We start from the raw sequence: 61884 nt of genomic DNA, 5'->3' as shown, positions 1-61884 counted from the left end.
GAAACAGATAAATAAAGGAAATAAATATAAAGTAGGTGTGCTGAAATGGAGAGACCCTTCAAGCTTAAGTGCATGCTTCGGAAGCTGGAACATCATGTGCTTCAGAACTGTCATAAAATATGCCACCATTTTCTCAAATAAAAGTTAGGTTTTAGCCGAGAAATTAAAAATTTATTTATATTTAAAACTTTGATATATTTTTAGTCTTAAATTTTAAAAATAAAATAACATAATTTTTTTAATTTAATTATGTAAAGAAATTTTAATGTATTAAATACATTTCATGTTAAAAATTGTATCGTTTATATAATTCACACATTCTCATTTTAAAGTTTGAATACTAAAATATATCAATATTTTAATAAAAACAATTTTTAATTTGATATTAAAGTCTCCAGACAAAAACCACATTTATTCTATAAAAATTAAATCATCCTAAAAAAGTTGTTCATAAATCATTTAGAATTTTGGATTTTGTGTTATGTTTTTAATTTACCACGTTGATCTTATGTTTCGGAACTAGAACAAAACTATATATATAAGGAAGGACAAGAAAACTGTGAGAATTGTAGATATTCCTTACTCGTCCTCGTCCAGCAATACAAAATTCTATTTTAAAATGTGTGGGTACGAGTAAGATTAAAAGTTAATTTATATTTTTACATTAGTTTTTAAATTTCAAAAGAAATCATTTAAATATTTACGCTCAAGTAAAATTACACTATCAATATACTAAATTACAAAGAATCCATTTAGTAAGTCTTTTTTGGTGGATACGGGTAATATGGCAAACCCGTAATATCTGTCAGATTTTATCCAGATGTCTGTAATTTTTTCTCAGGGTTTTCCTTCATAATACTCTTATACTAAGGAGAAGAGATGAGAAACGCAATAGTAATTTAGAATTGAGAAATATCAAACAGTTTAGATTTTTAGTCTAAGCGTGAGTCAGCTATTCACTATAAATGTCAAAATCATTTATACTACCAGAAGTGCATGAAATTATATCCTAAAATTGTCCTTTCAATTCTGGAAAACCTTTCTAACATGATTATAATTAAACTACAATTCTAAATTTCAATTGCATACTCAGTCAGAATTATAATAACAGTACCTAATTCCAAAATTGTAGTCACTAAAATTGTAGTACCTAATTCTAACATTAACGGTACGTACAAAATTGTAGTCACAAACATTTTACCGTCAAAGCTTAGCTGTGTAACTATACCATTTTAGTATACTAGTGAAAAATAAACTTTCAATAAAAGGATTAAGATTTCCCTTTTATGAAAAAATATACGAAATTCCTGAGTAAGCGGTTAGTTTTGCTTTCTTTTTTATAGTAGGATAACTTTACTTTTCAGCATTTGATGATATAAATAACACAACCTCACATTAAACTCCTTTATTAGTAAAAATAATATACCCCTAGTACGTAACAATATATATATATATATATATATATATATATATATATGCACCTGTCAACAAAACATGAAATGAGACACACTTGAACCAAATCAATCAGATTTTGACCATCTATAGTGAGTATAAAGTCCCATGATAACTGATTCCTTATATTTCCATAAAACATTAAAATAAGTAAAACTAAAAAAATTGGACCAAATAATACTACTCTACCATGATTAAGAATCATCAGACAATTAAAACTAGCCCCTCCAAGATAAACCCAATCAGCCAACACTACCCCTCCACAACAGTTTTGATAGGTAAGAAAAGGGATACTTAGTTGGAAACTTCAAACTTTCCTGCCAAAATAGGCTAGTTAAAGGAGTTGAAATGACAGCTCATGAGAATGATTTTGGACCAGCAAGACTCAGTCTTACGCAACGGAGTTGCCGAAAAAGAGATGCGGGGTTAAATCCAGAAAATGAATATCTTGTGACAAAATAATCGAAATTATGAAAGAGTATATACAAAAAGAGCATAATATGCCGTTAAATGTTTGCACAAACGTACGTTTTGCAACGTTGATTGAATCCAGTATGAGGTAAGGCAATCTTACCTTCACTCTAGAAACTTGCTCCATCATAGTTGACCATGCCTGTGCCCGGTGATATATATAAAACCACAACTTCATTCCCTTATCTTCGGTTCACAATCAAAGTTTCCTTAATGCTCGAAGATTGTAATCATGCTTGATAAGATTTGATCTCAGTAACATGGAACGAACATCACGATCAAATTCTCTTCCAGTTTCTAGAACCCTTTGGAAGGTGGCATTCCTTTGATCCGCATGCCGTGCATACAAAATTTTGTTGTGTGAATCAATTCGAGCCTGCAAAAGGTTCCACCAATAATACTGTTTAAATCCTGTTTAGACTGTTTTATTGTAAAGGTACAAAAAAAATTGTTACCCCCAACCACTAGGCCGACCCTAGTGTGCTAAAGGTATAAAAAAATATATGTTGATTTTTTTCATCATAAACTCAACATAATCGATGTATGGACCAATCGAGGCAAATTAAGTCAGCCAGACCTGTATCTGATTATCAGTAATCAATGCTTCTAGCTCTTTCTCAAGTCCAGCAACAGTTGTCTTGAATGCATTAGCCATCATGTTCAAATCAACAGACACAAATGGGTGTGTGTACTGGATAAGGGCTTTGTGACGAATTTGATCATAAAGTGTCTCAACATGGTCATGCAAATGTATATCAAGCAATAGGTTTGCTTTGAGGTTCCCGAGGTATTCCAGACATGAAGCATAGTGGCTGTTAAAAGGAAGCAAAGAGATCGAAATAAATATATTCTCCACAAAACCACAGAAAAGACATTTGAGGACAGGAAAGTAAGCCACTGCAAAGAAACAATTTCAGCAAGATATACATATTAAAATATACATAAATATTTTAACGCAAAAACAATTAAGAATAAAATAAATATTAAAATATGTAATTACGTAACAAGCCCTTTCTCAGATTTCATCAATTCAAAAATATTAAAAATGAGAAATTTTAATTTGTATGCACAGCACTCAGACAGTAATCACATTGTCATGTAGGATAAGTTTATTGACTTATGTCATGGTTGAGACGATTTCTAAGTAGTTGACAGTACAAATTTTATTACATTGATAACACATGAAAATTGAATTCTTAAAATACAATGTCTTAATTTGCAGAACACAACTCAAAAGGGCAACAATAATATGACTTGAACTATAACCAACCACTTATTAAGCCCAAAAGAAAAGGTTTAATTGATAATCAATATAACACATAGCTAACCTCGCAGCAATCAATTACCGTCTAACTGTCTAACAAATTGATGTTATACTCTCCATGCAAACCTTCCAAACCAACTTTTTAAAAATCCGGTATTTTTTTCAGACAACTTAGCACAGCGCATGAAGAACTTCATGTACCTACCCCCTACCAGTGTTTTTTTTGTATTTTAATTCGAATTAAGCTAACCTAAAAGACAAAAAGTCATGCCGAGTGACTAGTTCCAACTACGTGAGATAATAGAACAACAATAAGGGAATGAGAAGACCAACTTACCTCGAGTAAAAATCATTTATCAGTTCCCTTACTTCGGGTACTAGCTCTAAGAAATTGCGAAAGTTGGAATTGTCTATAACTTTGCTCTGCCAAGCATTGAAAAAATAAATAAATAAAGACGACATCATCAATGTCTCTGAGAAGTCATTGATAAGAAGAAACATCATAAAAATATATTGGAGTACTTGCCTTTAACTCTGCCCTATCAAATGTAGCAAGTGCACAAAGTCCTCCATATGTTGCAACATCTTGAGGTGCGATTACATCATTATAGTGACTTCCCAGTTCAGGTCCTGTTTCTAGAAACTGCATTAATAAATGAAAATGAGGTTCACAGAGTTATAAGCAATTATGTTAATAGGTTCACACATAAAAAATAATAAATGAATAGTTGAATCCTTAAATCCAAGTCAGGGATTTCATAAATCATGCTAGATTGGTCTAAGTCTAGACTGACTCAGAGCAAAAATAGAGTTAAAAAAGCAGCTAAGGAGCAAGACCTTTCGGGCAGCAAGTTTGTACTTTTTGGCCTCTAGATTAGCCAATCCTGCGGCACATCGTAGCTTTGCAACAATTATTGAGTCATGGACATCCAGTGCCTGTTCTGCCTTGCTAACATAGCTTGTAACATGAGGAAATTGACCCATCTCTATGCTGACAAGAATTGCACTCATACACATGTGAATAATGTGCTTCGATGTGGTGCAATAATCCCGAGTTCGGACATAACTTTTAAAAGCTTCCCCCAATTGACCATGAGCATAATAAAAGTCTCCAAAATCATTGTATCCCATTCTAATGCTTTCTTTAATCAAGTTTGTCTGCAAAAATGAAATTCAAGATGAAAAAATTGACAGGATAAGCAAGCAATGGCAGTTTAAGAAAAAGTGGGCCTAATAAAAACACCATACAAGGGAATGTCATCACAAGTGAACATGACTAAATCACGAAACCTATCTAATATCCATTTAGCTTCATATTTTTATTCATTTATACCTTTGTTTGGGAGGATTCCAACTAGATTCTTTACCATGTCAATTATAGGGACAAAGCACATTCACGTGACAAACATAGGGTGAAGCTCCAATGGGAAACTACTTCAGGATCCACAACCATGTCAAACAGAAATGAAATGAACAACAATTTGTTTCAACATAATATTCATTGAGACACTGGTGTTGCTTCTTCAATTTCTATCTTGGAATGTAAAAATGTACCATTTTAGTCACTCAAACAGCAATCCAAAGACATTATAATATTTAAATATTGCATGTTGAACACATTTCACCCAAGCCAAATGCAACCACCAAATACAAGATACTTCAGAGTTTGCTGTCCAAGAGCACACAACTGCGCACAACAACCGTCTTCCATGAACCGTGAACAAGACTATTTGCACATAAAAACACGCACCTCTTCAATGCTTATTGCTCATAAATAAGCCCCAGAGTACAAAACCAGCTTGAAAGCAAAGCAATACATAGTAATCACCAGACAAAAAACTAATCCGTGAATGTGAACAAAACACAATAGTTGGCAGCAGAAGACCACCACATACAAATGTTATAATCAAACTCAAAATTTCAGCCAACGGCCAAGTGAAGTGCTTGAAAGAAACAAGGAAATTCACAAAAAATAGATTCGAAAAAAAAAAAACTATTCAGTCTCCACTACAAGGTTTTAAGAAAACCAGTTTAAGACCACGTTTTAGTAATCACAACATCAATGTTTGTTCGCGTAATTGCACTATATCAACAATAACCACGAAACTCCAACCACGATTTAAATCCTTAGCTTGCAATTGCAGCGAAGGTCGCATCATTTCCCCGTATAATTTCAAATCATAGCATTCAAAAACTATAACTATCATCAACTACACGAGCGTTTAAAACATCCTAAGATCAAAATCTAAAAACAAGTTTAGTGACACCTAAATTCCAAAAATTAATAACCTAGATTCAGATAAGCTGAAATAAATATGAGATTATATTTTAAAATAAATTACTAAATCAACCAAGATACGAGGACAAAAGCAAAAATCAAAACGAACCCGATACGCATTGAGTTCATTCTCCAGTTTCTCCTTCTTCTGCTCCGCTCTCCGATCCACGGCTTCACACCACGCTGTGTCCATGCCATAACTCGCTCCCAACCTTCCATCGATCTTCTGCACTACCTCCCTGAACAGCTGCGTGTTCTCTCCCTTCTTAATCTCGTCGTAGGCCATGCGCAGCGCCTCGAGCTGCGTCGCCGCGTTGTTCATCTTGTCGGCGATGAAGATGAGCCGTATGATCTTCGTACGCCCCGAGTACAGCGCAGCGTACGCCTCGACATCGAGCTGGTCGCCGCTCATGATCGCGCGACGGCTCCGCTTGTCTCCATCGTCGCCCCCGCCGTTGGCATAGAATTCGTCGATCATCGGACCCGAGGTCTCGTCGTCGCCGTCCATGTCGGTCGGAGCTAGGGTTAGAGCTAGGGTTTTCGGGAACAGGGGTTTGTTTCGGTGCGGGGGGGTTCACGGGGTAAGGGTGGGTCGCGCAGGAGTGGTTTCTACTTCCTTTGTGTCACTATCTATGTATGCACGGAGATAGCTAAGTAACGCTTTCCGTGCTATATTGTTCTACTTCTTAGTACTGTCAACACAGCACGGCGTCGTTTCCTGCGTTTTCGGTGACATTGTAGCATAATAGCCAAGTATTTTATAAATAAAAATGAACTAGTTTCTCCTTAGTTACAACTTATACAAATTTATGACCAAATATGATTTTTTAAGTTTTTAAAATTAAAAAAATTTATTTCAGGATAATATATCTTTTAAAAAATATTAATATATTTATTAATATATTTTTTAATAATATTATTGTTGAGGAAGTCAATAAAATAATGAAATTAAATAGATCAATAGGTATAAAAGAAATGGAAGAGAAATATGTTAACAGAATAATCAAACAAAGGACATTGTTAAGACAATGAAATAAACTTGATTAGGATAAAAAAAATTAGAAGGGCTACACTGAAAGTGAAATCTACATGAATATTATTGTCGAAGTTATGTGTTAATTGTTATTGAACATGGAAACATAGATATCTAATAATATACAGGTAGTTTTGATCGATTATCTTAGTAAGTGTACCAAATCTTATAAGTAATATAATGGTAGAACCAGGTATTTTTTTTTCAATAGATTTAAGTTGTATAGTTAAATTAATGTTTCATTGGTGGCTTAGGTGAAAAGTAAAATTATCAAGTGAATTACTATTTATTTTCTAGCACTTAATTGTATTAAAATAACAATGTAATTGATTATAGGATGATAAGAGAGAAAAAAAATATATTCACTGGAATTGGATCACATGAATTAAACCTGATCAAATGATATTCACAATACAATTTATAACATAACATTCACATCATAGTTTCACTAATTCTAATTCCTTATAAACTAGTGTTAATCCTTAATGTGAAAATACTACCTTTACTTATTTTAACATCATAATTGCATTAATATCAAGTGTTAAGAAGGATCATAAGCTTAAAGTATACTCCAAAAGCTAAAAACTCGTTATTGTTTTATCATTTTTAGGTTCTAAAACATTTTTCAATAAATAGATACCACAAAATTATACAGATATTCCTATCTTGTAGATAAATTCACATATAAAACATAACAGTAATGGAAGAAACTATGTTGATTTAGAAAATTCTACATAGAGTTTAACTCATACATCCAATTCCAATGAAATGGAAAATTATCTACTCTAATTCATCTAGAACAATACAAAACTTCAAACCAATGGATTGGATGGTTGATTTGGACGAAAGTTGGTTGCTTGGACATCCTTCAAGCTCCCTAGAATGCTTATTGCTCTTGTAGTGTCAAATGTCTCTCAAATTTCTCATTTTCTAACTACTAAACAAGTTCACAAACCTATATTTTGGTTGGGCAAGAACCATTTCTCATTGGGCGACTCAACGTTTTGTTGTTGTTGAGTGAGTTCTTGTTTTAGTTGGTCGAGAAGGCCCTGACAACTGTTAACAATTTGACAAGTGTACCAAAACACACAAGTAATATAAATGGTAAGTTCAAGTATCATTTTCCCAAGAGATTTGTGTTGGTTTAGTTATTTACTATCACTTACTAATTTAGACAATGAATATGAACATCAATTGATTTCAAACAAGTTAAAAACATATAAAATTGCGAATAAAAATTATAAAACAAATTCGGGTAAAGACTCACTAGGGTTGGATTTCATGAACCAAATTTTACACAATCATCTACATAATATATTTCCAACATAATGAAACATTCACAACATAGGCATACAAGTCCCTAAATCCCTTAGATGACAAGTGTTAAATCATTATGTGAAAATATTAATCCCTTAGATATTCAAACACAATATTTGCATTAAGAATGATGTTCAGAATGACCAAGTGCTTTGATCTATGTCTAAAATCAAACCTTTTTTGTTGTTCTACCCACATCTCGGTTTCAAAGCATTTTCCAATTACTAGAAACCACACAGATAGCATTGTTTCCCATCATGCACGTGAATAATAAGGATAGAACACGAGATTAATGAACGATATTGTATTACATAGAAAGAGTTACAAAGAGTTTTGATACATTACATCCAACCCCAATGAAATGGAGTTTAGCTACTTTAGACATCTAGAACACAATATGGAGTTGGAATGATGAAATGAATTATGGAAGATGGAGTCCTTGCACCTAGAAGTGTCTAAACCCAAGCCTCGAGTCTTTGTTGCGTCCCTTCATAAAAAACTATGGTTCTATTTCAATCTTGACATTTTTATTGAGTCTTTAAAAAGTGCATACTTGTTGGGCAAGCATTTAAACTCTTTGGGTGATTGTCAAAAAGTGTTGGCTCACTAAGCGAGCTCGAGTGGTCTTCTTTAGCTAGGCGAGTGATACTCTCTAGCTGGGCGAGAACTTCCCATGGCTAGGCAATAAATGCTGGCAGCAACTCCTCATTCTTCTTCGATCTTCCATTTCCCTGCAAAATAAACACATATAGACAATAATACTTATATAAGAACAAATAAATACAACTTTTACATTTTCCTATGAGATTTACCACAAAAACACATGATAAAAAGGTTCTAATAAGTGTGAATAATAGGTAATTATCACAATTATCAACAACACTTTATTTATTCACCTCTAATATTTCACTTTTCTACACAAATTAAGATTTTTATTTATTTTATAAGAAACATAAATTTACTACTTCTTTCCATGAAAATTGCATAAAACACATGATAAAATTATAAATCAAGAATTCTAATAAGCATTAAAAACAAGTAATTTTCACATTTATCAAGCGTCGTATGTTCAAAACAAAAGCCTCACATAATCTCTTTTACAATAAAAATATCGAGTTTGAAAACTTTTTAAATAAAATAAATCATCATTCCCGAAATGAAAGACCCAACTCTCGTCAACTACTTCAATCTGGTCTTATCTGCAATGTCATTTATCTCGTACAAGTATGATCATCGTAGGTGAAAACCACAACCACAACGTGTAAGGGTGAGCAACCAGTGTATCACAGCATTAACATCATAGTCAAGTCATTCATGAACCAATGTCGTTTCTTTCCATTGTGTCGTCATAACTTGTTCTCACTAACAGGAAACCTGTTATTTCTAACCGGGCGATTCGTGTCGTCTTCCATCACAACTTTTGACCTATCTCCTCGACTTCTCAAGGACTAACAAGTAAAAACACCAATATTATGTGCATTGGTACACTATACTCAGCACGAGCTGAAGCCTTTTTGGTGAGACATTCACCTCCTCGCGCAGAATGAAGTGACACTCGAATCTATGTCTCTACACAAGACTCCAACACATCCTTAAGTACGAAAAGCTCACACATAACCGACTACAGTACAAGAAAATAACATAGTTTCATATTCACATCACAATTCCATCCATATCCTCAAAATCATGTATTGCTCACCAGTCACAAGGCTCATAACGCAATCTCAACATATAATCTCATTACATGTAATAACCAACCAAACTCATGGTATAAAATGAACTAAGATATTATTTATCTCCAATATTAAATAACAAATCAACATCAAAACTCAAGTGGGCCTCACCTAGCCCATTAATACACAACAAAGCATCCAACATACACTTAGAGAAATTAAATAAGATTTGATAATCATGATTCTTCCTCATACGTATCAAGCGAAGGGTTAAAAAACCATCATCACTCACGGTCCATACAATCAAAACTCACTTACTTCAAATTCTCTCTTCAAGTAAAAAACGTCAATGTTTCGCTTACCTCTCTTTCCTAAAACGAGTGCCCCAGCCCAAGGAACCCAAGTTTCTTTCTTGTAGGATCTTGTGACTCACAAATGTGAGAAAAATAACACTCAGTGGCTATTGATCAAACCCTAAAGTACCTAGAAAAAGTGAGAACTCTACAAACGTGCATTAAAGATAATCTTGAAATTGGGTCCTCAACATGATAGGGTCATGTGGTACGTTTGGAGATGACAAGGACATCTTGTGTATATAATCCATGATGGAAGTTTGTCCTTGCTTTATAGCACGTTGTGCTTGCCAAATATCCTTTGTCCTATTACATAATATAGATATGGCTACTACAAAGTCAGCCTCTATTAGTGTTGTTAAAATGGGTTGTAACCCACGAGCCAACCCTGCCTGTCACGGGTTTGAGTCGGGTTGGGTTTGAAAAAAATGTAATTTTTTTATGCGGGTTAGTTTTCAACCTGGCTCACTTAGAACTCCGCTCACCCGGGTTGAACCTGTGGTGAGTCGGGTTGACTCACCAACCTATCTAATTTAATTTAATTATTTATTATTTTGTGTTTCAGTATTATTAGTTAGCATTTTTTATTATATTTAGATAGGGATAAAAATAATGATGTTTCAAGAGAGAAAAATACTATAGATTTATCTATTCAAAACTCTAATATTATAAATGGACAAGTGATACAAAAAATATTAATATTAAAAACGTATTTGTTCGTCTTTTGTGCTTGTTATTGGATTACGTTTGGATTGTATGATATATATATATATATATATATATATATATATATATATATATATTATTCTTTAATTGTCTTTGGAGTTTAACATCATTTTAGAGTGAAATTTATTTAGATTTGTATTAAAAAAATTATAATGTTTTTTATTTTAAAACAAACTTATAATTAAGTGAGCTAGTGAGTCAACCCGTTTAACCCACCAACCCGTGGTGGGTCGGGCCAGGTTCAAATTCTTTTAGCTCGCTAATAAGGGAGCCAGGTTGGGTTGGCTTACTAAGTGACCAATCCGTGATGGGTCGAGCCGGGTTACCCTTTTTGACAACTCTAACACCTATAACATAAGGGGAAGAGTTAATAGAAGGTCTTAATGGCCTTATTGTGTTGTGAACTGGATATGATAGGGTTATATGCTCCACCTTGTTGATGCAACGCTTCATGATGAAGTTTTTATTAATTGGTGGTTGAAGAATGAGTAATATTAGCGTGTTAGAAACCACACATTTCTCCTTGTAGAGCACTTATCAAAGCAAGGAAGTCTAATTTAGATATAGTCACATATTGACGTCTACATGGGTTAAATTCGACGTCCATTTTACGTCTCACGCCACTTTCAGTGGATGTCAAAACCTCCTTTAAATCCTACTAGGCATTGTGAATTTAGTCATATATTAGACGTCAGACTTTGTATTGGCCGACATGTTATGTAAACCGTTAACGTCAGCTTGTATAATTCAATGTTAATTTAACATCTCCCGATATAACGTCGGCCTTGAGTACACCGTTAAAATCCCAAGTCACCGATGTTGTACGTTGTTTTTGTACTAGTGTACATCACTCTCCATACCTGTTACTATCCCAACAATGAGATATGATATTTCCAAGTTAATTTCTGAGGTATAGGTATTTGGACTAAGCTTGTTGAAAAAGATTGCACTCCATATTTGGGCCAATGATCTAAAATGTTTCCTAAGTAAGCACATTAGAGCACCAGAAACTCCCAACATGTATGAATGACCAAGAATACACAAAGTTGAGGTTGTCTCCTCATGATCTTTGTCCCCTTGCAAGAATCTTCCAAAATGAGTGACCTCACCAAATGGAGGTGAAGGGAGTTTGAAGAAAGTATTCAAAGTCCTTTTGTAAGATTGAATCAGTTGACCTCTCACCTAGGATTGACGAGGTAAGGTGTCATCTTGGCTATAGGCATTGGCATATAATTCTTTCACCAACACCTCGTCAATCTTGTTAGGGAGATTCCCCAAGACCCTATTTCATTGCTTTCACTCCAATTAATGCTTGAATTCATCAAATTCTCCTTGCCTTAAAATGAATTTCCTCTCAAGGAGAAGACCTCTCATCATAATGTCTTTGAATCTCCATGCAAATTACTTAATAAGAGAATCTAATTTAATCATAGTTGAGGATCAAGTCTTGGTCCATTAAGTCCAAAGATGCAAGAGAGGAAGATCCTAGTTGATCTTCTTCTTATTTATCTATCTGAGAGGATTTTGGTAGAGCCATTTGTAAAATAAAAAAGATTTTATGAATGTATATTTATGCCCTCGTTTAACTTTTAATCTTGGATTCTTAATTAGCTTTTGTGCTTTAAAAGAATGTTTCAATTAAGATTGTAATAGTTGGTTTTATTGAGCATGAGATACAAAAATATGTTAAAAATAACTTTTTAGATGCAAAAATGTTATTTGGATATTTTGAGGTGTGTTTGTGTAATTGCTACTAAGTTAAGCTCATGGATATGTGAAAATAAATTGATTAAAGTTTCATGATACCTTAAAGATAAATTCAAGAAAATCAAATAATCAAAGCCACAAGAAGCCAAGCTAAGTATAACATGAAGAAGACAAGAAAAATATGAAAAAGTGAAGAAAATTGGCTAAATCAAGGAAACGAGCAATAAAAATTAGACCTTGCTATTTTATCTACTTTTTCTACAATAATGCTTTGATAATTGATAAATATTTATGATCATAGATAATTTGGGAAAATATTGCTTTAAACATTTTATTTGACATTTTTAAATAATTAACTTATTTAACTATATTAGTAATATCAAAAGATAATATTTGTTAGATTTTTTTGAATCTCGCAAAATCTGCTTAAATCTTTTTAGATCTCCACAACAATAAAATAGATATTGCAGATATTTGATTATTTAGAAGATAATTGAAGGATGTTACATTATTAGAAAGAAGATTGCACAACGAAAAAACTCAAAACAAAACTCAATCTAATTTTTATATAAAGACTTGGAGAAACACATTAGAGGAGTTTATGAACCTTTTGGGGGGCTTAATTTCGTCTTCTCCACCATCTTTCATGTTTTCCATCATCTCGTCTTCTATTTTTATGTTATTTTCTACATTCAGTGGAGTGCTAAAACTAGAAGGTTGGTTTTACTTAATTTCTTAATTGGATTTTGAGGTTAGAATGTAATAATTGGTTTGTTCTTTTGATTATTGTTGTAATTTATTTTTATCTATGTTTTTTTCTTCTTAATCAAGTAAAAGTAATGATTTTTAAATTATAGCAAGTTAGTATGATTCTAAATCTACATAACATATACATCATATGAGTCCAAAAGTTTTTAATTTTAATTGAGAATATACTTTGATTAAATTTAGAAACTTTTATGTCATTGAATGAGTTTTTGCCAATAATTAAGAATGTACTTTGATGAAAGGTGAAAACTTTGATAAGTATTAATCAATATACTTTGGTTAATTGACTTTTTACTTGATATAAAAGGTAAAATAATAGACATAAGTAGACATAATCATATTTAATTGAAAATGTACTTTGGTTAATAGTAAAAACACCAACAAATTAACTGAGAAATTGAATAACCAATGACGAATCTTATTTTGAAAAATAGTGAACTCAACATATTTTCTTTATTATTATTTTTTAGGGTTAAATATGTTTTTAATCCCTAAACTATCAAGCGTTTTTGGGTTTAGTCCCTTTTCCAAAGTTTGCTTCATTTTCATCCTTCTCCTTAATGAAACTATAATATTTAGTCCTCGAAATCCAACATCATTAATTTTTGAATGATCTGGCTAACGATGTTCCACGTTTCATGCCATGTATACTGAAATTAGGGCTCTTCTTTACAATAGGGTGAGATTTGGGTTTTTCTTTCCGATAGGGTTGTCGATCAACAATGGGAGTAACTTCATACCATTAACGAAAATTAGAATGCGATGCTGGGAGCGTGGTCATCGTCGTAGGGTTGAAGATTGTGAGAAATGGAATCTGAGTGATGAAATAAAAGTAAAGAAAGAAAATTAGAATCGGAGTTTCAGAAAGAGGAACTGGAATTGAAGGAGAAAAATGAAGGAACGTACCATAAGCGAAAAGGGTGGTGTTTGGAGGGGGATGGGTAGATGAAGCGACAAAATCAGGAAGGGTGGGAGGGAATTGGACCTATTCAGCATAGGTTCCAAAACAAACTCTTCTTCTCCCTTTCCCTCTATTTGGTCTCCACATCGCTTAACCGCCATCCTTGCTTCCTCTTCAACTTTGTGCAGTATCCCTAATTTAAATAATACAAATGCAGATAGATGACTCTTCACGGGTTAACTAGTAAAACGAGGAGCGTAGATTTGATTATTATTGTGTCTCTTGATTATCTTCTAGATAAAATTGTGAGGCTTGTAAAAGCTATCTAAATTCTTTGCCTTAGGAAAAATTTGGTTATTTTGTCACGAGCAAACCTAGCTCCAATGTGGGGAATCTAATGACTCTTAGCTCTATAACTAACACTGTTTCAAGTGGTCCACACTAGAATTTCTCAACCAGAAGAATCCTTTACAAAGGCATCCAATCTGAAGGGGCTTCTCATGTTTCTCATTCCTTATCTAAACCCTTTGAACATATTTTGAAGAATCCACAGGAAGTCAATCATCATCAAACATTTACAAAGGCATCCCATCCGCAGGGGCTTCTCATGTTTCTAAGAAATCCAAGAATTTTTTTTTTGCTGTTTTCTATATCATAATCCATAGAGAAAAACCAAATTGTTTGTCTTCTTGTCTAAAGGTTGAGAATAAAGGTGCTTTTGCTGCTTAAAAAGAATAACCCAATAGAGTTGAGTATATAAAAACTAGTTGGAGTGGACCGTGATGGTGCCTCTATCGCTCCTGATGAGCGTTGCAGAAATTGAAAAAAGAAGGAAGAAACCCTAACGCTCGGAAGAAAAGGAAGGGGAACTCCAGTGGCTTCCCCAACGGCAACAAGCGTCGTCGGCGACAATTCTAGCGGCGACAACCTGACTTAATGGTGGTGCGTTGGTGTTTGTGTGATCTGAACAAAAGTAAGAAACTTTGATTTGCATATATATTTTCAATATCTAACATGGCATGAAATGTGGCACACCGTTAGCCACCTCAGACTAATTTTGACGGCGTTAGTTTTCGAGGACTAAATATTATAATTTCATTAAAGAGAGGAATGAAAATGAAGCAAACTTTGAAAGAGAGACTAAACCCAAAAACGCATGATAGTTAAGGGACTAAAAACATATTTAACCCTTATTTTTTATCTCTTTTTATCTTTTACCAACTTTATTCATTTCTTTATTTAAATTTTGTTATCTAATCTCTTATTTATTTTGTTTATCTTTATCTTCTTTTATTACATTTGTTATTTTATTTGACCGTAATAATGTCTTGACGGACTTGGGATTGAAACATTGACGTCGTTTGTAGGAATGAAAATTCTCTTTGCCTTTGACTAGGGGTTTGTTTTGATACACTCAATAGTCCATCATCGCTTAAGAGTCGAGGTTAAAAATAGTTTAAATATCTCTTCTTACTTCTACCATCTAAGATGTATTTTAAAGATAAAACTGTTATAAAGCTCTAGCCTCGAAAATAGATAATACCTCAAATATAGTGATTAATCCTAACAATATATCTCGTAGACTTGAAACTGAAACATATATAAGAAAGAAAAAGAAAAACTCTCCACACCTAAACTTAACTAAAAAGATTTTAAGAATGTAAAAATTGGTTACATAATACCACAACTTTTCTCTTTTCTCTTACACTGCCCACTCCCACTTTGGTTTTTTAGGAGAAAAATGAAACTTGGAAGGCCAAACTCTTAATTTATAATAACTATCAAATAATAGGAAAGTAATACAAGGTTTGGTCAATGAGTTTCCTAATTAATTGGAGGGTAAGATTTCAAATGATAAGAAGATGCTATATGATGATTCACCAAGAAGCAATATGTTTGGCTATATTATTTTTTTCATTTCTTTACTAAAACAATTTAGATTTAAGTAAAAAATGGATACATTGCTTTTTACCAAAAGTAATAAATAGTATAATTAGTCTAGCTAGTGGTACTAATTACCTCGCTTCATTACAATTAGCTCTGCAAAAAATGCGATTTTCTAATTTGATATAGTTTGATTTTATGGGAATTAATTTTCTAAATATATTACCACTTTGGTTAAGTTTTAATTTTTACAAAGTACACTATAACAATACAATACACAGCAAGCACCGATATCTATTTAATTATCAAGTTAAACTTATTGAAGGTTAAATCGAATTTTTTATAAAGTAACTATGATAAATAATGCATTTAATTTGTAATTTTTAATAAATGGTTAGCCTAAATAAAAATAATTCATACATTTCTTTTACTTTCTATTAAAGTAATTTACTTCTAATTATCAAATTGCCACAAAAACCAAGTCTGTACCCATAAATTGTAGATAAAAAGTTCTAATGTCGGTTGCTTAGTTGGTGTGTGTAATATAGGCATTAATGATCATGATATTGGAGAATATGAGTTAAAAGGGAATAGGAAACAGTTAAAGAAAATAAAATATCATTTGTGATGATACGAGTCACCTCTTCCCTTTCAATATATAACTCATACTTCAGGAAAATAGTTATTTTTTTTTCTATAATTTTTAGTAAATAGTAAACTTTTTATCCTTATTAGAGTAAATATATATGTTATCATAATGAACGTATTTTTTAAATATTTATAATGTATTTAAATTTTAAAAATAATAATTAAAAGAATAAAATTAAAAAAAATAAAAGAGCTATATACTTATAGATATATAATTATAGTTATAAATAAAATATTATAAGTAATATTGTGTAAATAATTTTTTATTATAAATCACTATTTAAATTTTAAAAAATAGTTATTAAAATAATAAAAAAGTAAATAATTTTTTTATAATAAATAATTATTTGAATTTATAAAAATAATTATTGAAATGATAAAATTGAAAAATCATTTTTAATATAAATAATTATTTAAATTTAAAATATAATAATTAAAACAGTAAAATTAATAAAACAAAATACAACTATCGTAGATATATATATCCTGTTTGTATATAGTTATAGAATAAATAATGTGTTTTCAATGGATTTATAATTTTATTGAAAAAGAAAATTCCAATTATGTTTTTTTTTATTTAGACTAACAATTTTAAAGATTTTCAACTTGAATGGAATAAAAATAGTATAAAATAAATTAAAATAATGTAAAAGAAATAAATTTTAATGAAACAATTATATTCTAAAAGTATAACTTTTACTTTCATTCTCATAGAAGTTTCGGTTTTCTAAATAAACATAAAAATAAATGTTACAAATATTTTAGACTTTTCTGTGCCAGAAGAAAATTGCAAGAAATTACCTGATATGGTAATATTGAAATTGAAATGACTTAGAAAAAGTAAAAGCGACTAGGATTAAAATACTTTTAAAACTAATATAAAATAAAGAAAAGAAAGACCCGTCAATAATTAAATATCTAATAAAAAAATTGATGATTGAAAATATGAATGATGTTATATCATTAGTTCTTCTAGTTACATATAATTTACTATATATAATGTGTTATTGTTTTAGCATCGTTACCTTTTAATTTGATGAAATTCGTTTCTTATAAATGAAAAAAAAAATCTGAAAAATTATGTTAGAGAAAAGAAAAAAACTACATTAAAAGCTAATTATTTATTATGAATAGAAAACAGTGCAGTTTTTCTTTTTCATCAAGAACAGTACAGAGTGTTGAGTTGCGTTGCGTCACAAGTTGAATCGAAGTATATAAGGTGGCGCGCATTACATAAAGATTCTGTACAAGACACTTCACTGCACAATCAAACAATACCTTTTGGGTTTCTTCCAGAGATCCACCCACCCATGGCCACGCCGGAAGCCGTCGCAGCCTTCCAACGCATTACCGGAGCACCGGAGTTCGTCGCCGTTCAGAAATTAGAGGTCCACCTCTTCACATTCCCACTCTTTATTTTTTTTCCTTTCACGTTTTCTATTATTTCTCGTTCTTTAAGCTTCATTTTCCGAATGCGAAGAGTCTCGCGCTGTTCTTGCTAGAAGAAGCGCTGATCTAAAAGAAATAAAAGAAACGTTTAAAAGGAAAAACTATAAATAATTTTTAATTATTTATCGTATTTTAAGCTGCTTAATTGCTGAATTAGTTGGTTCAACGTATAATTTAGTCTCATGTTACTGTAAAACCCTTTTAAATTTCACCTATTATCGGTTTGGTCCAGCTGTCGTGCATATTTTTACTTTCCTTCTAGGAGAGAAAAATAATAATAAAAAAATGAAATGTGTTTGAGTTTAGTTTCTTTAAACTCCTATTTTTAACTTGTACATAAACTAACAGTTTTAGTTTAGTCATTTCATTTCTTTCTATTTTTTTTCTCCTAAAAATGGTTTGGATGAAATTTATTCACATTGGTCATTTGTACTTTTAATTTTTAATATGGTCCTTGTACATGTAGAGTGATCTTGATTAATTTTGGACAGAGACAATGTTAAGAAGGCAATGCACTATATCTACATACATAATTTGTGACATGCTGTGCATTTTCATGAATAAAATGGCAGACCTTTATATTATTTTGACCTTTTGTTTAACTGGTTGCAGGAATATGGGGGCAATCTAAATGAAGCTATTAATGCCCATTTTCTTGAAGGGGATAGGCACATGTATGGCAAAGTGTTTTATAGTTTTTCTTTTGTTCTGTCATCTTAATTGGAAATGAGAATCTTTAATGATATTACTAAACATGCTCTACAGTAGCGGAGTTTTCTTTGAAGTGGTATTGTCCTTTTACTCAGTTTGTTTGATTCCTGGACTAGATTATCAGGTCAAGGGCAAAATCCTGCTGCTGCCCCACGATATAATAACACTGACGCAAGTAATCAAGACCGTGGCAGTGGATCAAATGGAATCTTGCCTTTTCTTAATGCTGCTAGAAGATTTCGACCTTCACTCTTACTTGACCCAAATTATAGGAGAGAGCTTAGAGATCTATATAAGGGGACTGGTGGTGCTGGTGGTACTGCATATACAAACCGCCCGCAGCCTCTTACTTCCCATCCGGCAGAGGTGAGGGACGTTCCTGCATGGATCAATAATCCGTTTGAGCCGCATTATCAACCAGGATTGGGCACTACAGGTGAAGATTTATCTTCTCATAGTTTAGGAATTCGTGGGACAGATGGTTATCAGAACCAATACCCTTTAGCTCAGTCAAATGCCTCACATGGTCCTGATACTGAAACAGAGGAAGCAATGCTTCAGGCAGCTATAGAGGCCTCGAAAATGGAGACGAGAGGAGGTTCTTCGTGGGAGCGAATTGATGTTGTCAATGTATACTCAGTGAAATTTACTATATTGTTTTTACTTCTATTTCAATATGCTTTCTAAAGTTCCCCTGCTTTCAATAAATCATTGTTTCAGAATTCATCTAATGGCGGGCTTCCTCAAACTCTTCAACAAGAAGATGATGATTTGGCCCGTGCAATAGCGTCATCCTTAGAGGTTTTATAAATATTTATTATATTTGTACAATTCAATTTCTTCGTTTCCAATATTTCTGATTCTTAGCTGTGTTGAATTTAGACAGCAGAGCAAGAGAAAAACAGTCGTGAAAAGGAAGGGCAGCTTGGAGGTCACTTTTTATTAGACAAGGGAAAGAAAACTAACAGTAGCAGAAACCAATTAGAGGTGTGTATCCTGTAAACCCGTCTATATTTTTCACACACATATACAAGAGATGCACGGGTGTTAGGGAAGAAATGTATGCTTGCATTAAGTGAATCTACATTGACGATTCATGGGGCCATTGTGGTCACAAAGTTTGCAAAAAAAATTCAAATATGTTTTATTTTCTTTCGTGTTTTGGCCATTGTCCACTCCCACTGACATGTTTTACTTAAAAGCCTATAGGGTTATGTAATCTGGTTCAGACTCCTCCAACTTTCTCTACGTAGGTTTGCTAATGTACATTTCTGTTTTCTAATCAGTACTGTATTATTTAAAATGCATAGAAAATTCTTCTGCACCATTTCAGGTTACAGATTTGTCATAGTTTGTTGAAAATGCTTTATAGTAAGTTTACAGAACTCGAAATTTTCGAGTATATCAATTAAACATGAAATGATTTGAGTTGGCGTATATCATTTTTTCAACATGAATTTGAATACAATCAAATAAATAGTTTTTGGGAGGACTTGTACAATTACATAGTCCATTTTCACTTCGAAAGACAACTTGTATGATTGGCTAGCTTATTATGGCAAATAGTATTTGATGGAAAATAAGTTACTAGTGGTGTTTGATCTGATAGTTTTTTTTTTCTTTTTTTTGAAATGCTACTAGGTTAAAAACATTGATCTGATAAGCTTGTACCGGTAATGTATGACTGGGCTAGGAGATCCTGCAACTGCACATATATTTTTTTCAATTTTGACTTTTTGATCATATTAAAAATCAATGTCTGGTAACTTGTAAGAGTGGAATCTCATGTTCATAAATTTATTTCTTTTTGGTAAGATGCTTTGATAAAAAAGTTTACAAGGATTATGAGGTGAAATATGGGAGAGTTTTTTTGAACGACATAGGGTCTTGATTATCGGTATCCGTTGTAAGAGCTGTAAACAGAAAACTTGACATGTTATAAACCCAAAGATCAAGTGGTGGCTCAAGGGTGACAGGATTTTTAAAGATAAATTATTGGAGGAAGGTAATTGAGAATTACAAGGTAAAGTTATCCTCATTTGGGGTGACATGTCTAAGAAAGATAGGAAGGTTGTGTAAACAATTTTGGGTAGGGGAGGCAAAACGGGCTAACCCAGCCCGACTTTAGCTTGCCATGGGTGGCCCGTCACTTAAGAACATGTTGACTTTTATTGCTCGACCCATTGGGCGGTTGGCCTATTGGGCTGGCGGGCTAGCCTCCTTATTTTTAATTTTTGACTTTTTAGATGAAAATGGGCCGATGATGGACTTCCAGGTTGATACCGAGTTGAAAGGGTGGAAACAACCTGTAAACAGATCTCGGTTTAGTTGTATCAAATCTCAGTTGAGTTATATCAAATTTCGGTTGAGCTGTATCAAACTTCGGTCGAGCTGTGTTAGACATCGGTTGAGCTGTGTCAGACCTCGGTCAGGCTGGCGGGCTAACCCACAGGGCTGGATGCCAAGTTGAAGAGGTCATCTTGACCCACTCTTTTTGGCCAGGTTGGCCTGCCAGGCTCGACCCATTTTGCCAATCCCTAATTTTGGGTTAATCAATGCTTTTGGACTAAGAGATAAGAAAATTCAGTGGTGGTGGTAGGAAAGTGTTCAAGAAAAAGAAATAAACAATAAGTCAAATAAATTATGAGGATGCAAGGACGTTGAAAGTTGAGTAAAGGTGTCGAAAGGCTAGAAATTAGTCAACAAAAGTGCTGACAGAGACTTATGAGGAGTTTCCCTTAAATCTTGGAACAAAGAACTGAGGATGTAAATAAATAAGTGTAGAAAAACAGGGAATAAAACTTTATCCTCTCATACTTTTGAAGACAGGATAGATGGGGTGGAAGATAAAGTTTACTTCCTCAAAACGACGACCTAGAAAAGGAAAAAAAAAATCTCTACAAATAAACTAATATATAAAGAATAAAAATAATGGAGATTTGATAAAATAACTACCACTTTCGTTTTAGCTTAGAAAAATATCCTCCTAATAACTCAATATTTCCGGAGGGATTCTTCAAATAATTTCTATTAATTTTGACTGATTTCTACAATAATAGGCTTTGCCAAAATTAGGGACACGAAATCAAGATATTTTGACCAAGTAAGATGTGTTAGATATAAAGAAGAAAAGTTAGAAAGTTGAGAGAACGAAGAAAATTTGACTTAATAATATCGCATAGTTCAAGTTATAGCAATAAAAATATCCCTTAGAACTGTGGAGAAAGTTGAAGTTTCCATTTGTAATAATTCCTATTGAAGTTTGGAAGAGGAACAAAGTACCATTTACTTGACTACGCTATTCATGAGAGTTTGAAGTAACCATCTAGTTCTACTATAAACCAATCTCAATCATGCGTACTTCACTCAGCTGAATGAGATACATACACTAAGATCCACAAAGAACAAATGTAAATGTATTATCGGACAACCTTCTTATACAACAAGCTGAACAAATTTTACTAGACCAATTTTCAACACTAAACTCATTCATCCTAAATTCTTTCATGAAATAAAGAATGTACTTTTGTTGAGAATAAAGGGGGGTCACGTGATAGAGGAGCAAATCATCTTTCTTATCAAGAACTTCTCGACCAAAAACAAAGGGGCTTGTGTTTCAAATGCGGTGAGGTGTACGGTCCCTTCATCAATGTCCTCTGAAGTAGCTGAGGGTGGTCATGGTGAATGAGGAAAGTTGAAGTTTCCATTTGTAATAATTCCTATTGAAGTTTGGAAGTGTCTAGAGGAACAAAGTACCATTTACTTGACTATGCTATTCATGAGAGTTTGAAGTAACCATCTAGTTCTACTATAAACCAATCTCAATCATGCGTACTTCACTCAGCTGAATGAGATACATACACTAAGATCCACAAAGAACAAATGTAAATGTATTATCGGACAACCTTCATATACAACAAGCTGAACAAATTTTACTAGACCAATTTTAAACACTAAACTTATTCATCCTAAATTCTTTCATGAAATAAAGAATGTACTTTTGTTGAGAATAAAGGGGGGTCACATGATAGAGGAGCAAATCATCTTTCTTATCAAGAACTTCTCGACCGAAAACAAAGGGGCTTGTGTTTCAAATGTGGTGGGGTGTACGGTCCCCTTCATCAATGTCCTATTAAGCAGCTGAGGGTGGTCATGTTGTTCTTAGTCGATAGCGGAGCCACGCACAATTTTATTTCGCGAAAGCTTGTGGAAGCTTTGGGTTGGCAGTGGGAAAGAACCAAACAAATGAAGATTCTGATGGGAGATGGGCACAAATCTGAGACTCAAGGGATTTGTCGAGGTATCAAAGTAAGGATTGATGATGGTGAGTTTGAAATTGATGCTTTTCTCTTTGATTTGGAGGACATGGATGTGATATTGGGGATGTCGTGGTTAACGACGTTGGGAGAGACTACTGTGGATTGGAAAAAATAGAGAATGAAGATCCAGACCCAACAAGGAGAGAAACTGCTAAGAGGGGTCCCTCATGGGGATTCATTGTTAATTTCAATGTGCGGGGTGTTGGAGGAAAGAGAGAAGATGGAAGTTGCAGAGTTGGGTCCAGAGCAACGGAGTATCTTAAACCACTTGCTGCAACATTTCAAAGATATGTTTGAAGAACCTAAGGGGCTACCTCCTATCCGTGTAAAGGAACACAAAATTCATCTCAAACCAGGACAAGAACCCATTAACGTGAGGCCTTACATATATTCGTATCATCAGAAGAATGAAATTGAGAGACAAGTGCAAGAGTTGATTGAAGTGGGTCATATCAGGCATAGCCAGAGTGCTTATTCGAGCCCAGTCATTTTGGTGAAGAAGAAAAATAACAAATGGCGCATGTGTGTTGATTATAGAGCTTTGAACAAGGCCACTATTCCAGATAAATTTTCAATCCCAGTTATTGAGGAGTTACTGGATGAGTTACACGGGGCCAAATATTTCTCTAAACTGGACCTCCGTTCAGGATATCATCAAGTCAGAATGAGGGAGGAAGACATTCCAAAGACAACATTCCGAACCCATGAAGGTCACTATGAGTACCTCGTGATGCCCTTTGGACTTATGAACGTGCCGTCGACATTCCAAGCTCTCATGAATGAAGTTTTTTGGACGCTGTTGAGACGAGGGGTAATGGTGTTTTTTGATGACATACTCGTGTACAACAACAGTTGGGAAGAGCATATGCAGTTGCTTGAGAAGGTGCTGGAAGTGTTGAGAGATCACCAATTATTTGCGATCAAGGAAAAATGTTTGTTTGGCCATGAGAAGGTGGAGTATCTGGGGCATATTATTTCCATACATGGAGTTGCGGTGGACCCAACAAAGGTTAGTAGTGTGTTAGAGTGGCCAATTCCCAAGAACGTAAAGGGAGTTCGTGGATTTTTGGGTTTCACAGGCTATTATCGTAAGTTCATAAAAGATTATGGTAAGATAGCTAAACCACTAACAGAGCTGACTAGAAAGGATGGATTTGGGTGGAACGAACGAGCTCAAGAAGCATTTGATGAGCTCAAACAAAGGGTCACGTCAACACCAGTGTTGAGGCTCCCTAATTTTGAAGAAGAGTTTGTCCTGGAATGTGATGCCTCTGGGACAGGGATTGGAGCGATCCTAATGCAGGGAAAAAGACTTGTGGCGTACTATAGCAAGGCCTTGAGTTCACGCAACTTGACGAAGTCAGCCTACGAAAAAGAGTTGATGGCAGTGGCATTGGCTATCCAACATTGGAGACCTTATCTTTTGGGTCGCAAATTTACTGTTTTTTCAGACAGAAGAGTTTTAAGCAATTAATGCAACAAAGGATAACAATAGGTGGACAACAAAACTGGTTGGCGAGACTATTAGGCTATAATTTTGAGATTGTTTATACGCTTGGCAAAGAAAATCAGGGGGCAGATGCTCTATCGCGAAGTAGAGATGAAGGAGAAATGAAGAGCATGGTGTCTTTTCCAGTTTGGTTAGATTTGCAAGAGCTTAATGTAGCAGTTCATGTTGATGGTAAATTGAAGAAGATAATAGAAGAAATGAAGGCTGGACAAGTTTATGTGGGATATGAATATAAACAAGGTGTTTTATATTATAAGAATTGCTTAGTGGTACCGGAGAAATCTGTGTGGGTCAATAGGTTATTGGAAGAAGCTCACTCTACTCCGCAAGGGGGTCATTCAGGGTTCTACCAAACCTAAAGAAGGATTGCAGCCAATGTGTACCGGAAAGGAATGAAGAAAGATGTCCAACAATTTGTCCAAGCCTGTGATACATGTCAGAGGCAGAAATACATAACAACAGCCCCTAATGGTTTATTACAGCCTTTACAGATTCCGGAAAGAGTTTGGGATGATATCAGTATAGATTTCATTACTGGATTGCCCCGGTCTAAAGGATTTGAAGCAATTTTGGTAGTGGTGGATCGTTTAACAAAATATTGCCATTTTGTTCCCCTTAAACATCCTTATGCAGCAAAGTCCTTGGCTGAGATTTTTGTAAAAGAAATAGTAAGGCTTCATGGAGTACCGAATTCGGTGGTGAGTGATAGGGATCCAATATTCATGAGCTTGTTTTGGTGGGAGCTCTTTAAGATGCAAGGAACAAAGCTGAAAATGAGCACGGCGTATCATCCGCAATCGGACGGACAAACTGAGGTAACTAATCGATGTCCAGAGACTTACCTCAAATGTTTTATTACTGATCAACCCAAAACGTGGGTGATTTGGATGCCGTGGGCAGAGTTCTGGTTTAATACCACTTATCACAGCTCCACGCAAATCACTCCTTTTGAAGCGGTGTACGGAAGACCTCCTCCGAAGATTGTACAGGTGGTTCAAAGAGAGGTGAGGGTAGCAGCTGTTCAAAAGGATCTTCTAGAGAGGGATGAAGCACTAAGACAGTTGAAGTCTCATTTATTGCGTGCCCAAGACAGAATGACTATTCAAGCTAATAAGCATAGAAGGGAAAGACATTTTTCTGTGGAGATCTTGTGTTTTTGAAGTTGCACCAGAATAGACAACAGTCGGTCATAAGCAGAATTAATCATAAATTAAGTGCTAAATACTATGGACCATTTGAAGTAGAGGAGAAAGTAGGAGAGGTGGCATATCGTATGAAATTACCACCTACTTCAAAGATCCATCTTGTTTTTCATGTATCTTTGCTGAAGAAGGCGGTGGGCAAGTATAAGGTTGAGGATGCTTTCCCTACAAGGTTAGATGATGACAGAGCCAAAGTATTAGTTCCTATGGCCATCTTAGCCACTAGGAACTACACCAAAAGAGGGGAAACTAAGAAGCAGGTACTGGTTCAATGGAGAGAACATAATGCAGACGAAGCCACTTGGGAAGATGAAGTAAATATTCGAAGTCAGTTTCCAGAGTTTAGCCTTGAGGACAAGGCTTTAATTTATGAAGAAGGCATTGATACGTACCCAGGTGTTATGGAAATCAATGAACCCTTGATCCAAGGAGGAGGAAATAATAAAAATAGGTGGAGCAGAGTTTATAAGAGGAGAGAAAAGGGTGACGTAGCTTTGTGAGGGAATTGTGTTAGTTAGAAGAGAGAGAAAAAGAGAATGGGTTGTTATATATTCTGAGGTGTAGGAGGTGAGGGAGGACACGTTTTGTTTTCAGTGGATTGGGAGGAGAAGAATTATTACTATTCTTCTCAGGAGCTTGGCTCTGGTAGAGGGTCCTGGAACCTTCTGAGTTTTCTGGTTTATAATAGTATTGAATTTGCATCACTTCCCTTTTCACAGTTGATACTTTCGATTATTCCGTTTATTAGTAAACTGTAATACTCAACAGTACACCACACTCCTTCACCTCTCTTCTCCATATTGGCTATTCCCCCTTTTCTGGTCTACCATCATGGCCGACCGAAAGCTACCATGGTTGAATTTTCCATGGTTGGGGTTTCTAGCATTATTCCCCTAGAATTTTCCATGGTTGGGGTTTCTAGCATTATTTCGCTTTTGCTTTCTTCACTTCTGACCATAGCTACTATCTCAATAAATCCTGTAATTTTTTCTTAAAAGAATCTTAAGCTCTAATGCCATGTTGAATATAGTAAAATTAGGTATGAGAATAATTTTCCTTTGTGTTGAATATACACACAGGGTATTGTATTTATAATAAAAGAAATATAGACTAAGTCTAAAATACAAATAAAGAATAATAACAAACTAACTAAAGATAAAAAATAAATAAGATAAGGATAATATATCTAACACTTTTCATAAAAATTAGGAACTTTCCTTTTGAAACTATAAAAGCTATAGTGGCTTCTATGAGGATTTTTTTTTTCCTTTCTGCCTCCACATTTTTTTAGGGGAATATAGTTACCAAACTTTGGTGAAAATCCCTTTTTCTGCAAAAACGCAACAGACCCTTGTAAGATCAATAAATGTAATGAGCCAACCTCTTTTAGAAACGGTTTAAAATTTTTTACAAGGTTGAGATGGAAAAACAGCACGATAGTGTTTTGGTAGTTCGCACTTTTCATTTTAATGAGCTAGGTTTCAGTTTTGAGCTCCTAGTTTCTTAGCTTTTAATTGCTAGATTTTCAGTTATTATTGTTATTTTTAACAAGTTATGCCAATTAGAGCCAATATATCTTTCTTTGACAAATTATATCTATTTTCTAAATCAAGTTAGGAACATCATCTGATGAAAATGTAGTTCAAGATGTTGCACAACCAGTCAGCAGTCATTTGTCAATTGACAGTGCTGGTGGTCATAGTCAACAAAATGAAGATGTTTTTCTTTCTAACAAGGTAACCATTGGAGACCCAATATTCTTTTATGTACGCATGAGGCTTTATCCATAAACTGATGATTATTATGCTCAATAATCTCGCCTTATTTCTCGTTGTAGTGGGGTGGTATTTCTGCCGAAGAGATTAATGAAGCATTGTTGGTTGAAACTGCACTTTTTGGTGAAATTTCCACTCACAGTGTTCCATCCTTGCCTAATCTGCAACATCGTCCAAAAGAAACGCAGTGCATGTCCACTTCTATGTCACAATTATTAACTGACTCTCGGTTGCTTAAACAACAACAGGTTTAGATTCTTGCGATGATGCCTGTGTGATCAAGGTTTATGACATGATACCTAATTTGTCGTAATTTTGTGCAGGATGCTGACTATCTAGCATCACTACGAGCTGATAAACAAAAGGAATTGAACTCTTTCAATAAAACTGAAAGCCAGTCCTCACAGGAAGAAGAATCATGCAAAAAGATGCTTGAAGAAAAGGTAATACATTTAGAAAACATGTTTTCCGGGATTTTTTTTATGTTTATAATGTTCGATTTCACCTTTACATGTTTTAAAATATAACATTACTGCTGCAAATCATGTTTTCTGGGATTTTTTTAGCTACCATTTCCCAAAAAATTCTTCTCAAAGGGGATATGAGAATATAAAATATACAAAAAAGTTTTACTACTATATAAAATATAAATACCATATTATTCTTCTTAGATAGTTTAATGTGGTCAATAATTAAAATTGTTGATAAAGATGTCGTGTAACTATATGATTCCCAGGAAACTTGTATATTTTTTCCATCAATATTTATGACAAACCAAATAGATTTTAGTCATCTATAGGAATCATGATTCCTCAGATTTGTAGTTACTAAGAGTCATGATCTCTTGGTAAGAAAAGCTTTTCTTGAACGTGACTTGTATTTTTTTTTAATGTTTTTTTTTTTTATTTCTTTGTACGGTGTATGCCATTCCTTGTTTTTAAAAGCACTATTGAATTTTGTGTGGCTCGTGATTGATTGCAGGAATTGATGAAAATACTTGACAAGAAAAAACTTAGGCTCTCCAAGGAACCACTGTTGTCTGATGAAGTAGTTACTATTGTTGTTCGAATGCCAGATGGTGGTCGCTGTGAACGTCGCTTTCTCAAAACTGACAAACTGGAGGTAAAATTAGTTTTAGAATATGATGAAAACTAAATTCTAAATAATTCTCAGCTTAAAGGAATGGAGCTCAGCTCCTTACAGAGAGATATCTCTGCGGAAGTAGTGAATGCAGCTCTGAAACAGAAATAACAACAGGAAAGAGAAACCAGAATAATTACTCGAGAATATAGGAACCAACCAACACTACAAAACAGTAAAACATTTCCCAAGCCAATGCCACCTCCAATTCCAGATATGCTTGGATACCCTCCTAAAACTACAAGACAGCATACACTTATTATTCTCCATGTCTCTTCCCCAAATCTCCTCTTGGTAGCTGTCCTTTTTTTTTTCAGCATTTCACTTTCAGTCACGACAGATTTCTACACTTGTTCACTCCCTTCTTTCATTAGATTTCCTTCATTTCCCCTTTTTCTCTGTTCACTCGTGCACCAACCAGCATTTATTGCCCTTAGGCCCATTTTTTTTCTTTTGTTTGGAGAAGTGAGAAATTTTTCCTAAATTCATTTTTAATACCGGATGAGATCAAAATCCTGGTAGTATTTCTGCATTTTAATTAAGATATACTTTTTTGAAAGTTTATTTCAAAATCATTGATGTTCTCTCACAAGAACATAGAGTAAAATAATTTCTCACTTCAGTTTGTCAGTTACTTTCTTTAAAAACTCAAACAAGTCTTTTGTATTTTTCTCTTATTCTCTTCATGAATGCACGCTTATGAAATAGGTGTTACACGTGACAAACATTATTAGGAGTAATATTCCTATTTACATTATTATGAAAGTATGGATAGTTGGCTAACGAATTGTCATTTTGTTACCTTCGGTAGCTTCTTTTTGATTTCATAGACGTATCTGGAGCACAGAAGCCTGGAACCTATAGATTTGTGAGTGTCCCTTTTCCTTCCCACTTGATTTCTCGATTCAACCTTTGTGTGTCGTTGAAATGTTTTGTGACATACCACTTTTTTCCAAAAAGGAAATTATAATTAGTATTATGTGTCTAATGTTTACCAATACCACACTTATTTTTAGGCTAGAGTTCGGTTCTCAGATACACTTATTTTTTAACTTTTACTTTTTCTTTTAGAGAAAAGAAACCGATGGATTATTCGACAATTAAATTCTGGCCCATATTTTGATGTTGGTGCATCAAAATGAAGACAAGAATTTGGGTTTCGAAAATCAAATTTTGATCTAAAAAAGATTGTATGTTGTCAAATATTTGGCTCACTAGTAGAAAAAGCTGCTATGTCTGAATAAAACTTCTTATGTTGTTATACTATTTGAAATGATTTCTGTGATTGGTGTAACTTACGGTGTCAATGATCGTTACTTATTTGTTAAGGTTATCGAGCAACATGCTTCGTACGAGATATGTTTTAAACATGTCATTAGTTATACTAGTTTCAACTTCCATAAGTGATTCTAATTAGGATTTGGGGAATGCAATTAACTTGTATATTTGATAATATTTAAAACATGATAATGTGGCATTTAACTTGTATATTTGATAATAGTTAAAACATGATCAGAGCCAATGGATCTTTAGTACACATTCAATTTTAATTTACAAAATTAGATATTAAACATATTTATACCTATACCTATACCTAGTCAATGAGTTTGGGCAACATCGGTAGTTATTTTCCATCCTTGTATCAGAAATTATTAGTTTTCATATCACTCAATTTTGTGATCCGTTACATTGGTTGTACATTCTAACTATATATCAAAAGATTATTTTTTAACCTTGGGTTTAAGTATGTAATGCAGGTACATTAGTTATTGTTTAATTATGTTCAACCAACTTCAATTTCCTTCAATTTTGAACAGGTGAAGTCATACCCGCGTCGTGCGTACAGTATTAACGATTGCTCGTCAACCTTCAATGAAGTAGGCCTTAACAAAAGTAATGAAGCTTTGTTTCTGGAGTTGATTTAGTTTCACCTATTTTCCTTTCACCATCTTAATCTTTAGTTTTCTACCTTATAGATTTGGACCTAAACAACCTTTTGAGACTTTTGATAAAAAAGAAAAATGTAATCTTGTTGGCTTGGTTGGTTTGTCTTTTTTTTTCTTCTTAAATTTTGTTCAGTTAAACTCAGGGACTGAAAGAAGTGGTAAGCTAATCTTACTTCTCAACAACTTCCATTTTAGAATATATTTCAATTAATTGTCACAATTGTTTATACTTCTAATTACTTTTGGAATATTCATGATATATGTGGCAATATGTATAGGAAGGTAAATTTTTTATATTGTTTAATTTGTTTTCTACATCTTTCTTATTAATGGGCTACCGTGTCTTAGAACATTATGGTTGATATTTTTTGTATTGTTTAATTGGTTTTCTGCTTATTTCTTTATATTTTCTTTAAATTTATATTCTTTATTATTATTATTTTTATTATTTTCTCTCACTTGTTTCTTATGTTGGGTATTTCATTAACAAGAAAAATCATTCAAATATAATTAGTTTTCATGTTAATTGTTCATTAATGTTTATTTTAATTGTTTGTATATTCTCATTAAGGCTTTACTATTGTTTAGATTTTCTATTCGTAAAAGTAAAAATTGGTCCTATTCCCTTCAAACGAGTTTTTGCAATTGTTGTAAAGTTTAAAGATAAATTAGCACTATTCTCATTATTTTATTTTTTCTTTTCAATTAAAAAATAAAAAAATAGTATTGAAAAAAAAAACATATTTTTATAATAAGTTAATTTTTTTAAATAATAATAATAATAATAATAATTACTTATTAGTGTAAAACGTATTAGTTGAATATAAAATTTGTACAAAAAGTGATACCAGGTGCATTACTAGTGGCACATAGGAAAAAATGAAGCTAAACTTAGCTAAAACTGAGATAAAATAGTTATCATTTAGGTTTAATCATTCACGAGATCTCTATTTTCGGGTAAGAATCTCAATTTGGTCCTTTTCTTTCTCGGCGTCTCAATTGGGTCCTATTTTTGTAAAAATTGTAAAAATTCGGCCCTTGCCGTTAAATTGAGCCCAACGACGTCAGTGTCTTGTTGATGTGGCACACTGGAATGAGTTTTTAATTGACGTGTAAGGTCTACTCTGTCTTACGTGTATATTTATATTTTTTTAAAAACAAACAAATGGAAGGAGATGGAGAGGCGCTGTCCATCGACGTTTGGTGTGGTGAAGGTCACGCCTTAGGGTTTTGGTGTTTTTGATGATGGTGCTAAAGATGGGAATGATAGCCGTGGAGGTGGCGGCTGGGGAGAAACCCACCGACCCCGACAGTGGTCGTCGACAGAGTCTAACTCTGATGTGGAGGCAGAGCTCTTACCTTTTTCCATGGCAGCTTTAATGGCATCCGAGAGATCGGGCGAGACGTCATGCTAGTGATCTTCGTCTCCAAGGAAGAGGAAACCTCTGGTCAGCGCACTAGATTTTGAGACTGCCGAAGCCGGCGAGGGAAGTGCCGACGCAGAGGTTGCTATTGCGCTTCCAGATTTTGTAGGTGTCGGAGGGGGCGATCTTTCCTGCGCTTAGTGTTCGCAAATTTGGGGCCTTTTGTTTGCAGGGTTGCATGATAATGGAGACGAAGGAGGCGAAATCTGGTGCTCCAGTGACAGCGGCGCCTGGTGACGCGACGAAGGCTGATGGACAAACCCGATTTGGGGGTTCTCTCTGCTTCGAATGCACGCTGGATTTGAACCAGTCAAGGAAAGGGTAGAAAATGATGGTTCCAGTGAAAAATCTAATTCTAGTTCTCTTGGAGATGTTTTAGGTCTTGGAAATTATGGTTCTGATGCTGATGATGAAGACAATGAAATTGAGAGTTCCAGTGTGCCAACTCCTGCAAAAGATGTTGCTTACCAGTCAGGGATTAACCAACCTTTGGTAGATACACATGATATATCTGTTAATGGCATTTCACAACTTCATGAGCATAGTAGATATGAAACTAATTTTGTGAATGCTCAGATCAAAACCATGTCTTAGGGATAACGGGCTTGATGATAATGGCATTTCACATTCTTCCAAAGTGGTGCCTGAAGATCTTAGGGATAACGGGCTTGATGCCATTCATAGAAGCCATGATAAATTTAATGGCTTTAGTTCTAAAGATACTTCAGGGATACCAAGATCTAAACTTCTTGGAAAGAGCATTGGTGGGGAAAAAGCAACAGATGATCATTCAGGTAGGGAAAACAGAAGAAAATCTGAAAAAAATGACCAGCCTGCCACGTCAGATAGAGGTGTCCCTACATGTAAGTTAAAAACTCATTCCAGCGAACCACGTCAACAAGACACTAACACCGTTGGACTCAATTTAATGGCAACGGCCGAATTGTTGCAATTTTCACAAAAATAGGACCCAATTGAGACGCAGAAAAAGACCAAATTGAGATTCTGCCCGAAAATAGGGATCTCCTGAATATCGTAACCTAATATTTCTTAACTTTTTATGCGTTGAATAATCATCTTTAATTAAAAATAAATACAAAAGAAACCAATTAAAAATTAAGCAAAATTACTTGAAAAAAGTTAATGAATCCGTTCCATTATATGATACTTATGAAACTTTTGAAATCAAATGAAATTTGTTTAAAAAATTCAAAACAGTTATAAACAAACCTTAAAACTTACCAGAAACAGTAATGAAATGACAACAGAATATCGGAACCTCATTAAAGTTAGCGGTTAGAATTCAGTTAAATGTTTGGTCCCACCACACAGCCCAACCATAAATTTTGCATGCATTCCTCAAATCCTTATAGTAGTCATAATAAAATATCACAGTAACACTTCAGACTTCTCTGCACCAATACAAACTTAACCACGGACGACGTCGCAAAATTCATCAAGATCATTGGAGCACCGGAGAATCTCGCCGTCAGAAATTTGAAGTTCGTTTCCTCTACCTAGTCTAGAAAATATTAGATTAAGTAGTAAACTTTAAATTAATTCAATCTTATTGGTTTTTGTAACATCCCAACATATAGTAATTACCATAATCAGAATTAATTACATTAATCATAAAAACAGTGCAGTCTTACAAATCTGAACTAGCGTCTAATTACCGAACGGCATAACCATAAAGAAATAACGAACGCTCATACAAGCAAGAGTTCAGGGACAAACGGTCTTACAAAACTATAACCGAACGTTCGTGATAACATAAATACAACTAACTACAAAAACTCGCGAGCGCTCTACGACTCGGCTTTAACTTCTACATCAACCAGACTTGCATCTTCCAAATTTTCTTCTTCCAGCATTTGCTCAAGGGATGCACCACCATCTGCTCACATCCACAACGGATGATCATTGCATTTTGACAAGACGAAAGTACATGGACAGCAGACAACACAATGGAAAATGCAAGGGTAAGCTTATAATATTTAATTTATACAATTAACACATACATTTACATTTCGATTCACACATACAACAGGTAACTTATCAAATAATAATCATCAAAATTAGTATATAAGACAGACCGTCCGGACTGTATGAACCATGTAGTTACAAGCGTCCTTGCACCCGAGTGGTGTGGTAACTGATCTAATCTCACAGCTGCCACTCGAGGTTAACCCTATCTGTCCAAAGTACTCAATAGGACTAGGACCTCCTGCCATTCCCACACATGACTACCCCCTTCTACTTGAAGAGAAGTATCACGGAATATCAGGATGGACTGCGAGGCTTAACTTATCCATGTTCATACTTTACCAAAGTTAACATTTAACACATCTGAGACGTTTCTCCTTGGAACGCTCGTTCAAATTCCATAATCATAAAATCACCTAATATAGCGTTCGCACTGTAATTTATCATAATTCATAATCAATCTCATCTTTAACTTTAAGAGTACAAAAGAACGAACGTTCAGTCCTTTGAAGAAATAGGACGAACGTTCAAATATAGCACTGGATGGACGGACGTGAATCTCTGTTTGACCCGTTAAATGCACTGACTCAATTTGAAGTATATTGGTACTTAGAAGATTTCAAAATAAATACCTTGGACCAGATTTAATATAAGAAGAATACTCAATAAGACTTAGAAATTCTCTTTGTAAAATTTGATATATACTGAACTGATGCCAGTATTTGAACGAACGTAAGAGAATGAATATTGAATATTTGGACGAACGCTATTTACGTTCGTTAAGAAATTAAGAATAAGGATGAGCGTTCGACATAAGACCGAATACTTCATTAAAGCGAACGCTAAATAGATGACCGAAGGTAATTCGTGACGAACGTTCGATACAAGACCGAGCGCTCTTTAGGACGAACGCTTCGGTATGAGACCTAGCGCTATTTAGAACGAACGCTTCGGTATAAGACCGAGCGCTAATTAGGACGAACATTCGACATAAGGCCGAACGCTATTAAGAGCGAACGTTCGACAGAAGACCGAACGCTATAAGGGCAAACGCTTCGGTTAAAGACCGAGCGTTCCGTATTTACAAGTTTCAAATATTTATATTCAGTTGAGCTTAACGAACACTCAGACATTCAAATGGGGACGCTCGTTCTCGAGCAGAATTCTTTCCAAATGAAAGAATTCCATTCTAAGTTATTTTAATAAAACTGAACGGTCTAAGACCGTACAGTGACGAGCGTCATTTATCAAGACATGATTTAAGTGCAGATTTCTCAACCTTAACCAATTTTCCAGATTTCAACATTTAAACTTATACTGTATACTTCATATGATTTTCAATTTATAAACTTTATAACATTCATTCCAGCAACTTCATATTCAACCTCAACATTCAGATTTACTTCACACAACAAAGCATCCATTTTTCATCCATATCAAACCAACATGCAGATCAATAAAAATCAGAAACCAGATTCCATAACAGTGGTCGTCCATACAGCTCAAACATCATACAGTTCATACTTGCACATCCGATCATATAATCATACAGTATAAATTAAACATATAAGCTTCCCTTACCTGGTCTAGCAGTGAACTCCTTACGCGAACGTTTGCTAACTTGCCCAAATACAATTTCCTACCCGCAACGTGATTCTCAAGTGTTTCACTAACTCTAACCAAAAAGAACGAAGGAGAACTTAGTGTATATTCTAACATGCAGCTGTATCAGGTTCGCATGCAACTCAGAAAAGGGTTTCTAGGGTTTGAAAGCTTACCGGATGCAGAATTCTAATATGTTCGGTTCCTGTGAAAGCTCACGACGCCGTGAACGTTCCTACGGTTTCAGAAAGTTGATTTGAGTTGAAAGAAATGAGTAATGGTAGAAAGAAGATAAAGGTTATTAGAGAGAAGTTGGAGAAAAATGGAGGTTTTAGGTTCTGGGGAAGACGAAGTGTGTGTGTAAGTGAGAGAGAGAGTTTCTCAAAATCTCAGATTTTGTGGATTTCCACGTCAAAACGGACGAGCGTCTCACAGCCTGCCACCTGCATACCAAACTCTGAATTGGAAGCTTCCATCGTGACAAGTGACGTGTGTGCATGCAGAGTTTAGTGCGTTTTTAAATTCCTGAGCGGGTGACGTGATGCGTTTCCAGTGCACAGCAGAGATGAAATCAGAGTTGGGAGTGGGTTTTTAAGGGGATTAAACACTGATTGAGGGGTGCATTAATGATGATAATGACATGTAATTTACAGAGCAAATTTTCAGGGTCTCACAGTTTTGTATAACGATTTTTGAATATATATATATATATATATATATATATATATATATATATATATTTAAATTGACTTTATTTTTAGTCGTTGTGTGATTTTCAATACAACTCTATCACGTTAAGATATATATATCTTATCTTTAGTTGACGTATGACTTTCAATCCACTCTCTCACATTAAGGTATATGCATCTTATCTTTAGTCGATGTGTGACTTCCAATACATCCTTCATATATCTTTGCGTGAGATTAGATATCAATGGATGGTCTAATAGGGGACCGATAGTGGGTTAAACAATAGACTCAACAAATATCAAATTTCGTAGGAAAGACTATAATCTATGACTTTGATACCATGTTGAGAAGTGAACTTTAAGCCTAACTCAACTCTACAAAACCAACTTGTAAGATGAGGTTTGTAACCACATATATACTATAAAATTGCCTTATCTATAGTCGATATAGGATGTCCAACACATCTCCTCACGCCAAGATATATACATCACCGGTGTAGGACTAAACATTAATGGTTGATCTGATAACAATTTGATAGCGGGTGACATGATAAGTCCAACAAACAATTGATCTCACTAAGATAGGCTCAAACTCATGGCTGTGAACCATGTTAAGAAATGAATTTTAAGCCTTACTTGACTCTAAAATATTGGCTTGTAATGTGAGGTTTTCACCCTTTTATATACTCAAAATAACCTTATTTCTAGTAAATGTGAGACTTCCAAACACCCATTCACGCTGAGGTACATATATCTCAAGCGTGGGACTAGCCATTAGTGGATGGTCTGATAACAGGTGAAATAGTATGCTCGATAAACAAAATTCTCGTAGGATATAATCTAACGCAAGGCTCTATGATATTATGCTTAGAAGTGAATTTTAAATCTAATTCGCCCCACAAAATTGGCTGGTAACATGAGGTTTGCATCCACTTATATGCTTTAAATAACCTTATTTCTAGCCGATTTGAGACTTTCAACACAACCCCTCACGCTAAGCTATATACATCTCGAGCGTGAAACTAGACATTAATGGATGGTCAAATAACGACCAGATAACGAGTGGAATGATATTATCTTAAGAAGTAGATTTTAAGCCAAACTCGACCCACAAAATTGACTTTCAAAGTGAAGTTTGCATTCACTTATATGCTATAAACTTATCTTTAGTTAATTTGGGAATTCGAATATATTGTGCTTTTCTCATATCTTCTAACTCTTTGCTTCACTGTTTGACATGAACATCAGGTCAATCTGAATGAAGCTAAGAATACCCATTTTCTTGAAGAGAAGAAATAGGACAACTTGGTTCATAGAGCCTTTTTTTTTTCCTTTAATCTTAATGATTTTCTTGGAAATTGAAAATGTACTAAACATGTTATGAGAATCTGTGACTATGTTTTTCGATGAAGGGAAAATTTTTGCAGCTACTGCACAATATGTTAAAAGTAATGAATAATCGGTGAAAATTGACAATTTATATACTAACAACAAGAACATTTAACATATTGTTTGAGACTTCTGTTCTTACATGTTTTCTAAAGTTTACCTTGCTTTCAATGAAAAATGAAGATGGAAGTACCCTGTATGCAACGTATACTCATAGATCGAAACATACCACTTTTTTTTTTTTAATTTTATTCAATATGATTTCTCAAGTTCCTCTCACTTTCAATAAAATATTGTTTCAGGATTCATGTAAAGGTTGACTTGGTAAGACTTGTGCTCAACAAGAAGATAAAGAATTGGCAGGCAATCTTAAACTATCAGAAACAGGCAAAACAGGCAATGAAGCAATGATCTGACAGGAGACTGACTAAAACAATGCTTGACTAATAAGAAAATGTACTGTCAAAATTAACAAGAGAATGACAAGAAAAATTAGAAATCGGTGTTTATTTATGCCGTGATAGAAGTAGAAGCCACGGTAACTATTTTGTTTGAGTGGAGAAAGGATCTAACTGTGAGTTACTGACCATTGCATCTTGCATAGATAGACAATGGTTTAGGGTTAAAGTCATGTAACCTTTAATTAGGTTGTTATATTGACCACCCAAAGATGATCCAATGGTTTAGGGTTACGCTTTTTATTCATATCAACTAACAGCAGAAGCAAATATTCATGTCACAAGGGCAGGAACTCAGAAACTCGTCAACAGATGTATTTCCTTTTCTTCAACAGCTTGTGGTGACACAAGGTCATCGTCAGTGACCTGAAAAGAATTAGGAAAAGCAACATCAGCCATCACAGGCAAGTGGACAGACATTGAATTCTACAAGTAAAATGAATATTCAAAAAACTTCAGAGGGTAACATTGTTTCTTTTAATAATAAAAACTGATCTTGTATATGTGTATGAAAAAAACGATCGGGCTTACAGGAATACACACCTCTTATGGGTTTCTGCTACTGTTGATTTTCTTTCTATTTTCTACTAAATCATGAACTTGAAGCTCTTCCTCTTCTTCCATAATCTCGCGTACTGCTTTCTCTTTCTTTTCCATGTAAATTCAACTCAGCAAAAAGAATCAGAAAGATTGGAAAAGAAGAAATTCAATTATACAAATATAATGAATATTAGAAAACCTACAGAAAAGTTGTTAAAAAAACATTTTCCTTCTATAGATTGCAATCAGTTTACTTCCATCTTCGTTGATTTTTATTGAAAGCCAGGTGAATTCTAGAAAACTGTAAGAACAGAACTCCCAAACAATATGTTAAAGATTCTTGATGTTAGTATACAGAAAGTCAATTTTCACCAATTATTCCTTATTTCCAACAGTGCAAGATTTTTCCCTTCACCGGAAAAAGTAGTAAGAGACATGTTTAGTACATTTTCAATTTCCAAGAAAATATTTAACATTAAAGAAAACAAAAGAAGCTTTATGAACCGAGTTCTCATACTTCTGCAAAATGGGCATTCTTAGCTTCATTCAAATTGATGTTCCTGCAAAACAGTGAAGCAAAGAGTAAGAAGATATGAAAAAGGCACATTTTCTGGATTATGCAGAGGAAAACGAAGAGTGGATGAATTCTGCGACAGAAAAACAGCATTGCCATGGTTAAGTTTGAATTTGGAGCAGAGAAGTGTGAAGCGTTACTCTGATACTTTTTTATGATTATGATAATGAATTGGCGAATGCGTGGCAAATATATAATTTCGCTTTGTGATACGACCCAACGTTTACATGAATCCTAACCGCTAACGTTTTAACGAGGTTGTGTTATTTTGTTTTCATGTCATGATTGTTTCTGGTAAGTTTTAAGGTTTGTTTCTGGCAACGTTTAAAAGGTCTGTTTCTGGTAAGTCTTAACAAAAAAAATCACTCATTACTTAAACTATTTTAACAAAAAACAGGAAATTAAAATTAACTGAAAATGACTTTTTTTCATAAGCCACTTCAAATAACTAGTTAAAATAAATGTTGTGGAAGTTACTTTTAAAGAAACATATTTAATTAAAAAAACACTTTATGTACATAGTAATTTTTGTTGTGTAAAAGTCACTTATCATTAAAAAATTTCATTTTGAAAGGAAATGATTGGCTATTGAACAAAAATACATTATCATTTGATGCATCTGATTTTCTGTTTCGTATTTTCATCATTCGTTTATAGTGCAATGAAAAGATCTGAGATTTTAGTTTGAGATTGGTTGGATGAATATGTGCACCCTCTTACCTTTTTGACTTCCTAAATTTATTCTGTCGAAGCTTAGGGATTGAAAAGAGATTAATCACATTTTTTTATCTCTAGTCAAATCGCGCTTTTCGATCATTCTGCTTGAATTGAACAAAAAATTCATCGTGAACTGCAAAGCAAATTCATCGTGAACTGCAAAGCAAATTCATCATGCCCACAAGTGAATTCAAAATAATGCATGCAAACTCTAATTATGCATCAAACAAAAATGCAACATTAAATATGAAACACAGTTTTTTGATAAGTTGTGTAATCCATCTCGGGAACTACCAAGTACGACCACATTGACAGAAAAATCAGAGTCACGAGAACATTGTAATATGTCATGCAGTAAAAAATATTTCACCTATCTTTCCCACTAATTACAAAAACACTTGAAGAGTATTTTCAGCTTGAAATGGTTTTCACTTTGAATGGCGTTTTACTACGAATTTTCAAAACATTGGCAGTCATTAACTTGGTCAAATCAGTAGGTCAATGCATCAATGGATAGATTCCATTCATCTACCTTCATTCCTGTGAATATGATGGTGCTTTGGAAAAACCAAAACTCATCATAACTTGTCAATGTTAGAGTTAGAGAACCTGAACTTCACTACACTCATAGAGACACCAAGCGAATTTTATATCCAGTTTTTGCTGTCAGTGACATTGGGCTTGGTGCTTGCAAGTTATGTATAATATGTATTTTTCTGATGTTATTTGGTTAAACATGTTAAACCAGATGAAAGTATTGAATTGCAAACAGGATCAAGGGTACGAAATTGCAGACAATATGTTAGGATCTAGGATAATAGGATAGATTGGGTTTAAAAGTTAAGGGCATGCGGGGTGTCGGTTGTGTCAGTTGTAAAAAGGGGAACGAGTCAGAACTGCTATAAATAGAGCTCTTGTAACTCTGTAAAGGATACAGAGTATATTGTGTAAAGTCAGATCTTTAACCTGTAGAAGGAGATTATGTCCTCAACCAGGAAGGTTATGCTCCCAACCTATTCTTTGTAAAAAGGATTCTTTTACTGTGAATAATAGAAAAATCCATTCTTCCATATCTTCTGAGTGTGTTCTTGTTAGGTTTCAAGCCCAAGTACCTAACACAATATTTTTGATACTTCATGGCATGGAGATAAATAGAACCGATATGTTAGGACATTATGATATTCAGTACTTAATAGCTTTTGAACAAGGGAACAAAAGTAATCAAACATTAAAAAATGTCGGATGTCATTCTATGTAAGGAGACAAGACGCATGTTATGGCAACATACGGAGACAACATGAGAAACATTACAATTGGTATTTACTCATCACCAGTTCCTTTTCCTGTTCCTATCAATTTACATCCCTTACCTTTATATTAAAATTTGATGAAAGAATGCCTCAACATTCCAGGGGCCATAATTTTGCAAAGAAAGTTTCACCTTGCATCACTCACAAAAATCGGGGTTTGAAAGAATTGATTCGTGAGAAAATTGACATGAAAAGAATAGAATCAAACTAGTGCTTGCTCTGTTGGTCTCTCTCTGGAGGAGGGGCTGTCCAATACTCCTTAACTGCTATCAGTATCTTTTGTCTCTCATAAGGTCCTTCTTCATGGTCTGTAATTCTGACATCCCATTGCATTTCATCTGCAATGCTTTTCACCTTCGTCAACACATCCACATCATCTCTCAAAATCACACTACCTTCTGGCCTCAAAATCCGGTCCATCTCTAGAAGAATGTCCACCATATCACATCTGTAGCACATTAATTCAAAAACTTAGTAAAATTTCACAGTTTTTGACTTATAGTCTGTTAGTCACATTTTTTGACTTAAGGTTTTTCTTAAGGTAACTAGAAACACAGGTTGTGTTATTTAGGATTGGTTTGTGTTTAATGATTTGTAGAACTTGAGTTTTCCCCAATTCATGTTGTCCGTGACCTATAATACTTCATTCAAGTTGAGAACCTGATTGGTCTAACTCAATCCAATTACATGGAGTGTGAAATCTGTAAAACTAAATATGAATATGGTCTAATAACAACTTCATAATTTATTGAAAACAGTACAATGATTAGACTATGCTCTGATATCATATTAAAGTTAAAAATTATGTTCTAATATCATATTAAATATGAGTAGAAATAACTTATACAGATTATTTTTCATATTAATCAGGAAATTTGTTTGTCAGTATTGCACTAGAAAACTGATTAATTTGAGAAAAAAAGATTTAGAAACATATTAGAGTAAACAAGTTCTCTAGATTTGGCCATTACATATAATCGGTTCTTAGTGTTACCTGTTCTGGTAGAGGCTAAAAACTGAATCACCGTGTATGAAGTCATATGTTCGGGGGTAAGTGGACATGGCTTCACACCTGAAAGAAGAACAAAATAGTGAGTTATGGATTTTAACCATACCATCCATATACAGAATTTTAAATTTAATTTTTGTAGTACAAGATAAAAGGATTGGATCCGTGAAACAGTGTTCTGTCTATAGTAAAAGATAACAAAGGATAGAAAATAAGGTGTGTGGCACTGGCACACAAAAGCAGGTATTATTTAAACTCCCATTGTCATAATGTTGCTGTCGGTGGTAAGCTGTGAAAGATGGATTTTGTCACGGACACGCAACACAACACTGTAAATGTACAAAACATCATGACAAAGGATACCCTACAAGCCCACACCCTAACACAAGAAACAATTTATGTATTCATTACCTTTTGAACATGAGTGTTACAAAAATTAAGAGGCATTATTTCATAACATGTTTAAGAAAATAGAAAGAGTGTTATAAGAATAATGAATGACTCATTATATAAATAAATTATCCAAACAGAACCATAATGTCATAATTACACGATGTTATCCTTTTAAATTATCTTGACACATTTGTTTTCTAGAACCTAACATAAAGAGTGTAATATATACAATCCACACAAAATATTATTACTAGCAAACTTATATTCAACTAAACAATTCATCAAAATCTAAAATAAATAAAAAAAATGGGCAAATCGGTATGTGATCCACAATCCATGTAATAAAAGGGGTTGAATAAATTGACCTACCACGTTAACCAATTTTGACCTACCTAAAAATGGTACATTTATTTCTCAAACTAGCTTACTAGGTTTTGTAATTATCCTATGAGAATGAGACTAAAACAAGTGAAACATAATTTTGAATATTTGTAAAAGGGTATGAACCAATACAAACGATTTTATAATTAAATATTGAATTAGAATCTAAAAGTGTCTGATCATTGATTTATATCAGACAAGTGTTAGTGGCAGTGTGAAAAACATATCTGAACTGTGACACTTCAACAGAGGTGTAATTAATCTATAAGTGATATAGGTCCTTGACCACATAAAAAGTTTCAATCTATCAACTAAGAAAATGCTTGCTGCTCATCTAATTATGCATACAAAAATGTTGCTTTTTGTATTGCTTCTCTTTTAACAAACAACTCAGATTTCCTCTGCAAAGGAAGAAAAGCATACCAGTTTTGATAGGTTCCAATCAATCCACGTTCGTATACAACACCAAGGGTGTTGATTTCAGCCTCAACAGGGACAATGTTCATAACCCACACAGGATCATCAACCAGTGCAGCTGCAAAGCCTCCCAAGTAAGAATTCATATCAAGCAGGTTTCTATATCTTCCACGTTCTGCTAGCTGATGGTCCAATCCCTTGTAGTACGCCACTCTCTTTTTCCATAACCGAGTGTTTTCTGTGAACATCTCAGCTGTTATTCCTTCCAAACTTTCACTCCTAATCCTTGGGGGAATTGAAGTTAGTCTCTTAGGCCATTTAGACAGCCCTCCACCACTAATTTCTTTGATGTCCTTTACCTCAGGAAGTGGGGTCAAACATGTATCCAGCTTAGTGTACCTGCAACGAAAATGGCTTGATGAAGAAAAAACATAAAGGAAAGTGTTCATTAAAGTAAAAACAAGGTTGAACTTTTATAATCAAAATAAAAATCAGAAACTGTTTTGTTCCAACCAAACAACCCCTAACATTATATATGACAATTACTAATATACCAGCCCAATATGTTGATCTAGTTTGTTCAACTTATTAGCCTTGATGAGATGAACATCAAAATCTGAATTAAAACTGTGATATTACCATGCTGTGTCAGGATCCTGTGCCACACCACAGAAGGGTCTACTAGTCTTGAAGATCTTTCGCTTGAGTTTGCAGTGTACATGATTGGTTGGCTTCTGCCATACTGCAAGGTCATCCTTCTGCACCAACTTTTTCCAGCATAGACTCTTTGCCACATCCTCAATCTCATCTTGTTCATCTCTGAGACTCTCACGAGTTCTTTCCCACCCTCTCCAATGATTCTGATAGTTTATTGGTGGCCCTGATAGAATCCAATACCCCCCTGGACGTAACACTCTATCTACTTCAGTCAAGTATACTCCTTCTGCCAATACCACAAACAATAATGCACTGTCACTTTCACTCACACAAAATCATTGGCACTCTGAGAAAAATTCTACAGATTACATATGATCTAATTTTCATTCATACAAAAAATTTAATTAGTTCAGCTTTCTATTTTTTACAGTTGTTGAAAAATTCATCAAAATATGACCTTGGAGTGTTTAGGGACTAATGGGTGTACCATACTTGCCCCAGGGAATGAGGCAGCGTGAGCAATGAGCCAAGTCAAAGGCTCTTGAAGGGTATGGAAGCCTGATTGAGGCAAGGATTCCAATCAATGCAGGAACACCTCGTTCAAGAGCAAACTGAACCTGTGATATATGAGTATCTCTTGGTGCAAATGACACTGTTAAAATGTCACGTGATAGAAGATAAGCTCCGAAGCTTGCAACCTGATAGTTTTAAATATCACACAGCAAAATTCTAGATATGAGTTTTAAAGATATTAATACAAAAATCAATAATTTTATCTTGTAAAATAATTTATGATTACATGATAATAAAATTATTATTTTTACTATTTCTAGGAAGGTGTGAACTTGTGAAGTCTGGGTAGGTAACTTGTAGATTAGGAAATGGAATGCATGATTGAGATGGTTAGGTTGCAATGTGTCAATTTCTTATTGTGCTTTTCCCTCTCACATGCATTTCAACAAACAACTTAAAGACAAATAGAAAAGCAGATTATGATTGCCTTAAAGTGAACCAAAAGCAAGTTTGGACTGTCTAGTAATTTAATATTGCAATGTATAGTTAAATCATTGAGCCAAAAAAGGCACATGCTTTCCGATAAGATAGCAAATTTTCTATCTCAATAATTATGCTTTTCTTTGATTTGAAGGTAAAGGATTAGAAGATTTTTCTTTTATTATTCTCTTTCTCATTTGGGAAAATGAAAAGTGAAAAAAAAAAGTAAATTTGATGTAACTAATACACATTAATCTGTATCCATTTATACATTATACTATGTTTCAGCGTATATACGATGTCGCCAGCGTATAAATAGCTTGACTTTCCAACTTTTCACTTATTTTAAACTCATTTTATAAGACCAACAAGAAAAATGAAAAAAATAAAAGTAACATAGACAAATAAGATCTCATCGTACTTTTTTGTTTTTAAATTTTGACATGTTAAAAACTTTAATACAATTTAATTTTAAAATTTAAAAAATAAATAAATATATTTTTTAACTTAGCTATATTAAATTTGTTTACATGTCAATTAAAAAACACGTTTTATATATCAAAAATATTTAAAATAATTATATTTCTTTATTTCTTAAATTTAAAAACTAAAATATATCAAAATTTTAATCAAAAATAAATTTTAATTTCATGTCAAATTTTAAAAATTAAAAACATATTTCACCGATTTGTTTCCTAACTATTCTTCCTCTTAGGAAACTTCGTCAAACCATTTAAGAAACGACGAGCCGTTCGTCCACAAGAATATGATATTCCCAAAATAAGTCAACTCACTTAGGAACTTTCGTCAAAGGCATTGTATTCTATTCTACGTTTTATTTATTAAAAATATAATAAAATTATAAGCTTATTTTAAAATAATAATTAAAAATTATATATAATAAATAAATAAGTTAGTCTGTCCTAAATTACCATGTTTACACTCCTAGTTTCTTGTAAAAATATATAAAAAAACAAATTGAAAATAAAATGATATTTTCGCAAAAAGAAAATACAAGTAAGCATCCCAATCACATATTTAATATCACCATGAACCCACATTACCATTTCAAATTTTTAAAATGAAAAATCGAATTATTCCTAAAATTCATCATAAAATATGAAGGGGGAAATACCATTCGTGCATACCGAGAGTTCAGTATTCCTTGAACTAAGAACAAAAGTAAACCCGGTTCATCATAAACCGGTCTACTCAACCTTCGTCATAAACCTAAATTTTCTAACCTACAAAATCCATAAATAATTATACTACTTTTTAAGATTTTAAGTAAAAATTTCTCAAAAACTATTGTAATCAATTGACATTTTTAAAAGATTTTTCATATTACTGATGAAACAAAGAGATTTATTTATAAATTTTTGCTAAAATTTAAATAATAGTGTTGTATTAAAAGTGTTAAAAATCATGTTAATTATGCATCGAACATTAGCCAAATGACAAATACTGGAGTTAATGCATGATATTAAGGAATGGCTCCGGCTGAGGAAAAAGAAAGAGTTTGAGACGGAACCGGTTCGGGAAGAGGCGAACCGGGATTCCGGTTGAAGAAATAACATGAACGTACCCCACAACCGGTGTCGATAGCGGTTCGGATAGACCCATCTCGGAGATTAACAAGCTTTCCAATGTCATCAATGTAGCGGTCTGCGCCACGTGGAAACATAGTCCCACCACCGGGGAACTTGAACCGGTCCCCCTCGACCCGGACCCAGTTCTGCCCCTTCTTCTCCACGGTCAACTCCTTGTGCGGGGCGTTCGCGAACCACGCGTCGTCGCGGCTTGCCGGCCATCGCAGCGGCTGTTTGTATCCGTACGGCGCCGGAATCCGGCACCGGAGTACATCCTCCGCCGCCGGACAGTGCCGCTCACGGTAGGCGAGTCGGGCCCTCGGGAACTGGAGAGAGCGCTTCTGGTCCTCGCAGGGGGTGTACTCATAGTAGGACCACGCGCAGGGAGGGAGGTGTGGTCCACGCGCCGCGGTGGGAGGCGGGTCCGGCATGTTATGGTGGGCGGCGAATTCGAGGTTGGTGAATGATGGGACGGCGGAGGTGGTGGTAGTGGTGGAGTTGGTGGTGGGATTGAAGCAGAGGTTGGAGGCGGTGGCTACGGTGGCAGTGGTGACGGTGGTGGTGGGGTAGTTGTGCCATAGACCAAGGAAGTAACAGAGGGTGAAGAGGAAGGTGGCGAAGGTGCAGAAGTAGAGGTTGGTGATTAAAGTATTTGGCTTTTTTGAAGTGCAGTTTAAGAATTGGGTTAAGAAGTTATTAGTGTTTGCCATGGCTTTTGAGTTTGTTGTTGAGTTGAAGTGAAGAAAGAGAGAAGAAGGTTGAAGTTATGAAGACGATAATGAAGTACCTTTGGTTGTTGATTATTGGTTAGGTTCATTTGTTTGTAACAGTTTGTGTTTGAACTTTTATGTTCAAGTTGATGCCCAATCACTACGGATATCTTTTCTTCTTCCTTTTTCTCTCTCTCTCTATTTCATCTTCTTCATTTTCGTCTTTTCATTTTTCTGAAAACAAAAATATCAAGATATGATTATGTTAAAATATCTTTTAAGATTGAAAAATCATGTATAACACTGTGCCGCTAGAGATCTTGAAAAAGAAAGGGACATCAATTCAACTGTGCAAAATTATATATATATATATATATATATATATATATATATATATATATATTATATATATATATATATATATTATATATATATATAGATAGATAGACGCCGGCATTGTCCAAAATTTTATTCCAAGAAAGGGTAATGTTAAAATATTTAACATGTCTGATTATTGAGAATTTAATTTAAATTCAAATTAGCAAGGCAGAAATACATTACAAAAGAACTAAAATATCAAAAATATATTAAAAAGAAGGAAAAGAATATAAAATAGCCTGTCACTTCAATAATTAATATGGTTGTTAATTTTTTTAGCCAATTTTTTTGGTGTTATTCAAAAAAGTATGATTAATTAGTAATTTATATTTATATTTATGATTTATATTTATTTTAATTTTTTCTTTTATTCATTTAGATTTTCATCCTTATTAGATAGAACACTAGTGTAGAAAAGACTTTAGACGTATATTACTTTTGGTTTTTAGTGTCAGATCCCGATCCGATACTTTTATGGATGACGTTAATGGAATGTTGGACCTATAGAGTCCGACGTTTATAAAGACGTCATATTACACCAAAACCGACATCTAAGGACACTATAGACGTCAGACATAGCATTAATCGACGTCTACTGCAGCTCGTGTCATTGGATAGCGTAGTAGCACCTTCTTCTTTGTTTCCTCATAAGAAAAGCTTGCGTCTTTTGGATCTCTTATGACATTTCAACCGAAAACCGAATCTGGGTCCTTGCCTAGTTCCATTCCAACCGCCAATGAAAAAGAATACGGTGACATGAGAACTAGGCAAGGACCCAGGTTCGGTTTTGGGTTGAAATGCTATAAAAGATCTAAAAGACGCAAGCGTTTCTTACAAGAAAACTAGCAAAGGGAGAATGTGCTACTACGCTACCCAAAAACTAGTGTCGTCAAAATGGGTTGAAACCCATAAGCCAACCCGACTCACCATGGGTTTGAGCCAGGTTGGGTTGGAAAAAATGCAAATATTTTGATGCGATCCAATTTTGACCCGGCTCACTAAAAACCCGACTCACACGGGTTGAACCCATGGTGGGTCGGGTTAGCTCACCAACCCACCTATTTTTTTTAATTAAATTAAATTAATTATTCAAATCCTTTTTTTTTATTGAAATCAAATTAATTATTCAAAATGCACAACCTTTACTTAGCAATAGAGCCTTTCGCGCTGCTGTCTTCCAAAAGTTTTCCTCTGCAAATAAAACCCTAAGATTATAGATTGGATAATATAATAGATGGAGATAAAGAAGAAGATGCTTCAAGAGAGCATAATATTGTGGATTTATCCATTCAGAACTCCAATTTAATAGATGGATAATATTATAGATTGGATAATTCAGTAATATATCATTTGTTTTATCTTGTTTTTAGACCTATCTACAAGCATGACAGTTTTATCTTGTGCTATATATTTTTGTTAACGGCTATATGTAGTTTCTTGGTCAAACGGTTGTGTATGTCTCATTAAACTAAATTGGCAAAAATTTTATTATGGATAGCTTAGAATATATATAACAATATATTTCTTTTGTTTCATTTTCTTTTATATCAATTGGTCCAATTATTAGTGTTTCAATTTGATCGATCAAAGGAACATGTTATAAGAATCTGAGAAGAATAGGGTGAAAAAAAAGTTAATTAAATGAGTCAATGAGCCAACTCGTTTAACCCATCAACCCGTGGTGGGTCAAGTCGGGTTCGAATTTTTTTGGCTCGCTAATAAATGACTTGGGTTGGGTTGGCTCACTAAGTGACCAACCCATGGTGGATCGGGTTGGGTTGGGCCGGGTTACCCGTTTTGACAGCTCTACCAAAGACACGAGAAAAACTGCACCAAAACACAATGAAAACATATTTTAATCGGTTCAAATGGAAGATAATCCATCAAAGACTAATTTAATCGGAGTAAAAGTAAGTTTAAACGGTTCAAAAGCGATAAGACGCACCTGGAAATGCAACGCCGCAGAGAGAAAAGGCAAGGAGGAAGACGATGAAGTGCGCGTAACTGCGGATTCGTGATTTCTGATTTAACAAGAATCAAGACGTCGGTGCCCTCACTAATTTGACGTCCATTCAATTTAAAAATTAGGTTTAATAGCCTATTTTGTCCCCAGTTTTGCTGAATAATGTCAATTCAGTCCCTCGTTTTAAAAGTGTTTGAAAGTGGTATTCAGTTATTAAATTTTGTGTCCAAATCATCCCTTTTGTTAAATAGAACCAAACGAAATTAATGGATTGATGATCTGGCAACATATAATGCTTACATGTCATTATTGGGCTGGCACAATAGAGATGCTTCGTTCCCTTTCTCTATGACTCATGCGAGAGGTTGGCTAGGGAAGCTTCCCCATCTAGGTTCAACCTGGATTAGCCTAAGGATTCACTGTCATCCATACCTCGAAGGTGGACATCCTCATGGTCAAACCCAACGTAGACGCAACCAAGCTCTCAAAGAAACTCAAACGCATATCAAACAAAACTCCCAGACCCAAACTCAAAACGGAAAATCTCACATTCGCAAATCGAAAAACGAAATAGAACAAAATCACAACCTTAATTTCATTCATTGTAATTGCAGATACACAAGAAATTCCCAATTAAGAACCCAAGAACAAGACCACAAAGTCCCAAATTGAAACCCTAATTCGCATTGCCGATCTGCAAAGAAGAAGAACCCCAAACTTAAACATCCTATCCAAGACCTGCAGAAAAGAACAAAGGAACAACCCAAAATTACTCGCGTATTAAACCGTGGCCAGCTCCAGCGCCAAGTAACCCAGCGTCCCTACCACTCGTGTGGTGTTGGGAACCTCCCCGTGTTGTGTTCAACTCCCTCGTTAGCTGGTGTCAAATTCGACGACGACAAGGGGGAAAAAGGTGGGGGAGGTGGCGTTGGTGAATAGGCCGAAGTACTATCTGGCGAGGGCCCCGAGAGGGTTGGTGGTGTTGTAGAGGACGAAGGCGAGGCCAGAGCAAAGACTGGTAGTGATTTGCGGCAAGACAGAGAAGACAAAAGAGGTTGAGAATGAAGTGATGGATGAGGATGAGGAATTGGAAGAAGTTTTGTGATGAGAACTTTTGTGGGATAGAAGACGCGTCCATAAGAGTACTGGTTGGAGTCGTTCGTCATCACTACTAACCCCTTCTACACTCCGGCGGAGGTGGCCAAGCAAGCCGCGACCTCCAACGCCAAACACATCATAACACAGGCGTCCTACGGTGATTGTTGCAGCAATAGTACTTGTCTACAACACATAAAGAGGACAACTTGTTGCAGCCAAAGGATAGAGAACAAGCCAATAACACCTGCCACTGTCAAGCAGAATCACACATAGAGGTGGGTTTCTCAATTCTCTTTCTCACGGACCTTCTTTCAAATGGGTTATCTCATTGCCAAGAAAAAAAATAAAATGGAATTCGCATTGTTTTGAGTAATTAGTGGCAAGAAAACGGAAGAACATGATGGGTGGGTTGCTCTCGAGTGCCTCAGAGGGAGATTATTAGCAGAGAGACAGGCTTCAAAGGTTGCCAAAGAACAAACAGAATCATTATGCAACAAGGTCATTTTCATACGTTGTTTCTTGTTTCCTTAAGATAATTTAGATTAGGAAAACAAAATGACATAACTTTCTGGTTTTTACTAGATAAATTTTCTTTTGTGAATTTATTTTTGTCTCCCTAAAATTGAAAATAAAAATCTTGGGTTTTAGCAGTTTAATGAGCTGGAAAAGAAGCTTAAAAGAAGAGATTAAACTAAGAGACAAAGCAGAAAGAAAGCTTAAGCTTTTAAAGAAGAAGCTTGAATGTTTCAAGGGGTTAGCGGTGGTGACGGTGGCGTCGCAGAAGAAGGAGCCCAGGAATGTGAAGACGAATTGGGGCCAATTTTGGAGGAGAAGGAGTTTGACGTGGTAGTGCCCTAAATTAATTTTTTTCCAATTAAAAAAACTCTACACGTTAACATATAACTGTCACCATGATACAACTTTAAATTGACATGTTATCACTGCACTATTCCAGATCATCAATGCTTTAACTCCGTTTGATTTTATTTAACGGAAGGGACGATTTTGACGCAAATTTTAATAACTAAGGAACACTTTCAAACACTTTTAAAATGAGGGACTGAATTGACATTATTGAGCAAAACTGGGGACAAAATAGGCTATTAAACCTAAAAATTAATATTCGCGGTGTATATAGACGTCGGATGTAAGGGGAGCCGACGTCCAAAACAACTTTTCACCTACCCTGTCAGGCCATTTAGGCGTCGGATGTAAGGGGGACCGACGTCTTAATGACTATCTAGACGTCGGTGTAGTGGGATTCGACGTTTAAATGGCGAAAAAAATGACTTTTCACATTCTGGCGCTCCCTTTTTGGCGTCTAATTGTACGAACTGTTGTGGTTTAATGTATAGATGTCGGTTATGCACTTGTAACCGACGTCTAGACGTCGGGCCCCCCATGAACTGACGTCGCCAAGGCCAACTTATTTACTAAAATGCCAACAGTTAATGTTTTACGTTGGATATTGTATGATCCGACGTCTAAGGGGTGACGTTAAAGGCTATTTCTACACTAGTGAAACTAGTTTCTTTTTCCTTTTCACATTAACATTTAGAAATTTTACTTATCTAAATTTGGATGATGTTTTTATTTTAGAACCCTTTTATTTTTCTTTTCTTCCTTTACCTTCTTTAATCTTCTTTTATCATTTAAATTTTAACATATAAAAATTATATTAATTTAAAGAAAAATATTAAATTAGCTTTATTTAATAAATATTATAACTACATTTAAATTTATAAAGCAAATTTTTTAGTCAAAACATTATGCTAAACATTCTCGTATCAGGGACAGAATACTATCATACATCTAATGTATTAAAAATGTTTAATACTTATTTTGGTCCCTGATTTTGTAGGGTGTGTTCAAAGTTGTCCTCCTTTTTTTCAAAAGTTCATAACCGTCCTATATTTTGCAAAAACGATTCACGTTAGTCCTTTTTGCTTACGGTGTTCAAAAATTAACGGTAGAGTTGCTTACCTGACGAAACCTGAATGAGCTGTACAGTTTATTTATTACATGGCATTCTCGATTTCTTTGCTCTGTATTTCTCTTACTCTTCTACAACTTCCTTCTCCTCCTCTTCTCTCTGGTGGAAAAACTTTTTCTCTCTACTTCCTCAAACTCCACCATTTCTTCCTACCTCTACGCCCTCACCCTGCACCCTCACCTTGCCAGAACAAATCAAATTCCAAATTTGTGTTTTAAAATATACCAAGGTTATTAAAAGGGATAAACACAACCAGACATTTTTCACTATTCTGTTTAATTATTCATATACACATAATAGTTCATGGGTTTGTTCATCATCTGCTAAACCCAAGCATATGAATTATGCTACTTCATCTTATAAGCCAGGAGCTGCAAATAAAAATTGTGGGAAGGGCGGGGAGATGGGCGCGGTGCAGTAGTGGAGAGAGCGGAGGCGCACGAGGCGGCGACGATGTTGGTTTATGGCAAGGGTGAGACACTAGGATTGGAAGATAGTGAGGTTTTTTATCCCAGTAAAACAAAATTGAATAAACATAAATAAAAATAGGTTAAATTATGTTTGAAAGCAGCATGCGATTAGGGTTTGGGAAAAGTGGAAAAGGGGATTAGGGTTTGGGAAGCAACGTGCGATTATGGATTTCACAACAGAGAAGAAGGAATCAGAGAACAACAATGCCAATAACCTCGAAAACGCTCATCAAACTTTAGTCTCAATTAGCGTCGACACTTGATTCAAGCAGCAAAGAAACCAAAGAACAACAATCTCATGAACTCAAAGCTGGTCTTCACCCTTTGAAGGTTTTTCTCCCTCACTTTAATTTTGTGTTTCTTGGCAACTGAATTACAGTGTGATTTGTTAATGGTGACGATGATTACAGTGATTGAAGAAGATGAAGAAGTGTGATAAAGCTTTTGAGTGGAAAGGGGAGCTGCCACGTGGCAGTCTCTTACTTGCTGAGCTTGCCAACTAATTGGCCTAATTGGACAGGTCATTTAATTTTGGCCAGCAGAACAACTCTGCCGTCAGTCTTTTAACGCCGTAAGCAAAAAGGATCAATTTAAACTGTTTTTGCAAAATATAGGATGTTTGTGAACTTTTGAAAAAAATGAGGACAACTTTAAACACACCCTACAAACCGAGGGACCAAAATAGATATTAAACCTATTAAAAACTATAATATTACAAAACCAACAAATCATTAGACAAAGGTCATAAAATATGACATAATAAATATTTAAGAATTATAAATTACGGTATAAGAAATAATAATTTCCCAAGTGGAAGAAGTAAAAAGTTTGAAGTTTTCACTTATATATAAGGAAGGGATTAGCTTTATGTGAGGAATATTTAGAGAATTAGGTAAAAGAATATAAAGAATAGCTTAAAGAGGTGGCATTTGATTAGAAAACTAACAAAAAATAAGTATTATAAAGATAGAAATATTTGCATAGTGCTTACTAAACAGGGCAAATACAAACAATTTTTCCACAGCTGGCGAGACATACGAAGAATATCACATTCTATATTCATCGGATGAGATGTTTTTTTATAAATGGAAGATGTTTCGTACATGTTAATGCTTTGGATGTTACTTGTTTTGCACAAACTAGGGATGTAAGTATATTAGTGAGGGTTATGACTATTTTATCTTCTTTGTCTTAGTTTGTCAAGAAATTGTTTTTGGGAGTTATGAATGGTGTTGGATTCAGAATATAGTATGTATATATGAAGCATCTGAATGGGTCAACATTCCCCACAACTGCACATGGGACCCATGTGAATTTCATCATTCATTATCAAATCATAGTCACGGGCTCGTCAATTACAACCATGATGAAAACTTCAATGAGTCACTATACTATCATTTTCAATCATGGTTATTACACTAGATATCATATGTAAATTAGGTTAAATTATTACAGGAAAGACTTAATAACATTAAGACGAGTTCAATTTATATAAGATCAATATTACTTTTAACTAAAAATTAGAGAAAAAAATTTATTTATTTTATATCTTAATTCAATTAGTGATTTCAATTCTATATTTCGTTTTATAATTTATTTTGATTTCTATATTATTTTTTAATAATAAAGTTTTAAAATTTATTAAATTAGTAGTGCAAAATGAATTTGTTACGTCTCTCGTTCAACCGTTAACTCAACAAAAGTCAAACATAAAAAATATCGATAACTTTTCAGAACATAAAGTTTTATAATTGATAATGTGTTTATACTTTATTACTTTAATAATAAAAGTTAAAAAGATAAATATAATTTTTATAAAAGAGTTTGATTATTTTAAAAATACATTATTTCTTTAAAAAAAAAAATTCTTCTAGAACTTTTTTCCTTTTTCTAAAGTTTATAATGTTTGTGTATCTGTTTGAAGATCAAAGACTACTAGGATGATTTTTGAGGTGAACTATTCACTTTTGTCTTAACAGTTTTTTTCATAAAGTAAATTTGTTTTCTACCCCTTTTCTTAGTTTGGTTGTTCTTTTATGCATATGCTACTTGGCTCGCATGTAGTGTCTAGTATTCTATAAGAGTCTTAATTGGTCAATGGCTATAATAGTGTACCCTAATCGTATTTATATTGTTCATAGGGGTATATAAGCCTTCTTATGTATCTGTAGGTGTTTTTAGAATTCCTTAATCATTCAGTTTGTCTTTAAGGTAAGGAAAACTAATTAAATTGTTTTCAAGTGATAGATAGCTTGTAATTACTTATTGTATGCTTATATCATAATTGGTTAAGTTGTCTAATGAAATATGACATGTGGAGTTGAGTGAGCGATTTGATTTGTTTTTAGTTATATGTGTTGAAATTCAATATGCTTTATGGTTGAGACTGTAATTAAAGTAATTGAGTCATTTAGTTGTGTATAATCTAGGGATGATTAGTGTATTTTGACATTTGTAGTGATTGTTAAACTGATTTATAGGGCCTGAATGACATAAATCTGCAGAATTATGTCATGCAAAATTATGTAGGTTCGTTGGACCAAATCAAAATAAGAGATCTACTAACTTAGTAGTCGTTGGCAATAATACACTCATTTGGGCGAGACCAAAGTAAAAAAAAGTCATTGACTTGACAAACACTAGACAAGAACATATTTCCTATGCGAGGTAAAAGTCAGAGAGTTATTGACTTGGTACTCACTAGGCGAGAATACCCTCGTTGGGCGAGACCAAAGTCACAGAACTTGCTAACTTGGAAGTAACTGGGCGAGGCAAGTCTCGCTGGGTGGCTTTTGTGGGAATTTAATTCGATAAGCTCTAATGATATTATCATTGGGCGAGCTATCTGGTTGTTGGGTGAGTGTGCTTCTAGGCACTAGTCATTGAGCAAGTAGATATTTTCATTGAACAAAAGTATTAGAGTTTAACTTAAATTTCATGTGTCTTTTATGATATGTTTAATGTGTTTGATTTTGTGAATGTAATATGTGAAAGGTTGGTACCAATCCAAGGAGGATTGGTGGTGATTAAAGTAGTATATGTATTGATATATAGATTCCATATTGAAAGTTATAGTGTCGCTTTAATAATCATCCAATAGAAGAGTGAAATATGTGGCGAGAGGAGAATGAAGTCTTATTTTAAGGGCTTTATCTTGACCAAAGATGTTAACGGACTAACCTTATTGTGATATGGTAAAATCTATTGACAATGATTATTTCTATTCCTTTATTAAATCCATCGATAAGTCTTTTATTATCTATATATGTCTTATTCTTATATAATAATTATTGTTTATTTTAATTATTTTCTTAACAAGAACTCATTGTTTTTCTCTCTCTACTTTCTTCCACATACATTATTCACCTCTCATTAAATATTTTTTTTAATCATTATGAAAGAATAAAATACCACGATATAAAAAAGGTAATCATATTTATATAATACCAAAAGTAAAATTGTCATATGGAATCTCTCCTCCATGTAAGAATTGACTTTAGAAGATAAACAAAATTTTCAATATAAAATGTGGTGGAAAGTGAAAGAATGTGATGAGAAGTGGAGATATTTAAAAGAAGATGGTGAGAGATGGAGAGTGAAGGAAAACCGAAGAAGAAAATATAAATAAAAGAATACACAAGGATTCCTAAAGTAAAAAATAATTCAAATGTTAACATATAATACTTTTAAACATGTTTAATGTAAGTTTAACAGAAAAAAAAAATCAAATTTAATTTACTCCTTTAACCAATATTAAAATTCAATTAAATAGAAAATATATAAAGTTAAATAAATCATACATAAATCTTTTTTACGTAAATCTAATGACATTATTAACTAAGTATTTATTAACCTTTTCATCATATCCAAAACAAAACCTAATCTCATATTTATATTTTAAATAATTAATTCCAGTACAATGATGAAGATAAAACACATATTATATTAACCGGTAATTTCTATGTTTACTTATGTGCTTTTATTAAATCAATTGACCAAGTTGAAGCTGACGCCATGCTTATATTCCCTTTTCTCTTTCTGATTCAGTTTCCAAATCCAGCGTAGGCCCAATGATCTTGCTGTTTTTCTTGTTGTTTCTGTATTCCTTGTTTAAACCTCGAGGCTATTAAGAAAAAAACGAGGTAAAAAACAAGTAACATAAAAGAATAAAACAAAGGAATACAACGTTGAAATAATCTCTTGTTTTTTTCCCAGAAGGACTCTCATCACACCGCAATTGCACTCTGACCAATGTTGCACGACTTGACAGATTCTCACACACTTCCAACACTCAGCCACGCCTCTGCATGTGGAGGTACCCTACACACTACTATAGGACTATACACCAATTCAAACATTAAGGTACAACTTTGTTCCTACATAAATAATCGAAATAAAGGTACAAAATAAATCCCAGAGAAATTGTCCCACTTGTTAACATTCTGTAAAAAAATAATCTTTGGATGCGTGTCCCCACAGGTTTTCCATTAACTTGTATCCTTATTTGGTTTGAAACTTCAACAGGTTCAACTTAACTTTAGATATAGTATATTAGTTTTCAGATATAGTTTAATTGTATAATTAAAGTGTGTATACTAAATTAAGGTATATTTTATATACATTATTGCATATTTTAAAATACCTATATAAGTACAATATCATGTCAGCCAAAAACAAGGCATGTGGATTTACGCTAGATGCTGCTGGCTTTAGCCTGGTTTCTAAACTAAATCCGCTTCTTCTTCTTACACCCTCATAATTTCTAACTGCACCTCCTTAACTTTTAAACGTTGTTTCTGAAATATCTATTCTGGAAATCTTAGTAAATTTTTTGGAATTTCTATAAAATTATTTATGAAGTAGGATTTTCAGAAAGAAAAAAAGATTTATAATAAGATTTTTGAAATAACTTTTCCAAACACATGGAATACATTCTGAAATCTTTGCATAATAAAATTTTCAAAATAAGCTTTTTAAAACTTATATAATAGCTTATGGAAAGAGCTTTTTTCTAAAGTGAGTTATCTCTCTACTTCTTCCTCTCAAAGATTGCATTGGAGAATAGAGGTTGTGTGGTGCAACGAGGAGGGTATTCAGTCTTTTTCTGTTAGTTTGATAATACACTTAGTAATTATAGGGTGCAAGAAGTAAACTCTTGATAAATCTATTTTTATATCGGGGTTCAGCCACTCGTCTCCACCATAGCCCAAATCATTTATGGGTAGTGCTCCCTCTGTCACCACCCCTTGCTCCCTCCACCTTCTCATTCCTCTTTTACCCCTTTCTCCACCTCTTTATTCCTGTTTTATTCTTAAGTAAAATTTTACTTTTAGGGTTAATATTTTTTAACCCCTAAGCATGCAACGACACACAAGCTCTTCTTCCTCTTTAACGTTCCACTCCATCCTCTCATTGTTTCTGTTTCATTGTGCTCTTCTTCTTGTTTAACGAATTCTTCCTCATCTCTTTCTTTCATTGTGGTGTGAGAGTGTGGTGAGTGAGAGGTTGCAGGTGGTGATGGAAGGAATTGTTCCAGGGGTGCCAGAGGTCGGTCTTGGTGGTGCTTGAAGGTCTCGATGGTGCTTCAAGGTGCAAAGGGGTGAAGGTGCCCTGCGTAATCAACATCCTTTAATTAAATGTTTAAAGTTGACGTGGTTTTTCAAAATATTTAATTTTTCCTAAAAAAAATAATATAAAGAAACTAATAAGAAACAAAAATATATTTTTTTGTTTTATGAACCCGACAAGGATTGACCTTGCTCCTACGTATATCCATTTATGATGGACAATCAGGGATCACGTAGTTCTTTATCTAGAAAAAAGGTTTGTGAATTTGTTTAAAAACTATTATGGATTGTTTGAGATTTTTGAAAAGTGAACCCAACAAGGATTGACCTTGCTCCTATGTATATCCATTTATGATGAACAATCAAGGATCACGTAGTTATGGTATAAAAGGGTTTGGTTTAACAAAATTGACTTTTCTTGGTTTTAAATATTTTGTATTTTTTTTATTTAAAGAATGATGGGAAAAAGGAAAGAAACTGGCCATAGGCCGACATGTACTTATACTCCAAAATTTATGATTTAAAAAAAACATTATTTGTGTGTAGTGAAAAAAATAAAACCTTTAGAAAAACCTTCAAAGTACAATAAAAAGAGAAAAAGAAGGGTGCAGAGGTGACATACCCTTCAACTTTTAGTACTCCCCTAGTTCTTCCTTGGTAGTCTCTGTTGGTAGAGTCTCTCTAGCATGATAACTTATTTTTCTCTCACTCTTTCTATCTATCATTTCTGAGTATCTCTCTATTTTTTTTTTCGTCCCCCTTTTTCTATGACAGGGTGCCTATTTATACACACACATTGTAATATTATGGTAATATGACCTTAATTGTGAATTAATTGACAACGAATAAAATAGCGAAAGAAATGGTCTTGGTTGTAAGAAAAACAAATCAAATAATATTCAAGACATTGATTATAATTATTGTCAGAAACTTTGTTAATTTTTAAAATCATATTTTTTTCCTTAAAAAGAAACTGACGCAACAAATAATATCAATATATTATTTATTATTATTGCTTATAATTATTGGCATAATATTGATTCAAATTATTACCATATTAAACATTCCTTTAACTAGAAACTAAATATTTCAGAAATTGTGTCATGTATTATTACGTATACATTTTTTTTAAGGAAATTTATTTTATTATTTTCTTCTTCCTTTTTTCTTTGAACCCACCATTAAATTTTAATCTTTATTTTTATTTATTTACTTACCCGGACGAAATTGGGTGTTGACAGCTGCCCCTCTTTATTTAGATTTTTGCTAAATAACATGAACCTTAGAGCTTTTGTGTTATCATAGTAAAAGCCAAATAAAGATAAAGACACTAATTTCGTTCAGGTCTAAAGAAAAGGAAAAAGATTACCTTGAAGCGTACCTGATAGAGAGCGTAGTAACCTGGTGGTTATGGCTGAATAGGTGCGTGAAACCTGTGGAGGGTGTGTCACCTTTGATTTCGCTTCAAAGGTAAACATACCCTATGAATTTCGCTGGAGAGGTGTATGAACCTCGTGGATGGGGTATCACCATTGATTTCGCTTAGGAGGTGTACTTACCCTATGAATTTCGCTAGAGAGGTGTATGAATCTCGTGGAGGGGGTGTCACCTTTGATTTCGTTTAGGAGGTGTACTTATCCTATGAATTTTGCTGAAGAGGTGTATGAACCTCGTGGAGGAGGTATCACCTTTGATTTCGCTTAGGAGGTGTACTTACCCTATGAATTTTTTTGGAGAGGTGTATGAACCTCGTGGAGGGGGTATCACCTTTGATTTCGCTTAGGAGGTGTACTTACCAAATGGATTTCGTTGAGAGGTGTATGAACCTCGTGGAGGGGGTATCACCTTTGATTTCGATTAAGTGTACTTACCCTATAAATTTCGCTAAAGAGGTGTGTGAACCTCGTGGAGGGGTATCACCTTTGATTTCTCTTAAGAGGTGTACTTATCCTATGATTTTCACTAAAGAGGTGTGTGAACCTCGTGGAGGGGGTATCACCTTTAATTTCACTTAAGAGGTGTACTTACCCTATGAATTTCGCTGGAGAGGTGTATGAACCTCGTGGAGGGGGTATCACCTTTGATTTCGCTTAAGAGGTGTACTCACCCTGTAAATTTTGCTGGACGGGTGTATGATAATGACATATTTTACCATGATTCCAGTAGTGAATTAAGATAAAATGTCAACCATTCCTTAACTTTTTGCCTTGTTGATGACAATGCTCTAGCTAGGACAAGCCAAATCTAGAAGCAATCAAGCCATGTACTCAAGATGCTCATGGTTTTGATGATAGTTTGCGGAATGGTGGTGAATGAAGATAGAAGGCTCACGGTTTTGGTGTGTTGAATGGTGAAGGATGAAGTGTTTAGGTTTCTCTAAGAAAGGTTGGGCCAACTCTTGGAGGAAGGTGGCTAGAGGAGGCCACTTGGGTTGCTCTAGCCTAGGGTGACCTTAAAAGAGGTTGTGTGCACAAAATGGCAGCATAACTTTACTATATTTTCCAAGGTGATTACATGATGGAGAGCACCTCTATTTATAGGCTAAGGTGTCTCAAAATGGGCTGAAACTTTAACCTAAAAGATCCACCTTGGTTATCTTGGAGAGCAAGGAGAAATCCTCTCCAATAGGAGGGAGACAAGTGACAAAAATCCTCTCAAATGAGAGAGTGACATGTGGCCACTACCTATGGAAAAACTCTCCATTCCTAGAGTGACACATGGACACTAACTAGGAGGAAAAACTCTCCAATGGGAAGCTTCCACATGTCTAAAACGAAATTCTTCTCCCTTGTTCTCCAAGCTTAGCCAAAATGTTGACTCCTTGGTCAACACACCCATTTTGGAGGGCCAAGCATAGTCAACTTTGGGCCTTGACCCTTTGTTGACTTGTTTGGTCAAAATCCTATTCTACTTGGCCCAAAATACAAGGCCCAATTGAAATGCTACATTACTAGGCCCATAATACCAAGCCCAAATAAAATCTAGACTACTTGACTCATAATACAAAGCCCAAATAAGATCTAAACTACTTGGTCCAAAATTATTCTTAC

At 34.3% G+C, this 61884-nt stretch overlaps 3 protein-coding genes across 4 annotated transcripts; 1 reads left to right on the top strand and 2 right to left on the bottom strand.

Annotated features, from left to right (window-relative positions):
• Positions 1-1878: 1878 nt before the first annotated feature.
• On the bottom strand, positions 1879-6158 carry FUS6 (COP9 signalosome complex subunit 1). The gene is made up of 6 exons (XM_047293654.2): positions 5575-6158; positions 4025-4345; positions 3714-3830; positions 3525-3610; positions 2501-2735; positions 1879-2299 (listed from the first exon to the last, which is right to left on the bottom strand). Exons 1-6 carry the CDS (start codon positions 5971-5973, stop codon positions 2123-2125), a joined length of 1335 nt encoding a protein of 444 aa, XP_047149610.1. The 5' UTR covers positions 5974-6158; the 3' UTR covers positions 1879-2122.
• Positions 6159-17631: 11473 nt separating this feature from the next.
• Positions 17632-30747, top strand: LOC124821728 (UBX domain-containing protein). 2 transcript variants are annotated; one of them, XM_047293659.2, is made up of 12 exons: positions 17632-17863; positions 18537-18598; positions 18752-19071; positions 19180-19265; positions 19356-19436; positions 19518-19622; positions 27280-27402; positions 27504-27689; positions 27765-27884; positions 28423-28563; positions 29393-29449; positions 30399-30747. In XM_047293659.2, exons 1-12 carry the CDS (start codon positions 17786-17788, stop codon positions 30504-30506), a joined length of 1467 nt encoding a protein of 488 aa, XP_047149615.1. In that variant the 5' UTR covers positions 17632-17785; the 3' UTR covers positions 30507-30747. The 2 variants fall into 2 exon arrangements, with proteins under 2 accessions (XP_047149615.1, XP_047149614.1); XM_047293658.2 differs by having other exon boundaries at positions 18752-19265.
• Positions 30748-41127: 10380 nt separating this feature from the next.
• Positions 41128-47572, bottom strand: LOC124821727 (putative methyltransferase PMT16). Its single transcript, XM_047293657.2, has 6 exons — positions 46652-47572; positions 44561-44771; positions 44056-44359; positions 43423-43815; positions 42211-42288; positions 41128-41664 (listed from the first exon to the last, which is right to left on the bottom strand). Exons 1-6 carry the CDS (start codon positions 47363-47365, stop codon positions 41424-41426), a joined length of 1941 nt encoding a protein of 646 aa, XP_047149613.1. The 5' UTR covers positions 47366-47572; the 3' UTR covers positions 41128-41423.
• Between the last annotated feature and the right edge of the window lie 14312 nt (positions 47573-61884).

This window comes from Vigna umbellata, chromosome 11 (genome assembly GCF_029865625.1).
Source record: "Vigna umbellata cultivar VRB3 chromosome 11, Vumbellata_1.0, whole genome shotgun sequence".
Classification (NCBI taxonomy): Eukaryota; Viridiplantae; Streptophyta; class Magnoliopsida; order Fabales; family Fabaceae; genus Vigna; species Vigna umbellata.
This window is presented reverse-complemented; position numbering and strand designations above follow the sequence as displayed.

What these genes read in the sequence shown, in the direction of transcription:
- LOC124821727 (XM_047293657.2), bottom strand. Translation starts at nt 47,365, where the DNA reads ATGGCAAACACTAATAACTTCTTAACCCAATTCTTAAACTGCACTTCA. An exon ending in CATTCCCTGGGGCAAGTATG is followed by an intron (nt 44,360 to 44,560) that starts GTACACCCATTA and finishes TGGTATTGGCAG; the next exon opens with AAGGAGTATACTTGACTGAA. An exon ending in ATTGGAACCTATCAAAACTG is followed by an intron (nt 42,289 to 43,422) that starts GTATGCTTTTCT and finishes TTCTTCTTTCAG; the next exon opens with GTGTGAAGCCATGTCCACTT.
- FUS6 (XM_047293654.2), bottom strand. Translation starts at nt 5,973, where the DNA reads ATGGACGGCGACGACGAGACCTCGGGTCCGATGATCGACGAATTCTAT. An exon ending in TTGATAGGGCAGAGTTAAAG is followed by an intron (nt 3,611 to 3,713) that starts GCAAGTACTCCA and finishes AATGCTTGGCAG; the next exon opens with AGCAAAGTTATAGACAATTC. An exon ending in ATAAATGATTTTTACTCGAG is followed by an intron (nt 2,736 to 3,524) that starts GTAAGTTGGTCT and finishes TCCTTTTAACAG; the next exon opens with CCACTATGCTTCATGTCTGG.
- LOC124821728 (XM_047293658.2), top strand. Translation starts at nt 17,786, where the DNA reads ATGGCCACGCCGGAAGCCGTCGCAGCCTTCCAACGCATTACCGGAGCA. An exon ending in TCGCCGTTCAGAAATTAGAG is followed by an intron (nt 17,864 to 18,536) that starts GTCCACCTCTTC and finishes AACTGGTTGCAG; the next exon opens with GAATATGGGGGCAATCTAAA. An exon ending in ATGTTTTTCTTTCTAACAAG is followed by an intron (nt 27,403 to 27,503) that starts GTAACCATTGGA and finishes TTCTCGTTGTAG; the next exon opens with TGGGGTGGTATTTCTGCCGA.